The 72,089-nt window shown below is 37.1% G+C and overlaps 3 protein-coding genes across 3 annotated transcripts; 2 read left to right on the top strand and 1 right to left on the bottom strand.

Annotated features, from left to right (window-relative positions):
* The first annotated feature begins 39,437 nt into the window (after positions 1–39,437).
* LOC149625332 (uncharacterized) lies at positions 39,438–43,343 on the top strand. The gene is made up of 6 exons (XM_089852136.1): positions 39,438–39,538; positions 40,879–41,375; positions 41,429–41,604; positions 41,663–42,452; positions 42,561–42,694; positions 42,774–43,343. The coding sequence occupies exons 1-6, from the start codon at positions 39,438–39,440 to the stop codon at positions 43,341–43,343; spliced, it is 2,268 nt and encodes a 755-aa protein (XP_089708262.1).
* Positions 43,344–44,126: 783 nt separating this feature from the next.
* On the bottom strand, positions 44,127–47,301 carry LOC149625331 (uncharacterized). Its single transcript, XM_089852138.1, has one exon. The coding sequence runs from the start codon at positions 46,584–46,586 to the stop codon at positions 44,310–44,312; it is 2,277 nt and encodes a 758-aa protein (XP_089708264.1). The 5' UTR covers positions 46,587–47,301; the 3' UTR covers positions 44,127–44,309.
* A 254-nt stretch (positions 47,302–47,555) lies between these two features.
* On the top strand, positions 47,556–49,819 carry LOC149625330 (uncharacterized). The gene is made up of 6 exons (XM_089852139.1): positions 47,556–47,813; positions 48,462–48,562; positions 48,825–48,981; positions 49,064–49,173; positions 49,246–49,462; positions 49,604–49,819. The coding sequence occupies exons 1-6, from the start codon at positions 47,600–47,602 to the stop codon at positions 49,702–49,704; spliced, it is 900 nt and encodes a 299-aa protein (XP_089708265.1). The 5' UTR covers positions 47,556–47,599; the 3' UTR covers positions 49,705–49,819.
* The last annotated feature ends 22,270 nt before the right edge of the window (positions 49,820–72,089 follow it).

The following is a 72,089-nucleotide window of genomic DNA, read 5'->3' as shown; positions in this document are numbered from 1 at the left end:
ATGGGTGCATAACTGAGTGCAGATATACCTAAGCTATCACATAGTTCTCGTTTTTCAGCTACGTTTGGTGATATAGCAAGTAGCTAGCTCCAGATGGTGGTGATTTGATCAGTGGAAATGGGATACATGAAATGGAAGTTTAGCGAGATACAGCATGCTCCATTTGACTAATCTGATGTCGCTTTTGATTTGCTCTATTATGCCATAAAATTCATCAGAGGTGTTTTCTATGACCCCGAAATGTCTCTACAGAGTTACCAATCACTCCGTACTGGTCCGTCTTTTCTTCCTTTAGTGAGTCCGCAATTGGAAAATGAAGATACCAGAGCAAGCTGTTAAAATTTAAAAATGGAACACGCAAATATTTTCGGAGCGCTCCGAGAGAGTTTCAGAGAAGTTAAAGGAATTGATCTTAGGTAAAGATCAGCTATAGCAGCATTTGGAAAGAAAAATCTGGTACAATTATAAGGTTCACGGTGGTTTTTGTGACTTCGCATAACGATTGGTTAATCCCATCACTATTCCACTGCTTGATTAAATATAGAGGTCTTTTTGGGATTTGATTTGAATAACAGGTTAAAACGTGAGCTAAATTAAATATAGAGAATTTGTCAAAGTAATACTTTCAAGAAGGAAATCGCAACAACAGTTCCTGCTGAAAGCTTTTAAGGTCTTTCTGGGACTTGATTTGAATAACAGGTTAAAACGTGAGCTAGATTAAAGTCAGTTTTTTGGCAGTACATAGTCGAAATAAGATCGAAATATACATGTATAGAAGAAACCAAGATTCGTCGTATGACGGTCGAAATTACTAGTTTATGATTACCAAGATAGTTGAAGGAAAGTTCCGAAGTTAGTTGGTAAATCAAAATGGAAGCATTCTTCGAAAGCGATAGTGCGCGACGGCGCCAGATATGAGGAAGAAACGGTTTGGTGAAGAAAGAACGCTAAGGATTAGGTTCTTTCGGTTTCACCGTTGGCATTAGGAAGAAGAAATAAGAAAAAAAAGTCGCTCTCCTCATCATGCTCTTTTACAGATCAATTGCAGAAACATATCCTTTACTTGGTTCGCAGTTCAGAGAGAGAGAGAGAGAGAGAGAGAGAGGAAGAGACCAGGTCGCTTCCGCGAAGGAAAAGAAACAGTTTCTTGCCAAACTCAATAAGTGCGACGCCAAGAGATGAAAAGGAGAGTGAAGGGAGAAAGCAAAAAAGTACAAGGGCTTAGAAGGTCCAAACAGGCTTTGGCGATTGAGATTAGTAGCGGAGAAGATGAGAAAATGTTCTTTTTGTCGCCATCTTCTCCGCCTAACGCCAGTCAAGCCTTAAATACCAAAAGAAAAATGACCATCTCATAATAGGTCTTCTCATGATGCTGCTTCCTATACCCAACTTGCTCTTTTCTCCACCGTCGACAGCTATACTGGCCAGGGATGAAGTCAGGTCCAATCCGCTAAACTAAAAAATTGTGGAGGCGCAAAACCTCAGACAAAGTCTAATCCTTCTTATATGAAATTGTGAAGCCGACGACAACAAATAAATATCATTTTATTTTCTATATCTTGAAGTTAAGAGTTGTGGTCTACCAAGAATTAAATGAAGATTAGGCAGACTAATTTACAAGCATGATATTTAATTTTTCACACGTGTATCAACAAAGATACAAGAGTTTTAGATTTATATCCTTTTCGGAATTCTATGTTTAACTTTAAATAACGTGTGGTTGCTTCAAACTAATTTATTTAATTCACTATACAATGGTGAAATATTCAAGTGTTCCCGAAGGTTTCAAAGTTTCTTGATTTTAGAGATTTATCAGTATTTGTCTTTTCCCTAAACGGCCGAAATATCTTTACGCAAATCTCACTGCACAGTAATGAGTCATGGCACAGAGTTTGGTCACCACTGGGGCCTGACGTTAATAAAGCTCATCAAAACATGTACGTTGATTTTGAACCTAATATTAAAAATGGAGAATACAAGTCCTGAAACATGCTAAATATATTCGACAATTTTTCTTAGAATTTCACTCAAAATCCAACCGACGTTTTCATAAGCAAATTAAACGAAGGGGAAAATTTAATACCATAGTACTTTTACCAAGATCAAAGAGAAATCGCGAATCTCCTTTAGATTCTTTTTCTCTGTTTCTCCTGTTTCTTCTTGTGGGCCTCTCAAAATGGTGTTCTTAGTACAAAGATATTCCTTCCCTTGAACGTTTTTACTTGTGTAATAAGCTCAACATGTAATTGTTGCCCTGCAGGGTGTTTTTCGACTTTTTTTTCGTGCAATTTTAAAATATTTTTATTATCGTTGATTTTATTGGTCATGATTCAAATAATAATTCCATGTGTTTAAAATAAAAATAGGAAAGTTTCCATAGTCCACAAAAGTCAGGCTTGTACGTGGATGGTGGTACACAAAGTTACATTCAACCACAAAGCTCATGACGTCAATCTGAAGGAAATGTCAACCAGTATACTAAATACTAATTACAAGCAGCGTAGGCATCCGTCAGCCTGTTGGGACACTTTTTGGGAGGTGTCGATATTTTAAGAGATTGCTACAAATTGAAGCACTTTTATAGCATATAGACCCTTCCATTAATTCTAAAAGAGAAGTAAATACCACCACTTTCTCGCACCAAGAAGCACCACTAGAGTCTGATCGAGTTGTCTAGCCTCCAGCGTGTAGTGAACTCGGGCTTCGTCTGGCGTGAGGGAAATAGCCTAAAATGGCGGCGCCGCCACTGCGCATTGGTTTTTCTGCAAGTAGTTAATGGAATAGCCCATAGAGAACCAGTGTAATAAATATTTCTGTAATCAGTAGAAACGCGAGAACGCCCTACTAATATTATAAATGTGAAATATGGGGTGTGTTTGGATGTTTGTTACTAAATCATGCTTTAACAGCGTACGGGATACTTTTTATCTCAGTTGTATCTTTCCCTCGTCAAATTTGAATGTTATGAGCTATTACCTCGGAAATTCCAATCCTACTCTTAAGATATAAGATAAGTTTTCTTTATAGTTTTAATTTATAACATGCGTTTCCTTGGGATAATTTCCATATTTCTTCGAACACACATTATTGATTTTTACACCTCTTTTTTCAATCTTTTATTATTTTTTAATTTCGTTGCGCTATTTCGTCAAAAACACCTAGCTGACTTATTTATTTTAACATATAGGATATTTTTTAAACGCGATTTCTCTACACTACGTTTACGACTAATAAAATCAGTGTTCCTTTGATTGACGTTGTAATCGTTATGCTTTTTTTGCGATTGATATTTCGTTCTTTTCCTTTGCGATAATTAATTTTAAAAAGTTGCAATTTCATAAAGGTTTTTTGTTTTTTCAAGATGACCGCGGATTACTTACAACGTCCTACAAATTTTCGGCCTTCTAGTTAAAGAAATTTGGCATGGGGATTGATTATCAGTCAGTCAAGAATTTACTTTCAAAGATATTGACACCCGTGTGCGTTATTCCTATTGGCTATTCCAAAAACATTTCTTAGTGTGCACGTACTACTCATGAGTCCTTTTCAGCCTTTTATGTTTTTGCTGGTCTTTGGTAATCAGTCAGTCAGGACCTTTACTAATGGCTATAGATGGGTAGCAAATAAGGAAGAAATAAAACAGTTTCACCCCAACACTACTAAAGTAGTAGCAAAGACACCACATTTCATTAGGGTAATTTGCAAATATTTAGTCTTAGATAATATGATAACGTACTGAAAGGAAAAGAACTGGCGTATGATGCGCCTACCCTTTGGGACCAAAGCTTTGAAGTCGTACTTGCTGTAAACTCTGGCATAAATGATTAAAATTTATTCCCACTCAATCGAAATCAAAACGAAATGCTAAAGAAAAAAGTTTGTCCTAAGAAAATCTAATTTTGAAACAAGGCAAGAAAGCATATTAAACCACAGCCAATCAGATCAAGAGCACTTACCGTGGCATTATCTAAAAATAGACAAAATTCCAAGTAAATTACTTCACTACATTTAAATTAAAAAGAAAACTGTTCTGACTGGAATTTAAGGAGATTGGTTTTCGCCGAAAGTAAATAATGGAAACTTCGAATTGACTATGTTTCCAGTGTTTTTGGATCAGTCCTTTGATGTTCTTGGTAATGACGTCAAGGAGATGTCCTACACTGGACGCGTCTGTGTCTATCACCACATTTGCAATTGGCAAATAAGAGAAAACCTTTGAGAAATTTCCGGAACGAGTTCCCAGTTGACAGAAATTCGGCAAAATTGTTTCTGGGCCACTTAAGAGTCAATCACTAACAAGCCATTAGGCTTTCGTTGGCTAACTAATCGCACACATAAACTAGTCTATACCACATACACTCCAATCTCCAAAACTGGATTCTACTCCATAATCATCGTTAGGGTTAGGAATTTTGCGCGGATCGGTTAGGGTTATGAGAAACGTCTAGCCTACCATTGGCAAGACTTCCACCAAAGTTTCACGAAATAGCGAGTTTTCTCAACCCTTATTAATAATTGTTCGCCTTATATACCCTTTATTTAAAAAATCGCAGAAAAAGCATACGGTTGTAGTCAAACATCAGCAATAGCTGTTTTCAAAGTGAATTTCGGAATATCGTTTATTAAAACGATTTAATTAGAATTAATTATCAAATACTGACGAATAAAATAATTCATATCAACTATATTTACTTAATTATTTAAAAAAAACTTAGTTCATCGAAACGACACCCATAATGAAGATTGCATTTGATAGTTAATATACAGTAGAGTGATTAATTAAGACGTGTTCCGATTGAATTACAACTCATGGAAACTCTCTTCAAAATTAATAGAGGAGTAGTAGTGACAGCGTTGTTACGAAAAGATAATAAAAACAGAGTACAAAAGTCGATTTAGGATAAATAAGGATGTCGTGTGACTTCCAATTAGGGTAGTGACGTTTGATAGGAAATGAAAAACGAAAGCTTTAGCACAACACTAAAACCGTATTTATCGAGTTGTTTAGATAGAAAAAATAGGCGATTACATTTCATATTTCCTAATAAAGCTGCAGCTTCTACTCCTTATAAGTTTATACTTCTTGCTAACTTTTCTTTTCTCTAATATGTTAACTCACCTTCCAAACCTTAATATTTACAATATAAAATGAAAATATGGAGAATAATTTTCGACTTTTCGATGCCTGTATAAGTTAATACACATTTAAATAAATAGTTTTAATCCCTTAATCGCCGTAGTGATTTGCTCTGATCGGGCAATAGCATCCATTCTCTTTTGTACATTCTCGTTCTGTGGGGCTAGAAACAAGTCAGCTATGTTATGGGTAACAGCTGAAGTGTGATGAGACTAGACGTACTGAGCTAACCAAATTCTTCACTTGGCGATAGTGAGTATTCTTGATAGCACACCAACGGTTGGCCCTCTGGTATCGGTTTCTGAATTTTCCCTCTAAAACGTGAGACGCTCGTGGCAGTAGACGGCCGAACTAGATTCAAGCACTCGCGTCCGTGATCCGCTTTAGGTTGAGGGGAAGGGGGTAAGAAATATTTTTTGAACTCGACCAATTTTTTTCTCTCTAGCGTAGGCGCAATGGAAGCGGCATAAAATCCTCAAATTTCTTCACCAATGCTAGAGCCCTACACTTCGAGTCTCATCTCACTTCTGGTAAAAGTTATCAATCATGCTTTATTAATCAAGCATTTGAAGCACATAGTATTGCACGAAATATTTATGATTCGCGTAAATTTGCCGGTGAAACGTCTGACATTATCCAAAAGGAAAAAAATCCGGGAACGTAACGCTCTACATTAAAATCATGGTCTTTTTCTAATTTTGGAAGTATAATTACCTAAAATAGAAAATGATCTCTTATTACAAAATATTTAGCATTTAATTAGCCTTAAAAACGAGGACAACTGCGACGCAATTGGTTTAGTGCCGTCTTTAAACTGACTTTTTAAAAATTAAATTGCCTGATTTAGTGTCAGTGCTAATCTTTCTCTTGCTCTCTGGGAAAAAGTTCAAATTTAGGAAATTTTGATTAGCTGAAAGATGCTTAAGACGTCTCCAGCTCGGACCATTTAGTCATGGACGTTAACAAATGGCAACGCCTAGCACGTGCCCTCACGCGTTTACAGACCTCAATTTATTGCTGAATTTTACCAGGGTTTGCGACACCCGCCGCCGCAGCGCTAGTGTCAGGCGTTGCTCTAAACAAACCTAGCTACCTATTTAGTTGCCTGTCTGAGTCTCCAGCACAAAAAAGATTTTATCCTGATATCTTGATTCTGGCGCTTTTTTTCAAGATTAATATTAGACGTGTGCATTATCATATCTAAAATATGGTAGCATCACTTTATAAAGCCACGGAGATGTTTATAAAGGAGAAAAAGCTCATTAGCTTAAGCCCAGGCCCAAAAGTTTCCCTTTCGAAAATAAGCCAGAAAGTCATCTAAGGTGGAAGGAAGGGTTTTAGGAAGGTACTCGAGGAAACAATTCAGATGGAGCGTTCAATTCGTTTCAAGTAAGGCTTCAAGCAAAAGCCTTTCAGCTCTTACTTCGCTTATATTGAAGGCCTTGCACGGAATACACTGACGGGTACTAGAGGCGAAAACCAGGGAAGGAAAAAGTGGAAGAAGAGTGTGCGGTGGAAAAACTTTCCGTCGCTCCTTCGTTCATTTAACCGTTGCTCTTCTTCTTCATTGGCCTTGTGTTCACTCGTCGGCATTCCGCTATAGAAGAAGAACAAGATGACCCAATGACTGGGCTCATGATAGTAGCCACATCGTGTGATAGTAACGTACGTAAATTAAAACAACAAGATAAATTTGAACAAGCATCCCTAGCAAAAGTGAAACAATAGGGGCTGAAAAAGCGAGCATGATGTAAAAATACTAGAGGAATATTTTGGTCGAATCATTAACATTTAACACTTTGATATTTCAAGAAATAAATATATAGACTAAAAACACATTTTTATGGTTGATGATGCAAATTTATTTAGACAAATTTAAATAGATGAAAATTTATTCAGTCTTTACTAGACGCCATACCTTCAGTTCTTAGCGAGTGTGAAAAATATTAACTTAACAGTAGAGCTTGCAGCAGACAGCGCGCAGTCTATTTACCCTTTTTTGTGGTTTCAGCTAGAGTTCGTTCTGGTGGAGTCACCAAATAAGTGTTTACTTTAAAAAAATTGAAATCGGAATGATGGGGATGAAAAGCCTCAAAAACAAGGTATTCCTGTCTTCATCCATTGCCAAGTTAGGGTAGCGGGACCTTGAAAAGCCGGCACAATACTCGTGCGAGGGGGCGGCACGAGTAAAAACCTCTGACCGGTCGCTTAAAATTTATTTAGTATACATAGTATGCACGCCTGTGCGGAGCTTAGGGTTTCCATGGAACCCCCCTTGTCTTAACTGGGGAACTAATGTCCAAAATAGGGTGCCATATTTGTGGGGAACCAAGTCGTTTTCGAGCGCTGCCCTCATCTTTAATAATCATTACCTCTAAAGTTGCAAAATCTAAATGATTGAATATGGATCCTAAAAAACCATTTCAAATTTTTTAATCCCGTTTAAGTTGAAAACTTAACCAGCGATGATAAATTAATTTATCAGAGTAAGTTGGAAAAGTTCGTTCGTGTAGGCCTTGGCACAGGTCCATTTTCTATTAGTGAGGATGATTTTATAGTGGATGTAAATTGAAACATTAAAAACCTTTCCCCTGCTATGAGTTTCATATTTATATAAATTACCGGTTAAAAAATGTTTCGAGCATATTCTACCCAAATTTCGTCGACTGTGCTCAAGAAGGTCTGACCTTTTTATAATTTTTAACCACCCTTATCTACGCTGTTGAGATAGGGCCTTGGTTTTTTGACACTGGTTGGTGATTAATTACCTTTGGTATCACGTAAAATAAAATTTTCCCCTCTCCTGTTTTACCTAAGCGACTTTTACACTTCTTAACCAAGCAGTTAACCATTTTTAAACCAGAATTAAGATAAGTAAATGAAATTACAGAGGCTAGATTCCCGCTAGAAAAACACTTCGCAACAACGCATTATTCTATTCTCGCAACACTATCTATTTATGCTTGTGGCATTTATCTATTCTTGCGAAAATGTCATTGATGACGTAGGCGTGTACACTGTATACTTCTGTTCGCCTATACCGCATTTTCTGGTTGGTCGGTTAAAAATAAATATGTTGTCTCTCCTAGTCTCGTATAAGATCATGACTCCAAGTTGAAACTTTGAATGGAAATTTATTGAAGCCCCTATAAGGGAGAAAGAGAGATGGCGGCCTGGTGTTCTATTGGCGACCGTTTCTCAGCAAGCGTTTCTGGACGAGCCTTAGTACTGGGCTGTCAATTGGAAGGTTCGATGTTCGATTCGCCATGGAGGAAGAAAATTAAAAAAAACTCAACCTGAAATTAATTTAAAACTCTACCTGTGAACTTTAACGTTAACAAAAAATAAAAATAGTTTCTCTCCACGTTCAAAAATGACGAACGAAAAATTTGATAGTGGCAAAGGAAGGGCTGTGGCACTGCAACTACTACTACTACAGCGCAGGTCAAACTAAGAGCCCCATCGTGTTACTATGATGTGGCTGAAAACAGTGATATGGTTTTTGTATAACAAGCACCGCACTTCAATAGCCAGCCAGCCTTCGTGTACCTGGTGCGTTTCAGGCCACCCGTGTTTGTCAGACTGACCAAGTATTAATATAGCCCTAGCTCCTTGATTCTGATGGATGATGTCCCATCTTTTCATTCGACTTTTCCCCTTCCTGGAGAGCCAAGTGAAAATGTTATTTAGGTACAGCACGCTTAGTACGAACTGAACTCCATAGTCTTACACTCCTGCTTTTATGGTATTGGTGGTCTTTCTTCCCGGGTCTTCGCATTTGAATTTCGAAATCTTTCGTTAAAGGACGATGAAAGCGCTAGCTCTTTGGGTGGCTTCTGAATTTTCCGGAACATCGTTTCAGGGAAAGTCCTACCGGTTTTATTATTCAATCCATCAAGAGTTACATTGAGACATATATACGCCTGGACCCCCTTGGTTTCTCTACGTATGTTTCTCCCCAAATCATTTGCGTTTTATTAACCACCACTGGCGTCAGGGGAATAACTCTTGTCTGTGTACGTATAAGCCTGAAGACAAACGTATAATAATAAAGCCTTAGTTCCCTTTAATTTATAATTTGGTAAAGATATAGCGAGACTTCTCTATTCCTCTTTGCTAGAAACAGTCACCTCTCTTTGTTATCAAAACCGAAATAATTCTAAATGGGCTTGGTAGCGCGTGCTTAACTCCACCCTCTACACGCCGACATTCTGATATGCTTGTGAAAGCAATTTCATTCCGGTTTCAATTCTACACTTACGTCTGTTTTCTAGCATCAGTGGAAGGAGTGTGAAGCCTATTTTACATCATCTTGAACTGAAGTAGAGATATTGTTAATAAATTCATTTATATTGGTGATTCTCAGTTAGCTCTTTTCCATACTGTAATAACGCAATCTCAATTGTTTTTGGTCTTGAAAATTGTAAAAGAAACATTTTAGTAAAAATTGTATGTCTTCCAATGGATTTATGGTGTGATAGATCAGGTAATAAAATGTTGGGATTATGTTTAGCGGTAAGTTTATGTTAGGCTAGATTTCCACTTAGATTAAGTTGAAATTGGGCTCAGGTTGCCATTCTTTTAGCCATAATCAATGAATCCATGATCTTCCGAGAGGAAATATACACGTGCACATTGCAAGCATGATATTACGGAATATTTTTAACCATAATTTGCCACAACTCGGGAAAATTCTTTCCTCTTTTTCCAAAACTTTATAACACGCGTCAGTTTCTCATCAGACTTAATTAAAATTAAGACTGAAGTAACAGATATCAATAAAAAATGTCTTCGTTTGTTAAAGACGTTAAAAAGCAAAAATAGAAAAATAATTGGTTGAAGTGACAGATATTCTAACTAAAAGTTTTAAAGACATGATTATAAAAGATTAATTATTTAAAAAAATGCTATTATTTGTTTTTACACCAAGGTTATATTTACCTTGAAAAATTATTTACTACTGATAAAGGTCTCGATTGCAGTTTTTCCAAGAAAGTGGCCTCTCCGGGGATAGTACTATATCATTTCGCCTAATAAAAGGTTTTGATAGATCGAAATGATTAATAATCAAAAACAAAATAAGTCTTTTGGGCTGTGATGACGTTATAACAGTCAAAAAGATCTGTAGCTCGCCATCTTCTAAGCGCTGTGCTGAGCTTAACATTTCATCTTTACAAATTCCAATGGTCTTCTTTTTACAAAATTATGGACAAGTTTTGGTATGTTTCTTAATGATTGTGTTGTTCTTTTACTAGCCTTAATGGAATAAAAAGATTTTGTTTCCATTTAATTCTCCCTTTTCAATTAGAAAATGAAAATTTTATGAATGACCTACCTTACACGTTACACCTACGCTTATAACAACAATGCTTATTTCATGATAATATGTTTTGGGAACTGGAATTTTGGGTGAAAACCGAAAATAAAGAATTATTTCAAATAATTAATTTTATAAAATCATTTCTTTAAAACTGAAAATTTTAAAATCGGTTGCTACAGCCAATAAGTTTTGTACATACACTGATCTTTTACTTTTAACGTCTTTGTCTAGGAAGGCATATTTTATTAAAAACTATCAAGGCCCGTGCGTTTCGACATTTTTCCTTCTCACAAGAGATATTTTTGTTCGCTACAGTTTCCTGCTAGACATGCCGTTTTTCAGACTTAACTTAACTTTGCTGGAGTCTGCTGACAAACAGCGCGATCTAGGTTATAGGTTAGACAATTCAATAAAAAACACTGTCCCAAATAAAAATATGACCATTCACGGTCTTGATAGATATAGGGAGATTGTCTGTGGGGAGTAGGGCTCGGCATTTTCTAACCATTATCCACAAATTGGTGGATAACCAAATTATTTATAAACAAATTTGTGGATTATAATACGATTTAACAAGTAAGTTCTGTGGATAGTTTTATAGTATGGATAAAGATAAAACAACGTGGATAATGGATAGATAATGCCGAGCTCTAGTAGGGAGTATGGCACAGTCTTCGTCTAAAGACGAGCACACATTAAAGTAGTTGCATAATTGAATCTTGCCTCAACAATTTTTTGATCATCAGCTAAGTTTAGATCCGTCTCTTTCTCATAAGTTGTCAAGAGTTTAACAGTGTTGGTGAAATTTGCGTGGAGGTGAAAAATGTTGAAAGGCGCTTTCCCCTGTAGAGTTCTTCAACTTATTGTTGACTGCTATTTTTTAGAAACTTTACTTGCGTAAAAGATTTTTGGGCTGAAACGCTATCCATATTTTAACCATAATAACCTTGTTAATTTAATAGGAAAAACTATTTTTAAATCAGGAATAACCCCTAAATTAGTTCTACCTTTAAATGTTGCAACTAATTACCTATAGTATGTCAATTTTCTAATTAATACAAGTTTGATGATTATATAATATAGAAAACAGCGCTTATAATAGAAATATAAATCAAAACATTCAACCTGAATATATATGGCACAGCCAAGGTAATCTTAAAATAGAGTGGGTACCTTTTCCATATCAGTTGGCAGTACAATTTACGCTAAAGTCTATTGAGTATTAGTGCCATGGTCCATAACTTCGAAAATAGATCCTACGTTACAGTCGTAACAGTAGACTAGCAGTTTGAGAAGATAGGAACTATACGTACGCGGGGAAATGGAGAATAAAGGAAGTGGCACGCTGGTGTTTAAGGCGGAGTCATGAGCAATGAAAGAGGGCAAAATACAGTACCAGGACGGAGAAGAGAGATCTATAAAGGAGATAGGCCTAATCACGCATAAACACAGTTTACGGAATTAGTTCCGTAAGAGAAATCCCCACGAGGATGCTTTCCCAGCCGTGGAGCGTCATAGCGACGGTGCAGCCACTTCGAACAGTTCTAATGGAAATCCTCTTTGACGGAGGCAATTAGGCTTTGCAGTGGATCGCGGCGGTGTGAGGGACCATAGTATAGACGCTTCTCCAACATAACGTCTTCAATCCAGGCTTCCATTAAATTCGTCGTCGAAATCTAGCTACACGTAAGAGATAGCGGCAACTAGAACTATATAGAATGAGAGGATAATAGCCTGCGAAAGGGACACGAAACCAGGAAGAGAAAGGGCTCGAAACTCCTTGTCCAACAACGAGGAACATTATCTCTAAATTCCCTCCTCACTTTACTAACCTCGTTATAAATCCCCTACTTCATTCAATTTCGTTAGAATAATTTTTTCTTCAATTTTTCTTTCATTATGTTATACAAAAACATGTTAACCCTTCGTTGCACCTCAATTCTTTTGATTTAAATATAGCCCCATTTTATTTACAAAAACAACTGTTTTCAAAGATTCGACACACGTGTTTCTTTCTGAATTGATTAGAGTTATGTTTATCCTCAATTACACCAAAATACAATAAAATACCAGTTCGCTTGGTAAGAGTGCCCAGAGTCCTAAAATGGATCACTGTTATGTCCAAGTCAATTGCGGTGAGTTTGTACTAAAGTTACAAGGAGTACACTCTCAATGAAATTACAAGTTCAATTGTTTAAGTGGCGGGTGTTGGACTATCTAATTCTAGTCTTGGGTTTGATCTATCTATGCGTACGTGAACGGCTATATTTAATAGCAAAAATCCTTAGAAGAAGTTGAGAATTAGGAGGTTTAAAATTTTTATCGAATACTTTATTAATAATGTTCTCGTTCTGAAATAAATAAAAATATACGTGTCACGTCACGGCGTTCAATAAATTTTGTAAGAAAAAATATGAAATTAATAGTTATATTCTAATGTTTAAAACCCTTGACAAGTTCGAAAACCAAAATATTGAAGTCAAACTAAATCTAACAGGAACTGAAGTTACAAAATAGAAATTTATTCGCATATATAGATGGCGCTAGTATACTCATAAGAATCAATAACGCCCCACATTTTATCAGTTCTAACAGCATTGATTCAAGTCCGTTCCGGATTTGAACGGACTTGGAGAATTTACTAGCTCCATCTGTCACAAGTTTTTTTACCCTTCTTTAATGTAATTGTCAATAAAAATATGAAAAAAAGAGCCGAGAAATGTTTTTTGATCGTTAAAGAAAGTGAGGTAATTTTTGTTTACCTTACCTTCCGAAACCTTCATAGAACTTACTTAATCAATAATTATTGAACAAAATTGTCGATGTTGTATATGTGCAGAATGAAGACAGAATTAAGAAACCATTACCATCTTTATTCAAGTTGACATGACTATATTTGCTAGTTTTCTATTGAGTATGTGCCATGACTAACACCATTCGATACCACACATTAAAGGGAGAGTAAAAACGAGAATCAAGCGATTTTATATCGGTTCTTCTACTAACTACAAGATCACTCTGCATAGTGAAACATTCGGTTGAAAATTCAAATTAGGTTCAGATTTAAAGTAAAATTTTAAATAGCCCCTCCGACCAATCATCTATAGCCCTTCATGTCTCAGGGCAGAATTGTCACATCGCGCGCAATTTTTATAAAATCTTGTGGTAAATTTCATTCGACGCGGATAATTTTGTTAATAAAAAGGCAGGACGTTACGCGATTGGTCGGAGGTTCTTATTTAAAATTATCCATGAAATTCGAAACTAATTGTAATTTTAAAATCATTCGGTGTTATTTCTTGGATGTTTCATTATGCAAACAAGTCTTATAATTAGCAGAATGGGAAATTCAACGCGATTTCTAAAAGTGATGTCACCATTGATAAATCGATCTTTTCCAAATTTGGTACATTAATAGATAATATTTAATTTTTACCAAACGATAATTTAACCTAATACCTTTAAGTGCTAAGCTAATCCTCATTACACTAATTATTTAATCAAAATTTCTTAAAATTAACGTTTCCGTCCAAACCGTTGTGCTTCTTCAGTTCCGAGTCAGATGGCGAGACATCATGTACTGTTGAAACATTATTATCAATCAATAATCCCCAAGCGTCGTCCGATCCTTAAGGCGGATGATTTAAAATTTCTGCATATTAGTCATCCTAACACTACTATCAGAGCCTTCAACGAGCTTTATTAAACTAAAATGTCAATAATTAGGGCGAAATGCGTAATATCTGTAAAGAGAAACTGAACGTTGAAGCGTGGGAAAAAGTATATAAACAAAATTCCAGGCAGTTAATAGTGAAGGCAAGCCCCAGCCCACTCCTCACTGCAGATGTCTTGTTCCTGCCACGTGACCAGTGAGTTAAGACATAGACCAATACTTACCTGGACTGTCAGCTCCAATGGGCGAATACGGTCTCTTGAACTAATATACCATTAAACTGGTAAAACTGCCAGTCTAAGTAAATACTGATGTCAAGGGTTATTGGAAGAATACACTGACAGGGCCCCCAGATGTCTTATTGTTATAATAATAATAATCTAAGCTTTGCCCATGAAAGGATTTCCACACTAAGCCTTATGACTAATTTACAATGTATAGAGGGGTGGTGGCTAGTGACCTAGTCTATCTTCTAATTTCAAAAATAGTCCTATGAAGTCCTATATTTTTTTCGTATAAAAATTCTCTAAAAGAGTTGGTTCACTGTATTGCTTTTAAGGAGAGTGAGCGGTGTATATGCGAGAAATCTTAGAGAGGGCGGAGACAAAACGCATTGGTATAAATTATGAAAGGGAAAAGTAGTAATATTTAACGTTTGTGCTGAGTTGCCAGATTTTGGAACCCTAATTATAGTACCGAGAGTCACAAATTTTGGTATTTTGGGAAAAGTTCTCGTACGCACCATTTTTGGCGGGAAATGCGAAATTTTAGGCAGGAAATCAATGTTTTTCAAGCAAGATTTACGGCTAGTACGATTTTATATATTTAAATTCATATAAAGTTGAATATGTATAAAATATATTAAAAATTAATTTTTTCATAATATATATAACTATAAAAATTTTATAGTTATATATATTATGAAAAAATTCCTGTTGTATTCTCGCCCTTAAAAATATCCTCTTTCTTCGGGTCTAGGGCGTTGATGTTGAGACTGTATCGATGGGTTTCTCACCAAAAATCGAAGGCATCTTCCTGTATGCCTTAGGGAAATCGCAAACGACCTTACTTTACTAGTATTTAAGACTAATATCTCAAATTGTTTCTTTGAAACTTGGCTTTCTAAAAATCGTTAAAATTTCCTTTATTTTTATTTAATTTTTTTTTCAATACTTGATATTTACTGTTTTATATATGTAACCACTTTATGCCAGTAACTTTTTTTGCGAAATAAAGAATAATAATAATCCATTATCGGATTAAGACTTGCATTTTTGGACCCTTATATCACTTGCCATCCAAATTTGGATTACTTTGTGCAATTTTGGACAGTGATTGGACTCATTTTTCTAACAGTGTATAGGCGTAGTCTCAAGATGTGATCACTCATTCACTTATCTTTATAACGACAGTCTTAAGGGCCGAATAAACGTTCAAAATACTGTTTCTGATTTTCTTTTCGATCTGAAAACGCGCCAAACTGGAATCAGACGCTGATTATAAATTCATCATTTTTTTTCATATTTGCCCCAGAGTGCCTCTACTAAATGTTTTAGCAGAAAAGAGAAAATTTTTAACGTATTAGAATCCCTCGCGTACGAACTTAGTTTTGAAACAATCATTAACACAGACTTAATCGTCCACTAGAATATATATTTTCGCCAAATGAGCTGGAATATGAATTTTAAATTGCGGCATGATATAAGTAATTTACACCAACTATCTGGCCGCTGTATCTACCATAGGAGTGAGAATAATGTCCTTGAATCATGGAGAACAGTTTAACGGAGGAGAAATGTTGAGGGCCTGTTGCCATCCGGTAGGGGCTTAGACGTATGGCGACATTTTTGAAAATTTGTTCCCACTTTATTTGTGCGAGTATTTACAACTATTTTTAAGGGTGTACCAAGTATGAGCAGTTCCCAAAATAGCAACCGCGACTCCCTAAAAACAGCAGCGATATTCAAAACTGCTGTTTTAGAAAAAGGGGCTGCTGTTTTGGGAAATATGAGTTTTTAGCTTGAGTTTTTAACAATTCTTAACTTTACAGTTTACCATACCTATTAAGCATAACAACATCATCACACGCTAACCTAATACTACATGGTTTAAATAACCAAACCAAGAGTAACCTAACCTCATCTAAGACTTCTTTGATACAAGCCTCCAAGCATAATCAGACTTAATTAAGTTCAAATAACCAAACCTACACCATCAAATATGACTATCGTTTTTCACTTCACGATGGTACTGCTGTTACCGTACGCCGCGTATACGAGAACCGCTGTAACCTAAATTGCCGCGACGGGTAATCTGCGTTTTCGAGGAAGCAACCGCTTTTTGGGGAACCGCGGTTATGATGACCGCTATAATGGGATCTCCTCTTACTCGAACTGCTTATACGAGGGCTTAATTTTTTTAAAGGAAAGGGAGGGGCTGATTCGGGCAACCTTATGGTAAAGGCGAGAATGATAGAGGGCATCGCTGCCGTTTATGGTAGTGTAAAGGCAACTTTTCAGGTATATATATTTCCTCTCCATGTAACTGTTTCCTCGAACCTAGAGTAACAAAAAGCCACAAAACATTTATGAGATCAGGCTATCATAAAGCCGAGATTGCAAAATATTTTATTGTAGGAGAATAGCATACCTTTTAACGATTGCTTTCCTCTCTACTCTCTTCTCAACTCACCTTCGGGCTTTAGTCCGTCGACGATTCTGGGAGTTGAGTGTCACAGTTTATACCCGCTTATCTACTAAACTTAAATTTAAATGTAAAAGTTCGAAATGTTTAATTTTGAAGATGTAGAAATTCTGGTTAGACAAATAAAATGTAAGTCAATGATTTTTATATTTAATACGCACTATTGATAGAAGCTTAGTAACCTTATTCAATATTGGTAGGCGCTTGGTAACATTAATTCACTATTGGTAGGCGCTCGGTAACATTCACTTTTGGTTGGCGCTTGGTAACTTCACTCACTAATGCTAGGCGCTTGGTAATTTAATTTACTATTGGTAGAAACTTGGTAACCTTATTCACTATTGGTAGGCGCTTCGTAAGCTAACTGGTATATTGCCATTTCGAAGAATTCTATTAGACCGAATCCCGCCAATGTTTTAATGAATTACGCCCAACCGCGGGTTTGGTATTTACAATTCAATTAAGCGACCCCAAAAATGCTATGTAGTTTAATTTCTATTGATGTCGTTTTTTAATAAAAGCGTTTTAAATACATTTTTACGGCCTTGGAAACGCCACTGTTTGAAGACTATGCAAGATGATGATAAAAAATGGTCTCGGGAAGTTTTCAACACCGTGTGTTCTAAATATACCGGTATAATATAATAGTATACAGAAAAAATTGGACTTGACTATTTGGGCATGGTTTAAGCATTAAACAAAAACGCTATCATCCAATAAAACGTTATTGTTCAATACCAGGTTAGGTTTGGTTTTGTTTGGTTAGGAGGACGTCTCTTCCTCTTTGGAGCGGTTATGCACTCCAAGTACAGTAAAACGGCTGGCTTAAAATATTTTCATGATGAATATAACATAAAAAATAAATCAATATTAGCAATAGGTTTTATTATGTCATATTTTGCTGGTTTGTTACTATTTTGTTCTTATAATCCTTAGTTTTAAAATAAAAATTTAGAAAATGTTTGTATCTAGTGTTAATTTTACGTAGGCCTTAAATTGTTTTAAGTTTATTTAATTTTATAAAAATTTCCATCGGGAAAAACCCGAAGTGCGGGTTTTTCAGTGCAATGGGGTTGCCCCTTTGGACAGAATCGTAAATCCGCAAAAGTGCGGGTTTTTCACTCGAATGGGATTGGGTTCGGTTGATTGGGATTCAGAGCAATGCTACCGAAGCACTTAACTCACTATTGGGAGGCGCTTGGTAACTAAATCTACTATTGCAAGGTGGTTGGCAACTTAATTCAAAATTGGTAGGCGCTTGGTAACTTAAATCACCATTGGTAGGCGCTTCGTAACTTAAAGCACCATTGGTAGGCGCTTCGTAACTTAAAGCACCATTGGTAGGCGCTTGGTAACTTAAATCACCATTTATAGGCGCTTCGTAACTTAAATCACCATTGATAGGCGCTTCGTAACTTAAATCACCATTGGTAGGCGCTTGGTAACATAATTCACCATCGGTAGGCACTTGGTAGTTTAATTCACCATTGGTAGTCGCTTGGTAACTTAATTCACTATTGGAAGGCGCATGGTAACTAAATTCACCAATGGTAACCGGTAGCCTAAATTAATTACCAACAGTTGGTAACCCAGCTTAATTACCAGCAGTCGTTATCCCAACTTAATTACCAGCAGTCGGCGGTAACCTAGCTTAATTACCACCAGTCGGTAATCTAGCTTAATTACCAGCAGTCGGTAATCTAGCTTAATTACCAGCAGTCGGTAATCTAGCTTAATTACCAGCAGTCGGTAATCCAGCTTAATTACCAGCAGTCGGTAATCGTGCTTTATTACCAGCAGTCGATAATCTAGCTTAATTACCAGCAGTCGGTAATCTAGCTTAATTACCAGCAGTCGGTAATCTAGCATAATTACCAGCAGTCGGTAATCTAGCATAATTACCAGCAGTCGGTAATCTAGCTTAATTACCAGCAGTCGGTAATCAAGCTAAATTTCCAGCAGTCGGTAATCTAGCTAAATTTCCAGCAGTCAGTAATCTAGCTCAATTTCTAGCAGTCGGTAATCTAGTTTAATTACCAGCAATCGGTAATCTTGTTAAAACACCTTTTTTGTTACTGTCCCAAAGGCAGTTGGAAACTTAATTTATGTGTGTGGTTGTTCTTTTCCAACTTAACTTTTTTGACCACACAAGCCTAGGTCCCCATGTTTTTCAAGCACTACAAACTTTGAACTAAATAGCCTTAAACGTGCTAACATCATAGACTGACTCTTTACAGTGAATATCCTTGCCAAAATATCGTAGATTGGAATGATTTTAAAAATTTAAAATTAAACATACTTTCACTTAATTATAGTCAATGAAAATCGCTTAGCACCAAGTAAAATGTTGTACCTTTCATTTAAAACCGTTTTCAAATGTTAGGTTAAGTCCATAAGGGTCTGGACAAAATGGCCATGTTATTTCTATGGGAAATTTCCCCTTTTTCGTATAAAGGGCTGATTAATTTTATGCAAATGAAAACCACCCTTAACAACTTTATTTTTATGGAATGGATGGATCGTTTTGAAATTTTAAGCAAATATTAAGGGCCCGAATTATTTGAAGGTGGTTGGTCACTTGATATATTAGTTGCAGCCGGTTGGTAACTTAATATATTCATTGGAAGACGATTGGTAACTTAATATATATTAGTGGGAAGCTAACCAGATTTCCGGTAAAGGCATTTAAAGTTAAACCAGATTACCGGTAAAGGAATTTAAACCAGATTACCGGTAAAGGAATTTAAACCAGATTACCGATTAAGGATAAATAAACCAGATTACCGAGTAAAGATAATTAAACTAGAATACCGATTCAAGATAGTTAAACTAGAATACCGATTAAAGATAATTAAACTAGGTTACCGATTAAAGATAAACTAGATTGACTATTAAAGATAATTCAAATATATTAAAATATATTACCGATTAGACATACTTAATTTATATTACCGATTAAATTTAGTTAATCTAGATTACCGATTAAAGATAGTTAATCTATTTTACCGATTAAATATAGTTAATCTAGATTACCGATTAATGATAATTAAACCAGACTAACGATTAAACATAACGAAACCAGATTACCGATTAAAGATAGTTAATCTAGTTTACCGATTAAAGATAGTTAATCTAGTTAACTGATTAAAGATAGTTAATCTAGTTTACCGATTAAAGATAGTTAATCTAGTTTACCGATTAAAGATAGTTAATCTAGTTTACCGATTAAAGATAATTTTTCTCGAAAGGGCAACGGGTTTCGAATGAAGAATACTAGTAAGGAAGATGACTAAGTATACATCTTCTTATCTTACAGGTTACGAATAGCGGAAACCGTGCCATGCAACTTAAGACAGGCAATGGGATTGGTTAATTTCTAACGCCAAGTCGAAGTATAAAATTGCTTTGCTCTAGGTCGCTTTTACTCGTATAAAATGGAAGAAGAAATCTATAATATTACCACAGGAGTCTTCATGGTAAGTTGTCAGTATTTGAAAATGTTTGGCATGATGGGCTTGGAATTTGGGCTACTCGGTCAATATTTTAGCCTTTTCGATGTTTGACTATACAATAAAGACATTTTCAAATAGCACACAGGACAGATTTCAAAACCAGTCGATAAAATCACTGAAAATTTAGGTTTTGTTAAATTTTAACAATAAACGTTTATGGTTATTTCGGCCTTAATATTACAAGAAGAGACTTTCATTTATGTGATTTTGGTATTTAACTCTAAAATAAAGCATCTATTAAAGGAAGGGTGAAGTGGAAAATCAACTGTTTTTTTATCGATTTTTCTACTAATTATAAGACCAGTCTGCATAGTGAAACATCCAGGAAATATCTCCGAATGATTTTAAAATTCAAATTAGGTTCAGATTTTAGGGATAATTTGAAATAAGCCCCTTCGACCAATCGCGTTAAGCCCTGTCATCTTGTTAACAAAAGTCTCGTGGCACGCTCTATGCCGAACGAAATTTAGCGCGAGATATGATAAAAGTCTCGCGATGTGACAATCGTGGCGCCAGATGTGGAGCGTGCAACGGAAATTTTGTTAACAGGAAGGCAGCTAGGGCGTTACGCGATTCGTCGGAGGTCTTTACTTGAAAATATCCATAAAATCTGAACCTAATTTGAATTTTAAAATCATTCGGAGATATTTCCTGAATGTTCCACTATGCAGAATGGTCTTATAATTAGTAAAAGAATCAATAAAAAATCACTTGATTTTCCTCTTCACCCTCCCTTTAATGTTAAACCTCTCGGATATTTTGAAGGTGAAAAGTATACAAGAAATAAGGCTTGAACATAATCTTTTACAGAAAGTTCTAAAGGAATTATGGGTACTTGGCCCTTCTTGTAGTTCAGTTCAGTTCAGCCAGTTATGTGTTATAAAAAACACGAACTGGAGGCAAGATTTGGAGAGATGAAGCAGACTGATAAAATGGTGGGCTTTTTTAACGCGTTTGTTCCTCTACTTTGTGCCAGCAAATCTTGATTGAAATGTTCATATTATGCCGAACTATTCTTAGGTATAATAGACGTTTATATTTGATACGCGTATGAATTTATAATGATTAGATCTAACGTAAAGTATATTAATTTAAGCATTTTGATCTAAGCCTTGGTTGTTGAACACACTAGTAGTAAGTAGTTTGGAACTAGCGCGACGAACTGCTTTCCAGCAGAGTTTAGTGACGTCACGTCAGAGAGAATTTTGGTGACGTATGGCTGTTATAATGCGCAGGTGCGGCGGGACAAATCAACAAGGTGCGCAAGCCGTAAAAACTTTCTATAAAGGCCTATTTTCTAAGACTACAAGCTAAGTTTGAAAATTGAAATTTAAGCGGTACGCGTGCGTGTCTGAGCCAACGTCTTGTCTAATTGTGACAAAGGAGGGAAGTGAAAATAATTCCCGCTCATTTCGAATACCACAATCGTTTTTTGGTGAATCCAGTTTTTGCTTTCGCTGTCTATAGACTGCGGAGGCATTGCAATTACCCCTTGCGGCTGGGCGTCTTCTCCCCCCCCCCTTCGCCCTGGGATTAGATAAGCTAAAGCCTAGCTAAAACTTTCTTTTTCTCTTTAAGCACGTTACAGTTTTGGACAAACAAAAATGATAATTTGATGTTTAATTTGAAGTATTGGCATTCGTAATAAAATCTTTCTATTAAAGTTTGATTACTCAAATAATCCTAATAATAAATTTTACCAAGCACAAGCACTTTCTAAAGTTCTTTTCACTTTCAATTAACAAGTTTGGACTAAGAAAAATTATCATTTCAAGTTTAAATTTGCCTATAAACGTTAATGATATATCAATATCGTCATCCCATTCTTAAATGCAACAGTTATGAACCAAATTTAAAAATTTGCTCAAACCATCTTCAAATCTACTTCCTTGCAGACCAGAGTGCAGACGCTTTTCTATGCCTACAGGCTACCGGGCAGTAACGGCGTTTCTCTATTGTAGCGTCATCTATGTACATTCACTACTATTTTAGCAACAATTTCGAAGCAATAATTATTAATTGTTAACTGTATATTAAATTTAGTTTTTTAATTGCAAATTTCATGTATGGGCAAAAAAGTTTAAATAAAATAACATTGCCATATGCATTTAAAATTAGGCCGACATGATGGCGCTAAATATAGCCTAGATCTGACCAGGGAGGAGGGAACTTTAGCTCTGCACTGCGATGCAGGGTTGGAAATAAGGTGAATTTTGTTAGTGGTCCTCGGGACCAGCGACCCCTCATGTTGGAATTATTAAACTGGTCCTTGGGACCAGTGACCCTCGCATTAATTATTATTTTACCGGTCCCACTATAAATTAAATTTCTAAAATGGTGAGAATAAAAAGCACGTAAAGACACAAAAGTAAAGAAGCTGAAAATTCTAACTGATTTTGAATTTTACTGTAGGAAAAAGTAGCGTATCAAAATTAAAAACAGTTAACTTTTATTTCTTATCACAATTTTTCAACTAGTTGCCACTAAATATCAATCAACATGTCTAATGATATTTGAAGATCTTAATCCTTTTCTGAACTATCCTTATTTCATATTGCATTTTACATAAATTCGGTGGCAATATCTTCTCTCGCTATCAGTAAGCAAGATCAAAATCCTGTAATGTGACCATACACTACTGCCTAATACGACTACTGACAACTAGTACTAGCTATGGTCTAGACTGTCGACTACAAGAGACTCATTCTAGAGTATAGACGCTAGTCAAGATTAAAAGTCAATAGATTACAAAACTTTTTTAGGGAAGTTGTATCCAAGGATTACTAACTACCTAGGAGTAGAATTGGTAGAAAATGTGTTGAGCTAGAAAAATTCTAATAAGGAACCCCGAATTAATAAACTGGTCCAACCGTCTATTTTTTTCAAAAACGATAATTAATAAAGTGGTCCCTGGGACCACTGACCCCAGGTTTTGGAATAAATAAACTGGTCCCAGCAATTAATAAACTGGTTTTGGACTTGTAAACCTGTCTTATTTCCTACCCTGAGTGCGATGTACTTTTTCAAAAATAATAAAAAAAACCGTTTTCCAAACCTCTGTTATTGTGCCACAAGCGAGATTTTCTGATTACCCTGATTAATTCATGATTTAAATATTTGTCTTCCACCTAAGTATTATTTTTGTGTTTTAAGGAAAACTACTCTTTTTATATTTAATATTTGATACTTTTTTTAAAATACTAACTTTTTGTTCGTTAAATAGGGGGTCGTATAATTACTTGAAAGCTTAAGCCTTTGCTAGATTTGTGTATCATTGTAATTATATCATAATTCATAAGTTAAACTAGTGCATGTTGCTTTTAGTTGTTTAGTTTTAGTTCAAGGTAAATTTTAGCAAAAAATCTTGTAACAATTTGCGGCTAATTAACTCTCATTCAATAGTAATATTAGGAGTAACATTTCACATAAATTTGTGCACATTTTTCAAAATCTAAATATCCAAAGAATATTTTAATCAACAAACTTCATAGTTTAGAGATGGCTTCATATGTAAAAGAGTCACCGAAAGAAAAAATGAGAAGATTAGGTCAAAATACAGATTTCCGATTAAGAGAAAATGCACGTAAACGAGAAAGATACGCTGAGAAAAAAAGAAGTAGCGAGCAGTCTTTTGACGGCTTTTCAGCTTTAGCAGTATGTCAAAGCAATTCAATGTTTCAAGGCATTTCAAAAAGTGTGAACCCTACATCTTTTGAGGGGTCAAAAAGTGCTTGGTAAAATTTGTTATCATGGGTTATTTGAGTAATTAAACGATAATAGAAATATTTTATAGCGTATACTTATAATTATCTTTTTGTTTATCCAAAATTGTAACTGAAAATAATCTTGGATAGTGTTTGGTCAAAATTATCATTAAGTTTTTCAAACGGCAATAAAATATAATGTACTTAATTAGTTTTCTTAAAACATTTGTTTTAAAAACAAAGTTATCATTAATGTTTATGTGAAAACAAAATCACACTAAATTAATTTCATTCATAATCGAAAGGATATTTAATAAATAAGAAAAGAATAACGCAAAATAAAATTTCCGGGGTCGTATCAGTTTTAGCCGCTTGAGGGCGAAGCGAAAGCATAATCTGGCCGGGGCCATCTTGTTTATTATTTCAAAAAATTAATCTTGGTGAAATCTTTACCGATTATAAGAAAACTTGTCTTATAATAAATAGAAAAAATACTCCTTTCCTCATTGATATGGATTTAAAAAAGTGCGTTTTCACCACTTGGTTCATAATTTGAAGTAAAAAGAAAGCATTTCGACCCAATTTAAAGTGTTTGAAAATCAAGTATAGTGTTTATATGTAAATTAATTAAACTCAATTCAGTGACGAACATAACTTTTCAGCGAACCCTCATTTCTATCGTCCAACTAAGCAATAATATTTTCCCGCCATATTTAACCATAAAATACTATTTGGTTTTTTTGGACCACTGTTTATGGTACAACTCACACCTTTAAACCTCTAAATTAAAAAAAAAATAAGTTACAAATTCATAAAACAAACTATAGTGAAAAAATCCAAGGACTGAAACTGAAATGTAGCAGCTGTTCTCTCTTCACTCAGAAAAGATGATCTCAAAACGTTCGAGGAACTGAAAAAGGTATTTTTAAAGACAGTAGAAGATAAATCAAATTTGGAAAACCTCCACTACGCAACTTACACCACTTTCCTGGATTGAAAATTATGTCTAATAGAGCTGGATTTGTACACGATGTGTTTTTCGTATTTCGTGTGGTTGTTATTTTCAAACCTACGGTTTTTTCTCTCACTTTTTTTGTATAATACTTTTTAAACAATACAGACTGGATTACAGCAGTTTTGGCACTTTGCTCACAAGGATCTACTAAGGCTTAAAGGAAAGGACCACCAGTTTTGCGTGTTAATTTTAAATCAAATTAACATGTCTAAAATTTGCTAGTAGTTTTTGTTTTTGTATTCATTTTAGTTAATTATATTGTTAAAACCAAATTAGAAATGAAACGATATGAGGCGCCATTGCCATTTTTTTTTAAAACTGTGACGTTCTAAGTAATTCGGCGTTTTATTTCTCAACGTCGTTTCGCGGTAGGGATGGCAAAAATTCCGGAATTCCGGAACATATCCGGAATTTTCCGAAAAATTCCGGTACGGAATTTTCCAAGTTGAAAACCGGAATTCCGTATCATACGGAACACCGGTTTGTACGGAATTCCGGATCATACGGAATGTTTTCAGCCAACATTACTCAAGAATCAAGAGTAAGACACACCACTATTGTCTTCAATCTTCATCTCTTCAAATAATACAAATGGAAACCTTCCATAAACGGCGTCACACTCTTAAGGGGGGAGGAGTTTCTGAATTTGTGACGGACGGTCCGTGACAAGGGAGAGGTTGGCGTAATGCTATTCGTGGCGTCACATTCAACTTTAATTTTGTTAGGAAGTCGGTGTATAAGAGGGGCGGATTGGCTCTCTTTCGTGATAAAATAATAAAAACAAAATTCTAAGTTCCACCGTGGGAAACAAACTCAACAATATACAATAATAGCTAATGGTGTTTAGCCTATTTGTCTGTCCATAATTTAACAAAATTTATTTTCCTTGCCTTAATTAGTTATATAGCTAATGTAAGTTATAGCTATATAGTTAATGTTAATAGCTCCGGTTGTGATATCGGTTAAATTCCGGATTTGGTGTCGGTGTAATTTTGGTTTTGATTCCGAAATTGAAGCCGGTTTGATTCCAGAATTGAAGCCGGTTCGATTCCAGAATTGAAGCCGGTTTGATTCCGGAATTGAAACCGTTTTGATTCCGGAATTGAAACCGGATTGATTCCGGAATCAATACGGTTTGGTTCCGGAATTAAAACCGGATTGATTCCGGGATTTTTCGGAGTGTAAAAAGATTCCGGAATTCCGGTAAATTCCGGATTTGACATCGTCAAATACCGGTTTCGGAATTTTCCGAAAACCGCCATCCCTATTTCGCGGTCACGGGAAGGTGCTATTGCTGGATAATTGGTCTTTATCGAAAGGTAAAATATGCACGCCCTATAATGTAACATTTGAGATGATCTTCAAAGCAGCATTATCCGCATGGATCTGTGAATTTATAAACAACCAAATAGACGAGACAAAAATAAAATTAATGTAAATTGAGGTAGGAGAGTGGAAGAATATGATTTTGAACCAAAGAAAACGCCAGAGGAGCTTGAATCCACGCAAGAAATCGAGGCTTAGCCGCTTGGGCCCGAAACCCATAATGTGACGACGCAAGCCGGCTACTGACTCGTACTGATAGAGAACCCAGATGTCGCTCTTTTCCTGTCATTAGAGAAAGTACTGGGGAATCCAAAACCGATTTACGAATCGAATCACATCTCAGTCTCTTTAAATTATTATAAAAATGGTGCTAAGCTAAATGGGTTATTTGGTATGTTTAAAAAATATTATAAATAATTAAAGCCAAATTATTTATTTTCGTATTTTTTACTTATTAAAAAGATTTTTAATATGGGTGGTCCTTTCTTTTAAAACATTCGTTTCATTCTGCATAATCTTTATGAATAATGGCTATTTTATAGTCATAGAAGGTTTAAAAGTAACCCTGGGTGCTTAGTACTCTACTACAATGGAGTAGAAACTCGGGAGAGTTCTTAGAATTTAATACCAGTGAAATTCGGAAAAAAACAACGCTATTTTGGGTTAAAAATAATAAAATGATCCCTGTTAATTTTTTCTAGGGTCTTCCTTGGAAGCAACCTTACGATTCCTATGGGCGAATGTTGGGTTACGTAATGGAAAACACGAAACGACTGAGGTAAAGTAGGAAAGGTAACCTTTGATCAAGAGCAAATGAAGGAGTAGATCAATTCAGCGCTTGACCACTGTCCGAAAGTGAAAGTTTAGTCGAAAGCTAAAATTTCTAAAGTCGAAGGGACAGTACAATTCGCGACTCGCAGGGCCGTCACCAGAGGGGGCCCAGGTGGGCCCGACCCATTCTGCAGTTGGTTTGGCCCTCTTTATGAAATCATGGGGGAAAATATGGAATAGCTGGCCCTAAATATACTTTTGGTAGAAGACAGAGCAACTAATTTCTGCGATAAAATGTTAAATGTGATGTGACTGATCCGACGTCTTCGAATTTTTAAAAGTTATTGCAATTCTACTAGAGATGCTTAGAAGATTTTTACCAAAATACCATTTTCACTAGGAGAATAGGCTATTTATCTGGAGGATGGAGGGCACAAAAAATGTGCTTTTTGTCCTCCAGGCAGCTTTCCTTCCTTGTGTGAATGGTATGAATCCTCCATGTGTGAAAAGCAGCTATATCAGGCTGAGAAATAAGCAATTTTTTAAACTGGAGCTGTGGCCAGTAGACCCAAGGTAGTTTAATTTAAAAGCTGGTCACTTACCCTCTTTAACCTTCAAAATCAGGCTTTTATATTTAATGGTCAAATTATATTTTATCGACAATATGTGCTTAGCTGATCCATATGCACTTTGAAAGGTTAAAATATCAAAACAGACAAAATTGGAGGCAATTTTTAAACAAGTCTCTAAGGCTGCGTTCAGTAACACTCATCAGGAAAAACACCGATGTTTGGGAAAATGAAATCGGTGTTCATTTGACGTCATGATGACGTTGCAGTTGTTGAACGGCACAATTGTGCGTAATCGATGCTTTTCAAAATGGCGACTATATTATGATAACGTTACTGCAGAGGCTTAAATAATAAATCCGAAATATTTAAAAAGATATTGTACTTCAATTTATCAATTAAATCAAAATTCTGTCAGAATCCATTTTTTACCGAAATAATATATTGCTTTTTAGTATTATTATCCATAAGGATAATATTTGTCAATTCTACATTATTTTAATTGTCGCGGCGCAAAATGACGAAATTTACGTCATGAATCCGATGCTCATCAAAAAAACCTCCTCTCACAGCCGATTTTTCTGATGGGCATCCGATGAGCATCATGACGTCACGCCCAAAGACGCGAAAAACCGTTCAGTAAGACATCGATGTCATCTTTTAGTCATCGATGTTTTTGATGCCGGTTACTGAACGCAGCCTAAGTTTACAAATCAGAATCGTATTATCGTCGTCATCATCCCTTCGAAAAAGAAATATTCTGAATCCGAAATTCGGCGGATGCAGCTGTTAGTGAATCGTGGCAGTGAGGAAATTTCGTGCGGCTGGATAGTGCGGTCAAATTGAAAAGTTGGTTGGATAGCTGTCAATTTTAGACATGAGTCTTAATAGTTGTAAAACCCAATTAAAACCGATACACGCTTTAAGATCTAAACAGAAAGCAGCCTCTAATCCCTCACGCGCCTTAGTCTTGACAAGATTCTTTCCGCCTAAACCTAGACCCAAACAAGCTGCCCCAGCAGAAAGGACACTCGTGCGGGATATGTAAGATAATAAAAAAGTGAAACAATAGGGGCTAAAAAAGCGAGCATTAGATAAAAATTCCTTTACTAGACGCCATACCTCCAGTTATTAGAGAGTCCCGTTAAATATAAACAGTAGAACTCGCAGCAGACAACTCCTTCTAAAGACTTAAGCTATCCACAATCAGGGTTGGAAATAAGGTGAATTTTGTAAGTGGTCGTCGGGACCAGCGACCCCTCATGTTTTTTTTTTTTTTTTTTTTTTTGCTCCAACGACGTTGCCGAGCTAGGGCTTGTACAGCCTTACAGCTCCAAATATAGGATAGATAATGTCAGAATTCAAATGCCCAAAAATTTCTTAACTCCAGTTTTAAAATGAATTATTGATGGCTGGGAGACTAGGTCATTAGGGAGGGAGTTCCAAATGGGAATGGTTCGACGGAAGAAAGAGTGTCTCAGAGGGCCCTTGCGGGAAGGGGGAAGGAATAGCTTTCTATTATTTCCGCGCGTTTGATGTAAGTGGGGAACTGAGGTGAAGTAACGCTGGTTCGATTTACTTAAAACTCTATAGAGACTGACGAGGTCGAGATAGGTACGTCGCAGCGACAGGGGGGTCCAGCCCAAAGCAGATAATCTAGTGGCGCGAGGAAGATGACGCAGGGACGTACAGAGCTTGGAAGCACGACCTTGGACACTATCAAGGAGGGCAATATCTCCTTGGAAAGAGGGGTTCCATAACTGGCTTCCAAACTCCAGTAATTAATTGGAATTATTAAACTGGTCCTTGGGACCAGTGACCCTCGCGTTAATTATTATTTTACCGGTCCCACTATAAATTAAATTTCTAAAATGGTGAGAATAAAAAGCACGTAAAGACACAAAAGTAAAGAAGCTGAAAATTCTAATTGATTTTGAATTTTTTACTGTTGGAAAAAGTAGCATATAAATATCCATAACAGTTAACTTTTATTTCTTATCACAATTTTTCAACTAGTTGCCACTAAATATCAATCAACATGTCTAATGATATTTGAAGTTCTTAATCCTTTTCTGAACTAGCCTTATTCCTTATTGCATTTTCCATAAATTCAGCGGCAATATCTTCTCTCGCTATCAGTAAGCCAGATCAAAATCTTGTAATGTGACCATGCACTACTGAGAAATACGATTACTGACAACTAGTACTGGCTATGGTCTAGACTGTCGACTACAAGAGACTCATTCTAGAGTATAGACGCTAGACAAGATCAATAGTCAATAGAATACAAAACTTTTGTAGGGAAGTTGTAGCCAAGGAGTACTAACTACCTAGGAGTAGAATTGGTAGAAAATGTGTTGAGCTAGAAAAATTCTAAAAAGGAACCCCGAATTTATAAACTGGTCCCACCGTCTATTTTTTTCCAAAAATCCTAATTAATAAAGTGCTCCCTGATACCACTGACCCCAACTTTTGGAATAAATAAACTGGTCCGAGCAATTAATAAACTGGTTTGGGACTTGTAAACCTGTCTTATTTCCTACCCTGTCCACAATCCACCTGCACCATGCCTAAAGCACCGCGCGAAATTTCTTTACTACACGCCATACCTCCAGTTGTTAGAGAGTCCCGTTAAATATAAACAGCAGAACTCGCAGCAGACAACTCCTTCTAAAGACTTAAGCTATCCACCTGCACCATGCCTAAAGCACTGCGCGCCACCTCCTTAATCTTAGGCACCATCAGGGTGAGAAATAAGGCGGTGGCACTGGGCAAATGACCAGTTTAAAAATTGCTTTGACCAGTTTATTTATTAAATGCCTGGGGGTCCAGTGGTCACCGTGACCACTTTTTAAATTCCCCTTCTTTAGTAAAAAATAAACTCCCAGTAGTGGGTTATAGAAATTAATACATATAAAACAAATAAACAGTATATAAAACCATCAATAGAGCCATTTCAGGGCATCTCTGACAGTATGTAAAAATATTATGTGGTCATTGACCAGTTTTTTTATTGAAACCCTTGGGCTCTACTGGTCAAATGACCAGTTTAAAAACTTTCCTTATTTCTCACCCTGGGCACCATCTCGGGCTTAGGAGGAGGCGGAGTCTATTTATCCTTTTTTGTGGATTCAACTAGAGTTCGTTCTGGTGGAGTCACCAAGTAAGTGTTTACTTTAAAAAATATCCAAATCGGAGTGACGGGGATGAAAAGCCCCGAACACATGGTATTCCTGTCGCCATGCATTGCCAAAGCTATGCTAGAGAGACCTTGAAAAACCGGGAGCAATACTCGTGCGAGGGGGGGATTCTCCCCCGCATGAGTAAAAAGGATTGAGCCATGATTGCCATGGTCATGATGGTGAATCCCCTATTTCAAGCTCGAAATGCAGTACTAATGATGGTAACCATATTTGTAATGGAATCACGGAAATTCACCAAGTAACCTGTACGGTAGGATTTCACTTTGCGATACCCCATAAACTAACAATTGTTTCCGACTTATTAGATCACGGTGAGTCCATAAAAAATACAGAAAAAATTCCTAGCACGTCGCAAGTATTTTTGAAAAAATTTTGGAAAATTTTGAATTTCATGTTCTTACCACTATTGAGACTAAAGGCATTCTGCACTGAATATTGCAATAAAAGTAGGGGGGGGGGGTTTAACAAACTTAAGAATTAAAGACCTACTCAAACAATTGAAAAGATATTGTGAAAAAGGGGTCAAATTATTGGTTTAAATAACGATGTGTAAGCAAAAATAGGTTAGGTTGACACCTTTTCCAAAATATTGTTGCTTATATATCGTTACTTAAAGCAATAAATGACACCTTTCCTAAATATTTTGCTTACATCTTGTTTCTTCTACGAAGAATTTGACCCCTCTTTCAAAATATTTTTTCTATTGTCTTTCAGAAATGAATTTTTTCAGTAGGTCTTTAATATTTCATAGTTCTTTTACTGCAATATTGAGTGCAGAATGCCTTTAGTCTCAATAGTGGTAAGTACATGAAATTGAACTTCAACGTTTATGCGGCGCTATTTTGTAAAATACCGGTAATTTACGGATGGTAAGCTACCGACTCGCGTCTCTAGGCTAGACGCACTAAAAGTGAATAATAAATACAATAAAAATAAAGGAAATTCCGAAGCTATAACTCGATTACGATCAGACCTTTCACTGATGTTTTTAAATCTAAACCTAATTATTTAAGTGTGTATTAAATTTTCGGCTCACTCTCAACATAACAGACACGAAAAACAAACCCGTATCTTATTTCACCTCGAGCCTCAATTTTTTACTAATAGGCTTACTAACCATACTAACAGGTAAAACTTCCTTTGAAAGGCAGAGTCTAAGCATTAGCGTTCTTCGTGTCTTTTTGTAATCTCTAAAGCAAGGTTTATGATAAGATGTAGTATAGCTTAAGTTATATGAATCTCAAAAGATGTTCTTGGAATATCAAAATAAAACAGAGCTTTATAGCTAAAAACTACTAAAGGCATCGAAATTGCGAAAATTATTTCCATATATCTGTTTCGTATTATGAGAGGTAAAAATTTGGGAAAACCAAAATGATACCTGTCCGAGTCGAGAGGATACGCAAAGGCAAGAAGTTGGTGGTGTTAGAAACCATCCGTGTGAAAGCCCACAAGATAGTTTTGTTAGAAGCAGATACGTACAGATTGGTGGTTAAATGGAATGGATGACGCACTACGCATATGAAAGAATAGTGGCCAGCAAAAATGTGGATATTGGAACAGGAATAGCTAACGTAGTGAAAAACTATTTTCCAAAAGAAAATGCGGTACGGAAATGGCGAACACATTTGTTTTGATTTCCAAACTGCGATCGCATGCACACAGACACAGCCTCTCAATAAAATTCGTCACTCGAAGAGGAAACAAATTTAATATTTCGGTCGAATGGGATTCGGTCCAATAGAAATATACCTGCTTCGTTTGCTCTTGGTATTTTAATAAATATAGAAACTCTTTTCTAATTGAGTTTTCATTAAAAGGTACATACCTTGTTCAATTGGTCATAAGGATAAGGCGGTAAGTATGATAGTCATCCTCGTCCCCTAAGGCACAATAATAGGTTTGGAGAAAAGAGTCTTGGCAACGCTTTGTTTGACTACTTTTTGAATCGTTTGGGAATTAATTAAGACATTCCCGAAGGTTCGTGCAACCCCTTATAAACCCCCACGCTGACCTATAGTTCTTGTATACAGGGTATTTCTGGAAAGTCTGGCACAAATTAACAGGCATGTTCCTTGGGTCAAAAGGAGTCCGAAAGGTCCTATGACGTTTTGGGGTAAAGTGCTCCGTTGCGACGTTATGGGCTCTCAAAAGTAGGCCGAAAAACAAGGAGATTTTGCAGAATTATAGCACTAGTATTGTGGTTTTGACCCAATTGTTTTCGATTATTGAGCATAAGGCAATGATCGAAATAAGTTCAAACCTAGTGAAAGACCGTGAACGTGTTAAACGGTCAAAAGCGTTAATCCCTTTGTTTTCATTAATGATTGTAATTAAAGGTAAGGAAAGTAGCTCAGATATCGGTTACTTGTTTGTTCAGATGTACTGGTAAATGACCAGTCTTTTATTCTTTATTTCAATTAGACACATTACTTTTACAATAATTCGAATGAACCCCTTAAATGTTACAATAAATCGAATCGAACCCATTAATTTTACAATAATTTGAATCGAACCCATTAATTTTACAATAATTTGAATCGAACCCATTAATTTTACAATAATTCGAATCGAACCCATTAAATTTACAATAATTCGAATTGAACCCATTACATTTACAATAATTCGAATGAACCCCGTTACATTTACAATAATTCGAATGAACCCCATTAAATTAACAATAATTCGAATGAACCCCATTACTTTTACAATAATTCGAATCGAACCCCATTAGTTTTACAATAATTCGAATGAAACCCAATTACATTGTTCTACAAAAATTGTTCAAAATGGGCACCATCAACGTTTAAGCTAACTTGCGCGCGTCGTTTGAAAGATTCACGAACACGTTCGAAGATTTCTGGCGTGTTATGGATGCTATCACATCCATCAATTATCCTTTGTCGTAAGTTTTCGACATCGCGAACTTCACTTCGGTATACCAAGTCCTTGAGATGGCCCCAAAGAAAAAAATCGCAAGGGTTGAGATCGGGAGATCTTGCTGGCCACGCAACAGTTCCGCCTCGACCTATCCACCTCCGGGGAAACGCGACATCAAGATATGCTCTAACTTGAAGACTAAAATGGGGCGGTGCGCCATCGTGCATGAACCACATTATTTGTCGCAGTCGTAACGGTACGTCCTCTAAAAGCTTCGGTAAATTGTCTCGCAGAAAGGTCAGGTGCGCCTCTCCATTGGGCAATGGGGTTCATTCGAATTATTGTTAATTTAATGGGGTTCATTCGAATTATTGTTAATTTAATGGGGTTCATTCGAATTATTGTAAATGTAACGGGGTTCATTCGAATTATTGTAAATGTAATGGGTTCGATTGAAATTATTGTAAAATTAATGGGTTCGATTCAAATTATTGTAAAATTAATGGGTTCGATTCAAATTATTGTAAAATTAATGGGTTCGGTTCGATTTATTGTAAAATTTAAGGGGTCATTCGAAGTATTGTAAAGGTTAAGGGGTTCATTCGAAGTATTGTAAAGGTTAAGGGGTTCATTCGAATTATTGTAAAAGTAATGTGTCTAATTGAAATAAAGAATAAAAGACTGGTCTGTTACCAGTACATCTCAACAAACAAGTAACCGATATCTGAGCTACTTTCCTTACCTTTAATTACAATCATTAATGAAAACAAAGCGATTAACGCTTTTGGCCGTTTAACACGTTCACGGTCTTCCACTAGGTTTGAACTTATTTCGATCATTGCCTTATGCTCAATAATCGAAAACAATTGGGTCAAAACCACAATACTAGTGCTATAATCCTGCAAAATCTCCTTGTTTTTCGGCCTACTTTTGAGAGCCCATAACGTCGCAACGGAGCGCTTTACCCCAAAACGTCATAGGACCTTTCGGACTCCTTTTGACCCAAGGAACATGCCTGTTAATTTGTGCCAGACTTTCCAGAAACACCCTGTATAGTGATCAACAGAGGGAGAGAGAGAGAAACAAGGTGAAGCTAGGTCAATATTACATTTTATTGCCAAAGCCAAAGCTGACGACTTCCAATATGCCAGAAAATTTTAATTTCAATTGGATACCGAATTTAAAAATTAAAACCACTTTAAATAATAAAGTAGAGATTTTTAGACTTGTTCTGTTGCGCCTTTAATAAATATCGAAAATATTTTTAATATGACTTAATATTTTTATCTTATTTCTTTATACATAATTCCCTTCATTTTTATTTTTATTTACGCCACAAACTTGTAGAAATTAACGTTTTCCTGTTTGCATACTTCTCATTCGCCATGTTTTTAATCCGTTCGCAAACTTTACAGTTCGCGAAAGTCGCCGTCGACTTTTAAGCTCAGACCGTAACTAAAGTGTTTTCTATTTAGCTTTTTCTATGGCCTGTTTATAAACCCATAACCTATTGCTTTTATATCAATTTAAGCTAAAACTTGGTTTCTAACAGTCAAGACACAAAAGTATGTAAGATTTATTAAAATTTTTACAGTTAACATCTTAGCTACCATACTCATGACTGCGTACAAAGAGTGAGGAGAGAATATAACATGATGACCCAATGGCCTTATTAGTAGCCACATTAGCGCATAAATAAAAGGAAATGAATATAAAGACCCCAAACATACAAATTCAGAAGTATCCCACCCCACAGTTACAAATTCAGATTATCCGACCATACAAATACAAATTCATAAGTATCGGACACTACAGATACAAAACTAGAAGTATCAGACCCGACAATTAAAGAAGGTTTCGCCCCCCTTCCCAACCCTGACCCATTAGAGATAAAGTAAAGGAAGAAAACTCGCAGTTCCTATCGAATCTCTATGGTACACTGGTAGAGTGTGTTACTGCTGTAGGAGCGACCCGGGTTTGATTCACAACTGCGACCTGGAAATCTTTTAGGTTTAACTAAAATAAAGTTTCTAACCGAGCCTAGTTCCGCCTATGGATGGGTTGAGGTACTATCGAGTTCCTTTTAAGCTAAAAACTAACGATACTACTATTACGGTTACGGCTCGGGTCACACTAAGAGTTTCATCGTAATCTAGGATGTAGCTAAAAACGGAAAACCAAACGAAACCTATATAGGAGAACTATGAACTAAATAGGGACATGCGTGTCAAAATGAGAATTATTTTTCTTGGTGGGAAATATAGCTTTGGATTCCTCCACAAGTCTTAAGTTAGTTCAGTTCAGATTTCAGTAGAGGCTGTTTCAAAGACAATGAAATAATTTGTAGAATTAATACAAATCAAATATTAACCTCATAACAATTTTTTAAACATCACTTTCAGGACTGCAACCTATTTCTGATTCCAACACCTTTAAATCGTTTGGACCGTGTGGAACCTAAATTGAAATCGACAGTGCCATTCATGTACACCCATGACAGATTGCTTTCAGCAAGAAACGTGACGTTCAGTGATACTCCAGTTGGACCCTTCGAAGATTTAAAAACTATTTCTATGGGAGTAAGATTATACCCTTCATAATAAACTTTTAATTTTTAAAGCATCTAAATTAGGGTATTTCTAATTATCTATCAGCTAGCTCAAATATTCTAAGAAAATCCCAATTTAAAATTAAGATTATTTTTAGTTATATCCACTCTTAAATGTGTGACACTTTATTGACAAAGTAATTAGCAATCATGAAACGTGTTCATTTAAACTGATAAAATAACGGTACGTGTAAATGACTTTTATTAATGACCTGCCTGCAGTCTATACTTTATTTCAATCAAACCTATCATCAAATTAAATGAGACACAAAAACCGAGGATTTTTTTAATTCCTAGAGTGAAACTCGAGAATTAATGAGTTTTATCCGTATTTTTCTGACCCAAAATCGTCTATACAAGAGCATTGTCGCGTAAAAACCGATTGTCTTTCCCCGGTTTTTCTTCCAAAACGTTAAAAAAATCGGTGGCGTAAGAAGTAAAAAAGTACCACGTGAACCTTCTCAAAAACTCAGGTCAAAGCTAGCGCGAGAAAAATCCCACTATGAAAAGAGGGAAACTTAACTATAAATATACTTCTGCAGTGTATATTTGGTTGCGAATCTCTCGGAAGCGCTAACATAAAAGATAAACAGAGTAGACGTTAAACCAAACAGTCACAGACGTGTACTTCAAGAATATTATTGGCTTATCATAATTATTATTTGTAAATAGTTTTATTTTATTGAGAAGTTTTTTGCAAATACTTTCATTTGACCGGGTTGCTTTGCGTTCTTGGACTATTAACGATGTTTCACGTCATTCACACCCGGGTGATGGGATCTCGAAGATCAATGATGTCCGTCGCTGCTCACAAAATGTTCCTGTACTTTGGAGCCATTTTTGGAAAAGGTACATATTGTGATTTCAACTTTCACAAAGTGGAGTTCATATACGTGTACGGTTTTCATTTCAATATTGACGATAGATGAATAAGGCGCTTGGTATAGTCCTTCACGGAAAACAAAACATCCAAATTTCCACGATGGGTATCGACGGATGGGCACTATAAAGCCTAACTTATATTTTAAACTCAATATTTAATTCATATTCAAGAAAATATCGTTTCTAACTGTTCCGTATTTTGACACGCGTACAAGTTTTAAGTAAAACAAATTTATAACTCCCGAATCTTACTTCAGAAAAATTTCGTCCAAAAAGACCCAGATATTACACAACTAAGAGTCTTATTGCGCAATATATAAAAACTGTTTTATTACCAATGCAGAAAATAATAATCATGAGCAACATAATCCTCAAAATTATTATTTTCACATTGTTTAAAAACCTATATTCACTTTGAACTCGAGAAAATTCGCTCATCTAGGATTGGCAACTTATTATTATTGCCAGGGGTTTCAACCACCTACCTTGGGTCACAGTGCCGTTGCTCCAACCCACCCTGGGGTGTATAGTATTTTTCAGATCTATGTTCCTTACAGAAAACTGATAAAATGGAGCTTATCCTTGCTGAATAACGCTGGACTTAAAAGCTATATTCTGTCTTTAAGTTTTACATTCGGATATTGTTCCTCTAGGGTTCAATATTCCTTCTTCTCTAGCGATGCGCTTGAGTGTTGTTCCTTTTTTTTTGATGCTTGTGACTTTCACAAATTTGTTCGGCGGAGCCATGAAGGCCAGCTACTCATCACAGAAAAGAGAGGACGTCAACACTATACCGGATTTATTGAAAGTACCTGACCTCAAAGTACAACTTTCTCCCTACTTAGATGATGAGCTTTGTCGATCGGTAAAGCTTTTTAATTACTTTAATCTCATTTCTAAAGGGACGTATTAAAATTACAATCATTTCAGACTGTCAATGAAGTCAAAACTCTCTGCGACCAAAGTTTCCAATTTGGCGGAAGTAGTTCATCGTATAAAATCCTGTCTGGAAAAGTACTTTGGTTTGCAGGTATATCCTTTCATGAGTATGTTATGAGAACAGTCTTAGACGCATTAGAAATAAAACTCGATCGATTGGATCTCCACCTCGGTTCGGGAAAGTACTTTTTCCAACCTTCAGTGTTCCCAACCAATAATACTCATCCGGAAGCTTTGAAGTACATCAACCGAAGGTTCGTTAACCATCCTAATCCTCATGTTCCTCTTTTGCACTTTCGTATTGTTACCTTTAATAGTAACATTGTAGGCTCACGATATAAGAGCACACTTCAGTCCTATCGAGCCGTTGTGACATTTTGTATTGTCCCCGCTCACTCACTTTCTAAAAATTAGTAATAAAAAGTCGACGGACCTCAGCAGCTGATGTGAAAAGCGTCAAAGAGGAATTTTTTCGTGGTTGAAAAGAGGTTTCTCACATCCGGTTAATCTTTCTAATTGTTATTGGTTTTGACACTCCTTGAGAGGCTGGCCCACTCCGGTGTTTTCGGCCAGTCCCCACTCCTGAGAGTCCGAGAGCCGCGCTGCGTTTCCTAAAACTGTCGATCGGATTTGGTTAAATATGGCTATTTTGGAAAATTATTTTATTGGTACACGACAATGTAGAGCACACTATTTCTCTTAATAAAACTATGCCGTAATGGTTATTGCCAAGCGTTCTTAAGGTCAATTGAAAGCAGTGGAAGTATCATGTATACTTTTAATTTCCAATTTTTCAATGGAGTAAACGATAGTCAGGAGCACAAAAGATTCCAACTGAAATTTGTAAGTGATTAAAAATATTTATGGTTAAAGATTGCGGGCTTTCTTTGAAACCTCACAAATAACACCATGGCATCGCGCCCTCGAGAGGAGATGGGGTATCGAGATTGAGCCTAAACATTCTATAAAGACTGAACAGGAATGGCATAAAATCAGCTTCAAGGACATTAGGGTGAAATTTGCATTGTGGGCGGCAATGCTTGGACTCGCTTCTTTCGTCCTGATTCTGGAGATATTCACAACGATCAAGGATCTCTAAACATATCTCGGCGTAATTTTACACTTTTGCACGGAACCCGCTTTCTAATTTTTTCGTAACGCGAGGTTAGAGAATGAAGTCGGCAGCCAATCAACGATGAAGACGTCATGGTCAGCTGATTGCATTTTCGCCCTCCACGTACTATATTTATTTTGTTCGCCGTTAAAGAAGCGACTGAGTGTTGGTGGCTATACTTGGTAATTATGGCGAAAATATTAACCTTGAAAGTTATACTAACGTAGTTGGTCTCTAGAAAAATTTATTTCATTAGTCAGATAAATGTTACAAAGATACGAAATCGAAAGTTGAATGAATTTTGACGCAATGTTTAAAGGGTATGAGAAGCTTCGTTTGAAAAACCTCTGATTTATATAGCAAAAGATAGAATTAATTACTGTGAATTCAAAAATATCAAGCTTTTAATTCTCCGATTTCTAGTTATTAGGCAATAAGCATTTGAAAATGCTTCATATGAAATTATTTAAAATCCACTTTTTAAGAAAGGCTACAACGTTTTCTTGTTTTTGACGTCACACACGCGAGATGGTGCCACTCTCTCCGCTATTACCAGACCCAGAGGGGAGAAGCACGGACAGAGCTCGAGACGCGTATACCTCGCGCTCGCGCGTATAAGTTTCCTGCGCTTTTTTCCTCAACGTCATAGTGATGTCATAAAACAGCCGAACAAGCTGACAAGACAAAATGATTTATATATCGAAACTGAGTTTTCGTGATTTTCTAATGGATTTTAAAAATAGAAACTTTGGTTCAATTATATTAAAAACTTTATATTTTGAATGTAGAGACTTGAAAGTGTAATATAATACCACTTTCGTGCTAAAAAATGATATGAAATTGTAAATTCCCATACCCTTTAAAATCACATGCAAGACCTTAGCCAGTTTTTATAGAATAGTATGTTGTCTTCTGAAAATATATTTCACCCAACAACACCTTTCATATCTAGTAGCTCTTTGTTTTTGTCATAAAAAGTATAAATCTGTTTTCTTAATGATATACATAGTTTTCATAAAAGGGGGAGACCGCCTTTTACCCCTGAATTCATCCCCCGATCTCTCCCCGGTGTCGGGCTGCCAGATTTTCTGTGAGCCTAACCTAGCAGACGATTTTTCAGTATACCGTTGATTTTCCCATATAACTTGTGCTAGGGTTAGAGTTTAAGCATTTAAACTGTTAATTCTGGTCGCTTGTTCTATTTATAATTGTAAAAATCGGTCAGATAAGGGTTTGGCGATATCTTTTTTGTAATACCAAATATCGTAACCAAGTATGGCGCTAAGATTGAAGAGCTTTCAATAAGGAGACAGCAGGCTTGGGTACAGGCCCTCCACCGAGAAGATTGTTTTTAGAAAAGGTTTCGTGGTACAAAAGTGGCACAGAATTTGTAGCATTCATTTTATATCAGGTAAAAACTTATCAGTATTTGTAGAACAAGCAGAATTTAAATTAACACTCCAGAATCATACATACGACATACATAGCGTAGGCCTTGGCTAATTTGATATAACACAACAAGGAAACCTTTAACTTTGGAAGAACAAAACCACCCTGACTGGGTTTCCACACTCCACTTGGGATATAAAGCTACTGGAAGCAATTGTACTGCAGAATCCAAATTGAAATTTTACAACAGATCTGTAGAACGAGCTAAGATATCCGAAACTTCCGAAAGCCATGTAACGAAGCCATCAAGAAACGAAAGTGCTTCTTGTAGTTTTGAAGATGGTGATGAAGAAGAAGCTGACAACAACGATATTAATACTGATGAAGAGAACAATATTGATGATGAAATTCCATTAAATCATGAAACTATGGAAACTATCATTTGTGAAGATTTCCTAAACCAAGATTCGCTTTATTCCGATGCTTCTAATCAAACTGATGCTGGTCTAAAAATGATAGATGTTTCTAACCAAACAACAACTAAAATTTTTGACAATTCTGAAACCCAAACAGATTTGACAATGCAAGACATTAGGCAACTAAAAGAAAACATGACCATATACAGAATGGGTAGTGGTCGGCATTTGGATAGGATAATATCTGTTTGTTAATTTGGCGGCGAGACAATTCGAAGGCTCTAGAAGAATATAGACTTCTCACGGTGACTTATGGTACATCCTCTGCTCCTTATCTCGCAACCAAGGTTCTACAACAATTGTCTCAAGACGTCCAAGAGAAACTTCCATTGGCAGCAGCAGCATTAGCTAATGATTTTTATATCGATGATTTAATGACCGGAGTGAATAGCAGAACAGAAGGACTGAACCTCCAAAGAGAATTGCTTATGGCAACAACAGAAGCTGGGTTTGAACTTCGGAAATGGACTTGACCCTACATTGTTAGACACATTAAATCCCGAACTACGAGAAAACCAGAATGCCTTACGAATCGACAGCGATGAAACAATCAAGACCCTAGGCTTGTTCTGGACTTCGATGGCTGACTACTTCAGCTATTCAGTAGCATCATTACAGGACAGGAACATAATTACGAAGCGAACAATATTGTCGGATACGGCTAAAATCTTCGATCCTCTCGGCCTGTTAGCGCCAGTTACAATATTGGCAAAAATATTACTTCAAGACATGTGGCAACTTAAACTTGACTGGGATGAATTATTACCACTGCATCTAATGCGAAGATGGGAAGAATTTAAAGAACAACTACCGCTGATAGAGAAGTTAACCGTTCGACGCTATTTATCACAACCCAACGTACAAGAATCAAGTCTACACGGCTTTTCGGACGCGTCTGAAAAGGCGTATGCCGCAGTAATATATCTTAAAACAAGATCTACGAATGGTCAAGTCAACATTGAATTGATCGCCTCAAAAACCAGAGTGGCTCCGCTAAAGAAAACCACTTTACCACGATTAGAGCTTTGCGGTGCTGTTCTATTAGCGAAACTAATCAAGTTATATCAAACTTCAATCAAAAAACCTGTTTCAAATATTCACTGCTGGACAGATTCTACAATTGTCCTGGCCTGGGTCACGTCGCCTCCTCAACGTTGGAAAACATTCGTGGCCAATAGAGTCGCCGAAGTGCAAGAAGCATTGCCTAAAGTTCAATGGCACCATGTTTCAGGTGAAACAAATCCAGCAGACTGTGCTTCACGAGGACTTCTGGCAAATGAGCTGGGTCAACATCCGTTATGGTGGCATGGACCTTCATGATTGCCGTCTTTCAAACCAGAAGAAAGTTCACATCACGTAAAGGAACCAGAAGAATGTCGTGCCGAAGAAAAACTAGTCACACTAGTCTCAGCACCATGTCAATTGGACAACTCCATGCTAAACAACTACTCGTCTTTAAGAACTTTGACACACGTAACGGCCTATATGCTGCGATTCGTTTTTAACGCAAGAAGACCTAAGGATCAAAGAAAAATCGGGCCACTTACTCCAGATGAACTTGAAACAGCACTACTGCATTGGATCCGACGAGCGCAACTCGAAACCTTCGCAAAAGGAGCTACCTTCCAAAAGCAAACTATTACCACTACACCCATTCTTAGATAAAGTGGGGATAATTCGTGTTGGAGGGAGGCTTCAACACGCACGCATATCGCCAGATAAGGTCCACCCGATGTTACTTCCACGAAGACATAAACTAACGGACTTTATAATTAACCACGAACATATCAAGCATTTGCATGGAGGTGCACAACTCTTGACCGCCGTGATTCAACGACGATTTTGGATCCTAGGCATACGAGACGCAATTCGTTTCCACGTCAGAAGATGCGTAAGGTGTATCCGACAACAAACGATTGCTGCAAAGCAGTTAATGGGACAGTTACCAGAGCCCAGAGTCAATCCAGCACGAGCGTTTCTAAATTGCGGGGTGGATTACGCCGGTCTTCTTGTGCTTCGAGTCCTAAAAGGTCGTAGTCAGAAAACATTCAAAGCCTACATAGCGCTCTTTGCCTGTTTTACTACACGTGCCATACATCTGGAGTTGGTGAGCGATATGTAAACGGGAGCTTTTCTGGCGGCGTTAAAACGATTCGTCTCACGACGTGGAAGATGCTCAAATATTTACAGCGACTGTGGCACAAACTTCGTGGGAGCCGACCGAGAACTCAAAGACTTAATTTATCTCATCGAATTCAAATAGCTCTGAAATCACACAATGGACAGCCGAAGAAGGCATCAATTGGCATTTCAATCAGCCTGCAGCGCCACATTTTGGTGGTTTATGAGAAGCCGGAGTGAAATCTGTTAAATATCATCTGAAGCGAGTCATCGGCAACACAACCCTTACAAAAATGTTCTATGGAATCCTAAGGAAAATGCTTAAGAATCTAATGACACCCTAAGGAGTCCAAGGGTTAAAGGAAACAAACCTTAAGATTTTCTAAAGAAACTCAAAATGAAGAAATTTCTTTGAACTTTACGGATTAAAGTTCTTAAGAATCCTTAAGAATTTAGTATAGAGTAAATGTTCTAGAATGTCTTAGGTTTTTGTGTCTTAAGAATTCCATAGAATTTCAAATTAGATAATTCTCTTCGATATTATAAGGTTTTAGCATCTAAAGAATTCAAAAGAATTTCAATAGAATAATTATCATTGAAATGTTTAAGGTTTATTTTCTGAAGATTTCCATAGAAGTTCAAATTAGATAAATCTCTTCGATATTATAAGGTTTTAGTAGCTAAAGAATTCAGAAGAATTTCAATAAAATAATTACCTTTGAAATTTTTAAGGTCTTGGTTTCTAAAGAATTCTAAAGAATTCCAAAGAATTTCAAATTGAATATTTCTCTTCGATATTTTAAGGTTTTAATGCAAAAAGAATTTCAAGTGATTTGAAATTTAAACTATATAAGCTTTTGTACATTTAATAATTGCAAAGGTTTTCAGAAGAATTGTTTTAGTTAATCCTAAATCGAATTACTATTAAAATGTATATCCCGTATCTGAGGAATTGACAATCTCATTTCTAGTTTCCTTCTAATTGGAAATTTAACTCACTTACGTAAATTTTATCTCCCAATATTAAACGTAAGCACTTCGTAAAATTATTAATTTGTACTAATATGCTATCTTTAACGTGTTTCACTTCATGAAAATTATCCAAAGTACTCCCAGAGCTATCGTTAATTGGTTTGTTTTTATGAAATTTTAACGTATCCCCAATCACATATAGTTTAGTGAACTCAAGCGTACTAAAAATTTTTTTTATAATGATACATGTACTCATTCCCGAATCTGTTACAAATACGCAACAATTTTCTCTGTTTTTACTTGAACTGGAATCGGTACCCAATCTGATGCCATTAATCTTAACTGATTTGTAAAAAGACTTCCTTTCGTTACTTAAGTTGTGTAATCTAATCAATTCTTCATCGTTGGCATTGAGATCTGCAGGAGCTGATATACCTGCCATCGCGTAGTCTTTCGGAATTGTCATTGATGGAAACTGACTAAAGTAATTAGTTAACGAATTGAAGTATTTTGCAGCTAAAGGATTAATTTTAAAGTGATTGTTTTCTATCATTAGAGTTGGCAAAAATTGCAAAAGTATGAATTTCTTTGCAATTTGAAAATGGACATATTGGGTACCATTGAATAGCTTTAATAATCGACCGTTATTGTTTTCGAACGGAAAGGCCGAATACAGCCAAACGGGACCCCATCTTGACGCAGTGTCAACTAAATGCGTTATTTGGTGAACATTGAAAACCATGCATTCTTTACCATATAAGTTTTGATATTCTTTGAGAAACATCACCGTTAGTTGACGTATTTCGAAAAGCGAACTGAGTGGCAAAGATAATGACATTAAATAACGGAAAATAATTATAAGTTTAATCCAGTTTTCGTAATAAAGTTTTGGTAGAATCCCTTTCAGTACCACCACAGAATAAAAAAGCGCCCAAGAGCGCCATTCTGAGGCCTTCCAATATTTCCGTACGCTAAAAGAGCGAGGCTTTCTAGAGAATTCATCCGGGACTTTGATTTTTAAAAGGCGTGCATCAAGATCATCCAGTTTGTTCCCTATATAAAAGTCGCGTTGGTGGTTTGACGGATTCAACCATATGTTTGTAGTTGTCCGGATCACTCCTAAACATAAACAGTGCATATAATCCGGAACAACATCTTCACAAAGGTCAAAATGTTTTAAGTCCACTAGAACAGAAGGGCCTTTGACACCATTTTCAATTTTCTCTCCAGCAATCGCTTTTCGAGCGTCAGCTAGGAAACCTTCATTGGAGCGTTTTTCGTAAGTTGCGTACTGATCCATGATATAAGCGTGTGTTGTTCCCTTTCCCTTTCGGAATGTTTCCCCTGGGTGATAGCACCAAGGACATCCGTACTTTCCGTTAAACTGTACCATATTCATCATTGCGCAACGAGCAACAGAATCAACTGTACATGGACCCGGAAAAATTCGAGAGCTAATGGATTGATTTTCTTCATTAGTCCACGTGACACCATGAGATGACAACCTGTTCATCGTGGCCACAAATGGTTTTAGGAAGCAGTTCATATTTGGTTTTTTGTAGCCAAACCAAAGACTAGCTATTAAGGTGTTCCTTGCTCGTATCTTGAAAGGCAACTCATTTATTGTGACTTGTAACGGCCAGATGTCGAAGTTGGAAGAATCAAAAATTGGTACACCATCGGTATTCCAAGTTACTGAAAAGTCATTCCTGCTTAAGTGTCTCTTTTCATAGTTAATTGTCTGCGTTATATCGCTAACGTCAACTTCAGTTTCTTTTGGTTTCAAATCTGGGTTTAATAATTCTAGCAAGTTTTTTATTTGATTTTCCAAATCAAAAACTAAGAAGTATTCGCCATTCTTGAGTAAATATTCCTCCTTATAAGACTCTCCGCAAATGTTACACTGATAATTAGTTAGCTCTGGCATTTTTGGACCAATGTAGTTCGCGTCACATGATTTGCAAAAGAAATGCGGAATGTACTGAGACTTCGATCCCTCAAAATGTTTAAAAAATAAGTACTTTGTTATGGGAAATACTTTTGTGGCAATCGGTGGCAAGTGCAAATTAATTAACTGTAGCAGACTATTTGTTGCCTCATCGGAGGAATGAAAACGAAGAACATGAGCCATGATTAATAACATGCTATCTTTTTTTGTTAGTTTAGAGCCCTCATAAAGCGGTGAACTCAAATCAGAGTCATTTTCAAAAGGTTTAGTATTTTCATTTTCATCAGCAGATGAATTTCGAGACGGTGTGAATTCATCCCGCATTTCAGGCCTTGATTAATAGTGTATAATTAATCTTTAAAGAAATGGTTGCGCGGATCTTTGTCTGCGTCTTAAAACCGTACCTGTCATCATTTGCGGAAGTTCTCGCAGATTCTGATGTTTTTTCGTGACTTTCTTCAGACATAGTAACGTTAGAAATGCTAACGTCATCTTCGTTCACAGCGCTGTTACTCCCACTTTTTTCAGGTTTAGATCTCAAATTACCTTTCATGTATCGTGTTCGTGACCGTTTCGGAATACTTTTGTGCGAAAACAAGTAATCTTTGTAAGAACGTTTTCGTACTGGCGGCATTATAGTAGAGATTTGTTGCAAAAGGATAAGTCACAAACAAGATATGCCCCAAGGCATATTAACGCTTTTTGCAGTGTGATATTGTCTTTAACAAAATCCGAAATTAGGGATTCCCGCTACCAATAACAAAGGCGTGGAAAAGTATAGAGTACTATAGGAAAAATATCGATAGCTAAACAACAATCGTAGTGGCGCAAACGTTGAGTATCCGCACCCCACACCGACAACCTCAGTTCGAATCCCCATACCTCCGAAAGTCCGCATTTTCTCGTCGAAAATGTATATGATCGAAATTAGTATCGATGTCGCTAGTGCGGTGGAGAATCAAATTCCGGCGAGCTCTGCCGCGTAATTTAAATTTATGAAAATGTACGCGACGCGAAACAGCCAAGCCCACCTGCTATACGCAAAAAGCTTAAAAAGGATAAATAGACTCCATCCGCCAAAGCCCGACTGCCCGAGATGGTGCCGCGCGGTGGTTTAGGCATGGTGCAGGTGGATAGGTTAAGTCTTTAGAAGGCGTTGTCTGCTGCGAGTTCTGCTGTTTATTATATTATATATCGCGCACGAGTGTCCTTTCTGCTGGGCAGTCTGCAGCTTGTTTGTCAGTTGATTTTTGGATAATAAAAATTGGATTCAAAGCGCGTCGAACGCGAGAGAAGGTCGTGTCATTTCAGATTTTCTGAATTACTAGTCATCTAAAATGACGACAAGAAAAGCGAAGAATTCTCTTCATTTTCTCGTCAAATGGATTGACGAAGAAAAATATGATAATTACGAAATTGGAAGAATTGTGGACAAAAAACTTGTAATTGAAATTGCGGCCGCAACAGATTATAAAAAGTACATAAACACAGTTACCGACATTAAATGGGACGATAACGAAGAGTGTGCTCCAGGAAAATTATTGGCATTTGGTAAGTAATATCTTTTGATAATAAGCACGTAATTAAGTCCCTAGCAGGGTTAGAACATCGAATTTCATTTAGCCGAATTGTGTATATATAGTGTAATAGCGTTGTTTTAAAGGAGTGTGGGAAATAGGCTCAAAATTGCTAGCACAGAAATGTGTTGGGTTTCGTTCATAAATGACGTCACGCGTCGAACTGTGACGATTTGGGACTCAGGTGAAGTAGTTTTATTCAGAAACGTGACTCGAAAAAGTTAAAAAATCACTTAAATACTTGATCCAAACAAAAGGGAACTGTTTCATTTTATAACCCCTAAGTGTGAATATCGAGTGCTTGTCCGCAGACCGAATAGGATTATTTGGAAATATTTCACATTTTCTTTAAAGGTTTTGGCTAGTTTAATTTGAGGGAAATAAGATTTATGTTACCTAGGGAGATTGTATAAATTCATGTGATTATGTGTGTCAAAGGGGGAGGGAGGTCAAGTGGGTCACGTGATTTGTGAACAGTCCCTTGATAACCAAAGCAATATTGCTATGCTTCTGGTGAAACAATTATAATTGGAAATTATCTAACGTGTACATTTTTAGTACCAATTCGATTCTCGAATTAGATTTGTGTTCCTAGCTTAATATTTCTCACACTGAATTTAAGGTACAGACGCCCAGATTGAAAAAAGGTTGAAAAAAGAACTTAATAAGTTAGAGAATGGGGACAAGTCACCAGCATGCACGAGTTCACCAGCACTAAAAGCGGTACGTCTCTATTATTATCTTGAAGAATTTATAGTGAGTCAGTTTCTTGTAATTCCACGTTTTTTGTTACAAAGATAGTTGCACAGAAGTTATAACACTCTAATTTGAAATTTCGAAAAAAGGCTGAAACATTTTCATATTTAACAAATTAATTTTTAACAAAAGTTAATAAGCCAGGCTAAATAAACATTCTAATAATTGCAGTAAAATATTTGGGCCAACAACACAAGGTACAGTTTCAACGTTTATTATCTTTTCACAGCAAGCTCAAGCGCTTTTGGAAAATCTGGACAGTCAAGCTGAAAAGGATCATGACATGGCTACATGGTCTAGAAATAAATTGGAAGATAAAGTCCTGAAACTGAAAGAAAAGAACAAACGCCTGAGAGAAGAATTAGATTATCAAATGAAATTGAATGGTGAAATCAAATTACATAGTCTTAAATGCTGAAAAAATTAAGAAATCTAAATTAAATACTATTTAAATGGTTTTTTTTAAAGAAGTTGGAACGTGGATCAAAAAACTAAAAAAGTTGCATGAAAAATGCCAGAAGTCGTCTGAATTGGAAGAAAGCCCAAGTGACAATCCACCAAACGTGTCTGTTGAAATGGTAAGACTCGAGAGGGTCTAACTCGAATTCACAAATTTAGCAAGCATTAACTGATTGGCAAAATTACCTTAGGTGAAAATTGGAAAAACTTCAATTAAAAAAACTGATCTCTTAAATGCGGAATTTTCTGCAAATGGGAATGCCACAACTTTCGCTCGAAATTTACTCCTGACGGTTTTCAACCGAGACGAGCTAATTAACACCTCCATTTCTGGAAAACAATCTAACGCGCACCTAAATGTTCCAGCCAAAAGGCAATTGGATCCTGAAAGAGTCAGTGACATAATTGGTAATTGATTTACAACCAGTTAATTAATTCATTCTGCTTTAATAAAGCCTAGTTTAAGTACCTGTAAAAAACAATCATTAAATTGCTGTTTTTTTAATTACTCCGGAGAGCTTGTTTTCAATGAAATGTAATTTTGTTTAGATTTTACGTGCCAGAAGTATAGCACACCAAAATCAAAAATTAAACTGTCACTTCAAGCAAAAATAAAAGAAATTTCAAAGAAGTCTGCACTTCCAAAGTAAAATTGTGAATTGACATATTCAAAAAAGAATAATTTTTGTATTTGTTATCAAAATAGTCACTACTTTTCTATTATTATGGTCATTGAACATTTAATAAAATTGATAAAACATTAAATTCAGTGATTTTAAATTTATTCGAATGCCAAAGAGAATTTAGTATTTGGGCGCTTGACCTATTTGGGATTTGTCATTCCTGTGGGCGCCGCCAGGAGCAGTCGGAGCGGAGCGCCTTGTTCAGTTGGACTTTAGTAACAACTTCCTTTCCTATGATAATTAAGTTTTCAAAATATTCTTTGAATTATTTAGAGTTTCTTAAGAACTCCCTAAGGGTTCTATTAAATATCTTATTGGGTTTGATTAGGAATAATTTTGAAATTTCTTTAGGAATAGTTTTAGAATTTCTTTAGGAATACATTTCGAATTTCTTTAGGAATACTTTTGGAATTTCTTTAGGAATACCTTTGGAATTTCTTTCGGAATACTTTTGGAATTTCTTTCGGAATACTTTTGGAATTTCTTTAGGAATACTTTTGGAATTTCTTTAGGAATACTTTTGGAATTTCTTTAGGAATACTTTTGGAATTTCTTTCGGAATACTTTTGGAATTTCTTTAGTAGTACTTTTGGAATTTCTTTAGTAATACTTATGGAATTTCTTTAGGAATACTTTTGGAATTTCTTTAGGAATACTTTTGGAATTTCTTTAGGAATACTTTTGGAATTTCTTTAGGAATAATTTTGGAATTTCTTTAGGAATACTTTTGGAATTTCTTTAGGAATACTTTTGGAATTTCTTCAGAAATACTTTTGTAATTTCTTTAGGAATACTTTTGGAATTTCTATGTTTTTCTATGGAAAAAGGGGCCAATTTTCCGCAATTTTCCTTACGATTTCTTAAGACGTTTCTTTAGGTTTTCCTAAGACATTTTCTTATGGAATTCTTAAGAACATTTTTGTAAGGGAACATTGACATACGAAGAATTGCAGAAGCCTGTCTTAACTCAAGACCCTGACATCCATGAGTTCAAACCCGAATGACTTGTCGGCTTTAACTCCAGGAAATTTCTTAATTGGATGCCCGATAACTGGCATACCTGAACCAGACTTAACCTCACAAAAACTCAACCGCGTATCCCGTTGGGAGCTGAGCCAGAAACTTGTTCAACACTTCTGGAAGCGATGGAGTAATGAATATTTATCCCGACTACAACAACTCCCAAAGTGGGCCCTACCAAAACCAAATTTGAAGGTCGGTGACTTGGTGTTACTAAAGGACGAGAACATGCCCCCCACAAAATGGAGGATGGGTCGCATAACAGTATTGCATCCTGGGACTGATGGTCACGTTCGCGTGGTAACAGTAAAGACAATGGACAAGGAAATCACTCGACCGATTGTAAAGCTATGTCATCTGCTGTTGGATAGTTGAAGCTAGTCGTTCAAGGGAGGCGGAATGTTCAGTAGATCAATTTCGTCGACCGTATAGTAGGCGAATGGAAAATATCTTGGAAGTTTTAATTTATTATTTATCTATTGGGACTATGAAAAAAACATGTGTCTGCTAAAATTATTTTTTATTCCTCTATATATTAATAAAAACTGTCATTGTAGACAAAGACGCGAAAAAGTAAAAGATAAGTGTAGAACATGAATTGTCTGAAGTAACAGATATTCAAATTTCCTCTTTTGAAGACATGATTATAAAACATCAATTATTTTAAAAAATTCTTATCTTAGTTTTTTTCACTAAAATTACTGAAGTAAAAATATTTTATCATGATTCATGAGCATTATTTTAAAAATCGTAAGCGTTTTCATTTTATTTTCTCTCAAAAATTTAGAGTGAGGTTGAGTATTCGGCCCTGCAAAGAGAATAAATAGACAGAAAATCGTTTATATCTGATAAAATTAAAATCGTATGAAAATTTAACAAAACATATTAGTTAATTTAAATATTTTCGATTGTTAAAAATTTACTTGTTGTATAGCTTCTAGAGATGGGCCGATACCATACGGTATCGGTACCGATGTTTGGCTTTAACCGATATATCGGTATCGGTTAAAAATGAACCGATATTTCTACCCGATAATTTTTGAAGAAAATAAATACTTATGTTGAGAGTAGATGGTGCCATAAGACCTAAACTCTGAGACAGCACAGTTTTTCATCTATTTTTGGATAACGTAACTAGTGTCTAAAATGGGTTTTACAGTTTCAAGTACCGAAATTGGATCGAGAATCATCTATAGAGATGGGCCGATACCGATACCATATCGGTATCGGTTTGATATCGGTTTAATCGAAGGATCGGGTAAAATATCGGTATCGGTACGTATCGGTTTCCCAAGTATCGGATCATATCGGTATCGGTTTAAACTGGTATCGGCCCATCTCTAATAGCTTCAACAGATCACGACAAATCTACAGATCTTTTCGAAATTAATAACTACATCACAGCCAAACTGCCTAGGTTATTTTCCGCCTCCCAATATTTCCGATTTTAAAATGTAAAAATTTAAATGCTTGATTATTAAGATTATCGAGTATTTGAACCACATAAAAACAAATGTTAGTGGAAAATTACCCTATTATCCCTTAAAAAATTCTTGTTGATACTTTTTTTTTCTAGATCTAATATTGAGAGCAAAATACTTGTGTAAATAATGTTGAAAAATATTTTTGGACAAATGAAATTTTGGTGAAAAAAACTAAGATAAGAATTTTTTAAAATAATTGATGTTTTATAATCATGTCTTCAAAAGAGAAAATTTGAATATCTGTTACTTCAGACAATTCATGTTCTACACTTATCTTTTACTTTTTCGCGTCTTTGTCTACAATGACAGTTTTTATTAATATCTTTTACTTCAGTCTTAATATTAATTAAAATTGTATAAAAACCTCAGGAGAGAAAATGTCTTAGGGCGATGCGCATGCATTAGTAAACGCGTTTGAACTAAAATAAATCTATTATATAACTGTCAATTCAGACTGCTTGACTAATCGACGCCCAGTGAAAATAAAACTGCTTTACCGTCATTTTCACATGCAAATCATAGAGGAAGCCGTAGTTTTACCAAAAAAATGGACCGGTACACAAAAATATTCTGTAGACCTATGCTCAAAAAGAATCCGTTGACCTGTGCACACAACGATTTTTGGACCTGTGCACAAAAATATTTTTTAGACCTGTGCCCAAAAAGATTCCGCAGACCTGTTTACAGATTCCTTAAACTTATCATATACCGAAGACATGTGCACCAACGCATGTCATATAGTTGTGCACCAACGCATGTCATAGAGTTGTGCACCAACGCATGTCATAGAGTTGTGCACCAACGCATGTCATATAGTTATGCACCAACTCATGTCATAGAGTTGTGCACCAACTCATGTCATAAAGTTGTGCACCAACTTATGTCATATAATTGTGCACCGACACATGTCGATTTGTGCACCGACACATGTAGATTTGTGCACATCTAGAGTTGTGCACCGACACATGTATATTTGTACACATGTATAGTTGTGCACCGACACATGTAGAGTTGTGCACTGACACATGTCATATAGTTGTGCACCGACACATGTCATATAGTTGTGCACCGACACATGTCATACCTACCTAGGTTAATTATCTGTGATGGGTAATATAGCTTAATTACCTGTGTTTGGTAATCTAGCTTAATTACCTGTGTTCGGTAATCTAGCTTAATTACCTGTGTTCGATAATCTAGCTTAATTACCTGTGTTCGATAATGTAGCTTAATTACCTGTGTTCGATAATCTAGCTTAATTACCTGTGTTCGGTAATCAAGCTTAATTACCAGTGTTCGGTAATCAAGCTTAATTACCAGTGTTCGGGAATCAAGCTTAATTACCAGTGTACGGTAATCAAGCTTAATTACCAGTGTTCGGTAATCAAGCATAATTACCAGTGTTCGGTAATCAAGCTTAATTACCAGTGTTCGGTAATCAAGCTTAATTACCAGTGTTCGGTAATCAAGCTTAATTACCAGTGTTCGGGAATCAAGCTTAATTACCAGTGTTCGGTAATCAAGCTTAATTACCAGTGTTCGGTAATCAAGCTTAATTACCAGTGTTCGGTAATCTAGCTAATTACCAGTGTTCGGTAATCAAGCTTAATTACCAGTGTTCGGTAATCAAGCTTAATTACCAGTGTTCGGTAATCAAGATTAATTACCAGTGCTCGGTAATCAAGCTTAATTACCAGTGTTCGGTAATCTAGCTAATTACCAGTGTTCGGTAATCAAGCTTAATTACCAGTGTTCGGTAATCTAGCTTAATTAGCTATAAGCACTAAACTAGTGTAATTAGCTGTAATCGCTAAAATAGCTTAATTAGCTGTAATCGCTAATCTAGCTTAATTCGCTGTATTTGCTAATCTAGCTCAATTAGCTGTAATCGCCAATCTGGTTTAATTCACTGTAATCGCTAATATAGCTTAATTAGCTGTAATCGCTAAACTAGCTTAATTAGCTGTAATCGCTAAAGTAGCTTAATTAGATGTAATCGCCAATCTGGCTTAATTAGCTTTAATCGCCAATCTGGCTTAAATAGCTGTAAACGCCAATTTGGCTTAATTATCTGTAATCGCTAATCTGGCTTAATTAGCTGTAATCGCTAATCTGGCTTAGTTAGCTGTAATCGCTAATCTGGCTTAGTTAGCTGTAATCGCTAATCTGGCTTAGTTAGCTGTAATCGCTAATCTAGCTTAATAAGCTGTAATCGCTAATCTGGCTTAATAAGCTGTAATCGCTAATCTGGCTTAGTTAGCTGTTATCGCTAATCTGGCTTAGTTAGCTGTTATCGCTAATCTGGCTTAGTTAGCTGTTATCGCTAATCTGGCTTAGTTAGCTGTAATCGCTAATCTGGCTTAGTTAGCTGTAATCGCTAATCTGGCTTAAATAACTGTAATCGCAATCTGGCTTAATTAGCTGTAATCGCTAATCTGGCTTAATTATCTGTAATCGCTAATCTGGCTTAATTAGCTGTAATCGCTAAACTAGCTTAATTAGCTGTAATCGCTAAACTAGCTTAATTAGCTGTAATCGCTAAAGTAGCTTAATTAGATGTAATCGCCAATCTGGCTTAAATAGCTTTAATCGCCAATCTGGCTTAAATAGCTTTAATCGCCAATCTGGCTTAAATAGCTTTAATCGCCAATCTGGCTTAAATAGCTGTAAACGCCAATTTGGCTTAATTATCTGTAATCGCTAATCTGGCTTAATTAGCTGTAATCGCTAATCTGGCTTAGTTAGCTGTAATCGCTAATCTGGCTTAGTTAGCTGTAATCGCTAATCTGGCTTAGTTAGCTGTAATCGCTAATCTAGCTTAATAAGCTGTAATCGCTAATCTGGCTTAATAAGCTGTAATCGCTAATCTGGCTTAGTTAGCTGTTATCGCTAATCTGGCTTAGTTAGTTGTAATCGCTAATCTGGCTTAGTTAGCTGTAATCGCTAATCTGGCTTAAATAGCTGTAATCGCCAATCTGGCTTAATTAGCTGTAATCGCTAATCTGGCTTAATTATCTGTTATCGCTAATCTGGCTTAATTAGCTGTAATCGCTAATCTGGCCTAATTAGCTGTAATCGCTAATCTGGCTTAATTATCTGTAATCGCTAATCTGGCTTAGTTAGCTGTAATCGCTAGTCTGGCTTAGTTAGCTGTAATCGCTAATCTAGCTTAATAAGCTGTAATCGCTAATCTGGCTTAATAAGCTGTAATCGCTAATCTGGCTTAGTTAGCTGTTATCGCTAATCTGGCTTAGTTAGTTGTAATCGCTAATCTGGCTTAGTTAGCTGTAATCGCTAATCTGGCTTAAATAACTGTAATCGCAATCTGGCTTAATTAGCTGTAATCGCTAATCTGGCTTAATTATCTTTAATCGCTAATCTGGCTTAATTAGCTGTAATCGCTAAACTAGCTTAATTAGCTGTAATCGCTAAACTAGCTTAATTAGCTGTAATCGCTAAAGTAGCTTAATTAGATGTAATCGCCAATCTGGCTTAATTAGCTTTAATCGCCAATCTGGCTTAAATAGCTGTAAACGCCAATTTGGCTTAATTATCTGTAATCGCTAATCTGGCTTAATTAGCTGTAATCGCTAATCTGGCTTAGTTAGCTGTAATCGCTAATCTGGCTTAGTTAGCTGTAATCGCTAATCTGGCTTAGTTAGCTGTAATCGCTAATCTAGCTTAATAAGCTGTAATCGCTAATCTGGCTTAATAAGCTGTAATCGCTAATCTGGCTTAGTTAGCTGTTATCGCTAATCTGGCTTAGTTAGCTGTAATCGCTAATCTGGCTTAAATAGCTGTAATCGCTAATCTGGCTTAAATAGCTGTAATCGCCAATCTGGCTTAATTAGCTGTAATCGCTAATCTGGCTTAATTATCTGTTATCGCTAATCTGGCTTAATAAGCTGTAATCGCTAATCTGGCTTAATTAGCTGTAATCGCTAATCTACCTTAATTAGCTGTAATCGCTAATCTACCTTAATTAGCTGTTATCGCTAATCTACCTTAATTAGCTGTTATCGCTAATCTAGCTTGATTAGCTGTTATCGCTAATCTAGCTTGATTAGCTGTAATCGCTAATCTAGCTTAATTAGCTGTTATCGCTAATCTAGCTTGATTAGCTGTAATCGCTAATCTGGCTTAATTAGCTGTAATCGCTAATCTAGCTTAATTAGCTGTTATCGCTAATCTAGCTTGATTAGCTGTTATCGCTAATCTAGCTTGATTAGCTGTAATCACTAATCTAGCTTAAATAGCTGTTATCGCTAAACTAGCTTAATTAGCTGTAATCGCTAATCTAGCTTAATTACCTGTTATCGCTAGTCTAGCTTAATTAGCTGTTATCGCTAATCTAGCTTAATTAGCTGTAATCGCTAATCTAGCTTAATTAGCTGTAATCGCTAATCTAGCTTAATTAGCTGTTATCGCTAATCTAGCTTTATTAGCTGTAATCGCTAATCTACCTTAATTAGCTGTTATCGCTAATCTAGCTTGATTAGCTTTAATCGCTAATCTAGCTTAATTAGCTGTTATCGCTAATCTAGCTTGATTAGCTGTAATCGCTAATCTGGCTTAATTAGCTGTAATCGCTAATCTAGCTTAATTAGCTGTTATCGCTAATCTAGCTTGATTAGCTGTAAGCGCTAATCTAGCTTAATTAGCTGTTATCGCTAATCTAGCTTAATTAGCTGTTATCGCTAAATCTAGCTTAATTAGCTGTAATCGCTGATCTAACTTAATTAGGTGTAATCGCTGATCTAACTTAATTAGGTGTAATCGCTAATCTAGCTTATTAGCTGTAATCGCTAATCTAGCTTATTAGCTGTAATCGCTAAACTAGTTTAATTAGCTGTAATCGCTAATCTAGCTTAATCAGCTGTAATCGCTAAACTAGCTTAATTAGCTGTAATCGCTAATCTAGCTTAATTAGCTGTAATCGCTGATCTAACTTAATTAGGTGTAATCGCTAATCTAGCTTATTAGCTGTAATCGCTAATCTAGCTTATTAGCTGTAATCGCTAAACTAGTTTAATTAGCTGTAATCGCTAATCTAGCTTAATCAGCTGTAATCGCTAAACTAGCTTAATTAGCTGTAATCGCTAATCTAGCTCATTTAGCTGTTATCGCTAATCTAGCTTTATTAGCTGTAATCGCTAATCTACCTTAATTAGCTGTAATCGCTAATCTAGCTTAATTAGCTGTTATCGCTAGTCTAGCTTAATTAGCTGTTATCGCTAATCTAGCTTAATTAGCTGTAATCGCTAATCTAGCTTAATTAGCTGTAATCGCTAATCTAGCTTAATTAGCTGTTATCGCTAATCTAGCTTTATTAGCTGTAATCGCTAATCTACCTTAATTAGCTGTTATCGCTAATCTAGCTTGATTAGCTGTAATCGCTAATCTAGCTTAATTAGCTGTTATCGCTAATCTAGCTTGATTAGCTGTAATCGCTAATCTGGCTTAATTAGCTGTAATCGCTAATCTAGCTTAATTAGCTGTTATCGCTAATCTAGCTTGATTAGCTGTAAGCGCTAATCTAGCTTTATTAGCTGTAATCGCTAATCTACCTTAATTAGCTGTTATCGCTAATCTAGCTTGATTAGCTTTAATCGCTAATCTAGCTTAATTAGCTGTTATCGCTAATCTAGCTTGATTAGCTGTAATCGCTAATCTGGCTTAATTAGCTGTAATCGCTAATCTAGCTTAATTAGCTGTTATCGCTAATCTAGCTTGATTAGCTGTAAGCGCTAATCTAGCTTAATTAGCTGTTATCGCTAATCTAGCTTAATTAGCTGTTATCGCTAAATCTAGCTTAATTAGCTGTAATCGCTGATCTAACTTAATTAGGTGTAATCGCTGATCTAACTTAATTAGGTGTAATCGCTAATCTAGCTTATTAGCTGTAATCGCTAATCTAGCTTATTAGCTGTAATCGCTAAACTAGTTTAATTAGCTGTAATCGCTAATCTAGCTTAATCAGCTGTAATCGCTAAACTAGCTTAATTAGCTGTAATCGCTAATCTAGCTTAATTAGCTGTAATCGCTGATCTAACTTAATTAGGTGTAATCGCTAATCTAGCTTATTAGCTGTAATCGCTAATCTAGCTTATTAGCTGTAATCGCTAAACTAGTTTAATTAGCTGTAATCGCTAATCTAGCTTAATCAGCTGTAATCGCTAAACTAGCTTAATTAGCTGTAATCGCTAATCTAGCTCATTTAGCTGTTATCGCTAATCTAGCTTTATTAGCTGTAATCGCTAATCTACCTTAATTAGCTGTAATCGCTAATCTAGCTTAATTAGCTGTTATCGCTAGTCTAGCTTAATTAGCTGTTATCGCTAATCTAGCTTAATTAGCTGTAATCGCTAATCTAGCTTAATTAGCTGTAATCGCTAATCTAGCTTAATTAGCTGTTATCGCTAATCTAGCTTTATTAGCTGTAATCGCTAATCTACCTTAATTAGCTGTTATCGCTAATCTAGCTTGATTAGCTGTAATCGCTAATCTAGCTTAATTAGCTGTTATCGCTAATCTAGCTTGATTAGCTGTAATCGCTAATCTGGCTTAATTAGCTGTAATCGCTAATCTAGCTTAATTAGCTGTTATCGCTAATCTAGCTTGATTAGCTGTAAGCGCTAATCTAGCTTAATTAGCTGTTATCGCTAATCTAGCTTAATTAGCTGTTATCGCTAAATCTAGCTTAATTAGCTGTAATCGCTGATCTAACTTAATTAGGTGTAATCGCTAATCTAGCTTATTAGCTGTAATCGCTAATCTAGCTTATTAGCTGTAATCGCTAAACTAGTTTAATTAGCTGTAATCGCTAATCTAGCTTAATCAGCTGTAATCGCTAAACTAGCTTAATTAGCTGTAATCGCTCTCAGCCTGGTCTTCGGCCCATGGGCTTGAAGCCCTCACGGTTTTGTGCAATAACACTCAGTCCAGCCTCGTCATTTGCGTTGTCTATCGGTCTCCGTCGTTTGACAACCATTGTCCACTCCTGCAGCTCCTCTCTCGCGTTAACGACTACTGCGCCCTTAACTCCTGTAGTTCTCTCATCATTGGTGATTTTAACTACCCTCGGATTAACTGGCCCTCGCTCGTGCCCGAACCGCTGGCCACGCCACAGACCAGGATATTCCTTTAGCACGTGGTCGACCTCCACCTCACGCAGCTGGTCACTTCGCCCGCCAGGCAAGGGGGCTCCGCTGACTCTCGCCCCAGTGTTCTGGACCTCGTGCTAGCGTCCGACCCTGATCTGGCCTTTGACGTCACCCACCTGGCCCCGTTGGGCTCCAGTGACCACGACACGCTACACTTCCGCGTCGCTTTCCCCACTTCGCCTGCCACGCCGTCGCTCCGGCCGGTACGGGACTTCTATAAAGGGGACTATGACGCGTTCAACGCGTATCTCGCGGCCGCCGATTGGGGCTCGGTCCTTGGGGCCACCTCTCTGGATGATTCATGGGACGCCTTACTCGCCTTGATCGCAAAGGGCATAGACCGTTTTGTTCCTTTTCGCACTCTTCGTCCGGCCCATCCGTCTCGGGTTGTCCGCTCGCAAACGTCGTTTTCTCGCAAAGCGACTACGTACAAACGTTATTGCCGCCTCAAGCGCCGCCGGGCCAGTGACCTGTTGGTCCAGCAAGCTCATCGTGAGTACCGCAACGCCCGCTCTGCCCTAACCAGGGCTCAACGTAAAACTAAGAGGCGGACTGAACGGCACTTGGAGTCTCTGATTGCGTCCAATTCGAAAGCCTTCTTTGCCCACGTGAATAGCAAACGTAAGTGTAAATTCACCATCTCGGAACTGGAGCGTGCTTCCGGAGGCCTTACTACCCACCCAGGCGAAATTGCTGATATATTCAACCATCACTTCGCTAGTGTTGCCTCGAACTCGCCTCCCAGCCGCCCGCCACGTTGCCCACCTGCCATTACCGGTTGTACGCTGGAGCTGTTCGCCTGCACGGACCTTGAAGTGTTTCGTCAATTAACGCTACTGCAACCCTCTAAATCGGCGGGTCCCGATGGCCTTCACCCCTACCTCCTTCGCGCTCTCGCTCCGACCCTGTGCGGGCCGCTGTCAGCCTTTTTTAACGCTAGTTTCGCTCTGGGCACCGTGCCGCTAGCCTGGCGTCTGGCCAACGTCACCCCAATATACAAGAAGGGCGGTCGCTCCAAGGCTTCTAATTACCGACCGATTAGCCTAACTAGCGTGGCGTGCAAACTCTGCGAGCGTCTCGTTAAAACCCTCGTCGATGCCCACCTGGCCACCACGGCCTTCCTGCATCCCTCCCAACATGGCTTTCGCACCCGCCGCTCTTGTGAATCCAACCTGCTGGAAGCTACTCACTCGTGGATAACGTGGCTCGACGATGGTGGTTCGGTTGATGTCATTTACCTAGACCTGTCCAAAGCGTTCGACACCATCCCCACGCTAGGCATATCTGAGGGCCTCGAACGCGCCGGTATCTCCGGTTCGGCCCTACGTTGGTTGACCTCGTTCGTGTCCGACCGCAGGCAGAGGGTCGTCCTTCAGGGTCATACTTCGGCGCCTTTGCCCCTACATAGTGGGGTCCCGCAGGGCTCCGTATTGGGACCGCTCCTATTCGGCGTATTCATCAACTCTCTTCCCGCCCTAGTTCAGGACTCTCAGATCTTGTTATTTGCTGATGACTGTAAACTGTCCCGACGAATCACCGACCCCTCCGACTGCCTCGCCCTCCAGGCTGACTTGGACGCTGTCCTCGCGTGGGCAACTTCTTACGGCCTCAACTTCAACGCCGGGAAGTGCGAAGTCCTACACCTCGGGTCGCGTAATCCGCGGCACCAGTATCGACTTGAAGGGGCCGCTCTTCCACCTACAGCGGGTGCTGCCGACCTCGGCACCCCTGTCGATGACGCCCTCCTATTTCGCGACCACACCTCCAAAATAGTCGGCCGCATGAATTCCATCTCGGGGCTGGTCCGCCGCAATTTTTATTTTCGGTCCCCCAGGTTCATGCGCACCATCTACAATTCGCTGCTTCTCCCGTCCGTTGATTTCGCGTCCATCATATGGTCTCCTCCGCAGGCGGGGCCACGCGCTTCGCTAGTCAAGGCCCACAATCGGTTCACGAAGCTAACCAAGGGTTGTGAACGTCTCCTCCCTGCCCAACGCGACTCTAGGCTCAGTGTCTTGCCGCCCACCCTCCGCCACCGGGTAAATGACCTGGTGTTCGTGTTCGACTTGTTTCGGGGGGCCATAGATGCCCCGGTCGAGAAGTACTTCGACCTTAACTCTGCGTCGCGCACTCGCGGTCATCGGCTGAAGCTCCGTAAGCCACGTGCCCGCACCCGCCACCGCCAAAACCACTTTACGTCCCGCGTTGTGACCGATTGGAACGCGCTACCTCCCGCCCTCCTCGATTCCGCTGGTCGCAAGTCGTTTCGGTCCGCTGTGTCGTCCAGGCTCTCCTCGGTCCCTTGAGTCTCGCGCTCGTGGTTACCCTGGGGGGTTTTTTTTTTTTTGTGTTTATTTTTGCTATGATTTATTTTTGTTCTTGCTAAGATTTGTCGTTATTTTTGCTATGACTTGTTTTTATTTTTGCTCCGATTTGTTTTTATTTTTGCTCCGATTTGTTTTTATTTTTGCTATGATTTTTATTTTTTTGCTACGATTTGTTTTCATTAATTTATTACACTATTTCTTTTTTATTTATTTTTAGTTCCTTTGTACGTGTTCTGTTTGTAATTTTGTACCTACTCCCGCATTGTATCTTGCCTCTTGTGTCATGGAGGGGGGTCGTACCCAAGCCCTGGTGGCTTCACGACCCTATCCCTCGAGCCTTGTTAAATAAACATACGATGATTAGTGATTATTTTTAAATAAATGGTTTTACTTAGTTAAATTTAAAGTTGAGTCGGTTACTTGTTTTCTTTGTCGTACACGTTCAATAATTAAACAAATTAAGCAATTAAAGATAATTACCAATTATAGGTAATTGAACTAGATTACCAATTATAGGTAATTCAACTGGATTACCAATTATAGGTAATTGAACGGGACTACCAATTATAGGTAATTGAACGGGACTACCAATTATAGGTAATTAAACGGGACTACCAATTAAACTAGATTACCATTTAAAGGTAATTAAATTAGATTACCAATTAAAGATAATTATAAAATATTACCAATTAAAGATAATTATGAAATATTACCAATTAAAGATAATTAAATTATATTACCAGTTAAAGGTAATTAAACTAGATTACCGATTAAAGATAATTAAACTAGATTAACCATTAAAATAATTAGACTAGATTACCAATGTCTATGAAATCTGTTTTTACGCGAGTCTAGTCTATAATATCTGTTTGTGTACAAGTCTACGAAATTTGTTTAAGCGCAGACCTACAGAATATTTTTGTGCAAAGGGGTATAAAATCCTTTTGTGCACAGGTCAGTGGAATCTTTTTTATTCCAGGTCTATGGAATCTTTTCGTGCACAGGCCTATGCAATCTTTTTGTGCACAGGCCCATGGAATAACACCTGCTTGTGAACAAGTCTATAACACCTGCTTGTGAACAAGTCTATAACACCTGCTTGTGAACAAGTCTATAACACCTGCTTGTGAACAAGTCCATAACACCTGCTTGTGAACAAGTCTATAACACCTGTGTGTGAACAAGTCTATAACAGCTGTTTATTCACAAGTCTATGACATCTGTTCGTGCACACGCGAGTGACTTCTGTTTGGGCAAGGGTCTACGGAATATTTTTGTGCACGGGTCTACGGATTATTATTGTGCAAATGGGTATGGAATCTTTTTGAGCATAAGGGTTTGAAATCTGTTTCAGCATAGGGTATGGAAAATGTTTGTGCACAATACTATGGAATCTTATGTGCACATGTCTATAACATCTCTTTTTGCGCGAGTCTATGACATCTCTTTGTGCACAAGCCTGTGATTTCTCTTTGTGTACAGGTGTACGAAATATTTTTATGCATTGGTGTACGGAATATTTTTATGCACCATTGTACGAAATATTTTTGTGCACAGGTGTACGAAATATTTTTGTGCACAGGTGTACGAAATATTTTTGTGCACTGTTGTACGGAATATTTTTGTGCACAGGTGTACGGAATATTATTGTGAAAATGGATTTCGAATATTTTGTGCACAGGTGTACGGAATATTTTTGTGCACAGCTGTACGGAATATTTTTGTGAAAATGGATATGGAATATTTTTGTGCACAGGTGTACGTGATATTTTTGTGCACAGGGGAACGTGATATTTTTGAGCAAATGGGTAAGGAAACGTTTTGAGCAAATGGGTAAGGAAACGTTTTGAGCATAGGGATATGGAATGTTTTTGTGCAGAGGTCCATGGAATAGTTTTGTTTACAGGTATGCCTATATGACTCATGTTTAAGCACAAGTCTATAGAATGTTTTGCACACCGGTCCATGACATATGATTGTGCACAAGTCTATGGCATCAGTTTGTGCACAAGTCTATGGCATCAGTTTGTGCACAAGTCTATGGCATCAGTTTGTGCACAAGTCTATGGCATCAGTTTGTGCACAAGTCTATGGCATCAGTTTGTGCACAAGTCTATGGCATCAGTTTGTGCACAAGTCTATGGCATCAGTTTGTGCACAAGTCTAAGGGATGTGTTTTTGCACAAATATTTGACATCTATATTTGCACAAATATTTGACATCTATATTTGCACAAATATTTGACATCCATATATTTGCACAAATATTTGACATCTATTTTTGAACAAATATTTGACATCTATTTTTGCCCAAGTCTATGGTATCTATGTGTGTACAGGTCTACAAAATATGTTTGTGCACAAGTCTATGGAATCTGATGTGCATATGTCGATAACATCTCATTTTGAGCAAGTCTATGAAATCAGTTTTATACACAAGCCTATGACACTGTTTGTGCACAAGTCTATAACATTGGATTGTGCAAAACCGTGTGACTGTTTATGTACAAGTATGTGGAATCTATTTGTGCACGAGTCTACGTAATATATTTGTGCGCAAATCTATGGAATCTGTTTATACGCTAGTCTACGGCATCTGTTTGCGCACGGGTCTACGGAAAATGTTTGTGCAAATGGGTGTGGAATATTTTTGAGCATAAAGGGGTATGGAATGTTTCTGAACGGATCCAAGGCATGTTTTTTTTTGCACAGGTCTATGGAATATGATTGTACACAGGTCTATGTCACATGTTTATACAAAAGCCAAAAGAATATTTTTTATAATAATAAATAATAAATACTAGTTTCTAAGCAGTTTTAATTCATATTAAGACTGAAGTCAGAGATATTAATAAAAAAAGTAAGAGATAAGTGTAGAAAATTAATTGTTTGAAGTAACAGATATTCAAATTTTCATTTTTGAAGACAAAGACAGTTTTTATTAATTTTTATATAGGGGTGAGATGTCATTAGTTTTCTAATATCTGGATTTTTAAGAAATTATTTCTGGTGTTTTGTTTTTCATAGTATTAAATATTTAGATTATCAGGTGTACGCTTAATGTTCTAAAAATTATATTGTTATGTAAAATTAATTTATAGGCTTTAAAGTAGCTATTTGTTTTATAACAAAAACGCACCCCTAAATGGAGAAAGGGCGCTTTTTCGCACCCCTGAGTCAAATTGTTGTTGTCCAAAAAGCACCATATATGTTATCTATTTATACCCCAAGCACTCAAGAAGGGAACGTATTTATTCCCTTCTCTTGTTTAAAAGGCAAATACTATGTTACTAATATGTACCTATTAAGGCGCGAAAAGTTACCCAATGGTATGAAAAACGCCCCTTATCTAGAAGTGCACATTAATACCCTATATGAAGGGTGCGAATTCATGAATGTAGGACATAATCCCCCCATTTGAGAAGAAAAGGACATAATCCCCTCAGGTAGGAGACAAAATCCCCCGGACAATTTCCCCCCGAATGGATGCCAAAGACAAAATACCCCCAGCCCCAGGACAAATTCCCCCCAAACTGTGTTTATGACAAAATACCCTAGAGAACGATTTCAATTTATATGAAGATTTATAAGGAAAAAAACATCAATTCATGCGTTTAATAATTATATTCTTTAATATTGAAAGTAGATTTTCTTAATTCCAAGCCAAATTATTTCCGATACAGTTCAAGAACTGTTGCATGTCAACCCAACCCAACCCAACCTACCCTAACCTAACCTAACCTAACCTATCCTAACCTAACCTAACCAAACCTAACCTAACCTAACCTAACCTAACCTATCCTAACCAATCCTAACCAAACCTAACCTAACCTAACCTAACCTGGTTCACGGGTAGTTGAGCGGTTTTCAAAAGAGCGTTTTGGAATAAAGCGGTGCCCAAAACAGCGGTTTGCAAAACCGCGTGGAAGCAAAACCGCGGTTGCTGTTTCCGCGTTTCTCAATACAGCGCTATTTCCCAAAACAGCGGTTGCTGTTTCCGCGTTTCTCAATATAGCGCTATTTTCCCAACCAGCGGTTTAGCACTACAGCGTTTCATAACCGTTTGCGATCCTCAGGTTATGGACTGGTTCGCGGAATATATTTTGGAAAAGGTGGCAGCAAATTAATAAGAGTATATCTTGGAAAAAGTAGCAGCTAATTAATAGGAAAATATTTTAGAAAAGATGGCAGCTAATTAATAGTAAAATATTTTGGAAAAGGTGGTGCTAATTAATAGGAGAATATTTTGGAAATGGGGGCAGCTAATTAATAGGAGAATATTTTGGAAAAGGTGGCAGCTAACTATTAGGAGGATATTTTGGAAAAGGTGGCAGCTAATTATTAGGAGGATATTTTGGAAAAGGTGGTAGGTAATTAATAGGAGAATATTTTGGAAAAGGTGGCAGCTAATTATTAGGAGGATATTTTGGAAAAGGTGGCAGCTAATTATTAGGAGGATATTTTGGAAAAGGTGGTAGGTAATTAATAGGAGAATATTTTGGAAAAGGTGGCAGCTAATTAATGGGAGAATATTTTGGAAAAGGTGGCAGCTAATTAATAGGAGAATATTTTGGAAAAGGTGGCAGCTAAGAGGAGAATATTTTGGAAAATGTGGCAGCTAATCAATATCAGAATATTTTGGAAAAGGTGGCAGCTAATTAATAGAAGGATATTTTGGATAAGGTGGAAGGTAATTTATAGGAGTTCAAATAACCCATCCCAACCAAACATTAAAACGCATTAACACACTAGACCACGAAACTGTTTGTTTGACAACCATTAAAATTCAAACCTAAACCTGAAATCAATACTAATTAGAGCTCGGCATTATCCATCCGTTATCCGTAAATAAGTGAATAATCGATTATTTATGGATAAATGTTGTGGACATAATTCGATTTAATATACAACTTCTGTTGATAATTCTGGATTATGGATAAAATAATGTGGATAATGGATAGATAATGCTGAGCTCTAATACCTTCAACAATACGAAACAACGCTCAAGATATAAACGCTGTAATCAAAATGCGCTGAAACGAGAAATGGCTATAATGACAAACGCGTTTATGAAAAAGCCATTTTGGACAATGCTGTTTTGATAACACGCCCAATCGATAACATACCACCTAACCTAACCTAACCTAACCTAACCAAACCTAACCAAACCTAACCAAACCTAACCTAACCTAACCAAACCTAACTAAACCTATCCTAACCAAACCAAACCTAGCCTAACCTAGCCTAGCCTAACCTAACCTAACCTAACCAAACCGAACCAAACCGAACCAAACCTAACCAAACCAAACCAAACCAAACCTAACCAAACCAAACCAAACCAAACCTAACCAAACCAAACCTAACCTAACCTAACCTAACCTAACCTAACCTAACCTAACCTAACCAAACCTAACCTAACCTAACCTAACCAAACCTAACCTAACCTAACATAACCTAACCGGGGATTATGACCGGGGAATTTTGTCTAGAGCGTAGGTGGATTTTGACTAGAGTACGGGGATTTTGTCTACAGAGTGGGGGGATTTTGCCTTGATTGTGGGGGGATTTTGTCTTGATGGTGGGGGGATTTTGTACTCTTAACTTGGATGGGGGAAAATGACCGGGGGATTTTGTCTTGAGAGAGGGGGGATTTTGCACGTTTTTAAAAATGGGGGGATTATGACCGGGGGTCTTTTGTCTTGGGGGTATTTAGTCCGTATACCCGAATGCATACCTTAAATGGTACGTCTGGGGTGGGGGTCAAAAATACCTTTCAAGGAGCGTTTCCGCCACATTTTTTTACAGTGCAGGATGCGATTCATTGTTCAATTCTTTTATTTATCCGAAATTGTTAGTACTTAAAAATAATTGAAATTTTAATATAGACGATAAAAAACTATATTACCTAATCAATGCTGTAGATGTAAAAACAATTTTTCCACAACTTGTGTACACTTTGACCAAGTGTTGAAATGGTCCGAAAATAGTGCGATATTATATTAACACCTTTAGCGAAAATGAATGTAATAAAAAAGGACTCAAAAATATCTTTCCATTCAAGGTGCTCAAATTAAACCAAGATGGATTAAAATAACAACTTCGATTAGACCAATAAATGGTCCTAAAATGAAATCAAAATGGAGCATATTTTTAAAAATAATTTTCTTACGTAAATGGTGTGAATAAGGGCTAAAAAGGCTCTGCCCCATTGGACCGAATCGCATTCGGCCGACCCAATCAACCGAAAAACCCGCACTTTTGGCGGATTCGGTCCAATGGGACAGTCCCATTGGAGCGAAAACCCGCACTTCTCCGGGTTTCGGATTCGATCCATTGGGACAAGAATGCATGCGCATATACACCCGATGGAACTAAAATGAATTTAATTCCCGGGAGCGTAAAGATTGCATCTTTGCAAGCAAACAATTTCTTTGACTTATAATAAAATAATGGTCAAAGAAATTGAGCACCATACGCGAACATTCTGTAAAATATTAAGCACCTATTCTATCCGTTTTTGCAAGAACTACACAAACTACAGCAGAAATTTCGAGCCTCCAATCAAGACAACGATATCGGAAAACCACCTAGACCCGTCAAAAAAGAAACCATCGAATTCAATAAAAGGTATATTAATTCTATTTCCGCATATCAAAACGATATCAAGAATCCTAAAATAAGCCGAATAACTACAGCAATGAAATTACTTGACGCTATAGCAATCAATGCTCACATAACGTTTTGATAATAGCTACCTGTATTACAATTGACAGAAAAAATATTAATGGAACATCAAAGTTTGTAAGAAACCAATAAAAACATAGCATTATTTAAGAACCTATTATTTCAATAATACACAGCTTAAAATGCAATAAACCTAACCAAACCATTCCAAACCTAACCTAACCTAACTTAACCAAACCTATAACCTATCAATAAATCAATTACAACCAAACCTAACCTAAACTGACTTTAAAAATGTTAAAAAATATTCCACCTTAATTGAAACCCGCCGTTGGGCTAGATTTTGAAATTCTAGCCAAACATTTTCTGTCGAATGCGATTCTGTCCAATGAGATTCGGTTGAATGGGAACCCCCCGCTAAGAAACTCCATCCTGAAAATAAGGAATATGGTCTTTGGAAATGAGGTGAATGAAGGAATGAATAAGGGTTTAAAATGAGGTATTAAATATGCTCTTCAATGGGGTTAAATAGGGGTTTGATATGGGGTTAAATAGGGGTTTGATATGGGGTAAATAGGCACTTGGTGTGGGGGTAAATAGGCACTTGATATGGGGTAAATAGGTACTTGATATGGGGTAAATAGGCACTTGATATGGGGTAAATCGGCACTTGAAATGGGGACATAAGGGGTTGGAAATAGTGTAAATAAGGGCCTGAAATGGTTTAAATGGGCACTTGAATTGGGTTTAATAGGCACTTGAACTAGAGGGATAGGGGTAAACAGAGGTTTGCTATGAGATGAAATACAGGTTGGAAATAGAGTAAATAAGGGTTCGAAATGGTGTAAATAGCGACTCGAAATTAGGATTGAAATGGTATAAATAGACACTTATAAGGGAGGATATGGGTTTGAAATGGTTGTAAATAGGGACTTGAAATTGCGTAAATAGGGGATTAATCGATGTAAATAGGTGTTTGAATTATGTAAATAGGGGCTTGACATGGGGTAAATAGTGGTAAGTTTGGTAAAACATTTGGAGCTTCCAATAATGCAAGGAATTGCTGAAAAATTATAACATTCTTCAAATTTGTTCGTATAGTTCAGGGTTCTGACCAGTTTTGAGCCGAAAACTCTATTTAATTGTTGAAAATTATTGAACGGTTTATTGCAAAAAGCCCCAATCAAATATCATTGTTTATTAATTGCCAGTAGAATCTTCATGAGAAATTCTACCAAATTTAACGAACCATGTGATTGCCCTTTGGGGCAATATAAAAGTAAAAACATAATAATATTTTATCTTTAAACGACTGAGAGATTATAAAATGTGAATGCTGTCGAAATTACCGTTTTGAAATGAAAATGTGTGTAAACAGGTTGCACGATTAAATGACTCCTTGCTCATACGAAAACAAGGAAGTGGATCAATAAAGGCCTTATGGAGAGTTTTTTGGACACGGACCCACGGAGTTAGTTCAGCCTCTTCGCAAAAGTCCAGCGAGACTTTGAACTCGAACACAATCCTGAAGCAAAGTGGATGTAAAAATTTAGAAAAGGAATTTGAAGTTGACTCGCTTAAACATGGAAGTAGACACCTATAATATAACCGTAGCTCCTCCTAGTAAATGGGTAAGTTATCAATAGCTAATTGAGAAAGGTATTCAGTTTTCAAGTTGTGACGTCAGTGTCTGTATTAATAATAATATCAGTAGCAAAAGAACGAGATTTACGATCAAAACTGTCGAAGAGGATTATCTTTGAAGGGTAAACGTCTGAGATATACAATTTAACATTGCTGCTACTTGGACCAAAAATTAAGATAAACATCCTAATTAAGAATTTACTTTCTTTTTTTGAAATGAAGCTACATTTTTTCCATTTGTAATTTTAATATTATACATCACAATTTAATATTTATTTCAAAGCGGTTTTGTACTTGAACTATTTTAAAAACAATTTATATGCTTACTGTGTGAAAGAATTATTTTATGCGGCATATTAAACCGAGGCCAACCACAGATATTGTTCCCACACTTTATCGAAAGCACACCTTGCCATCTGTTTGACTAATTTGAGAACTGATTCCCTCAATAACTCCTACAGTGAATGTTAAGTGGGTCTCCCCGCATCGTCCGCATACCCGAAGCAGTGGCAGACCCCAACACCCCTGAGCCTCCCCAAGATCTAGTCCACCACAAGACACCACAACAGGGGGGAAAGAACTCCACCCTGAGGGCAGCCCCTGCTGGTGGTCACCCCCAGAGAGTCCCCAAGGAGGGACGCCGTCACCTCGCGGTCGGTAAGCATGGACTTGATCCAGCGGCCAAGAGTGTTGCCGATACCAAATCTCTAAACAGCGTCAGTAATAACCGAGCTGGAGACCTTATCAAAGGCCCCCTCAATATCGAGGAAGATGGCCAGTGAAATTTCCTGAAACTCGAATGCCCTATCCAGGCAATTCGTTAGGCCGTGAAGGGCCGTCTCAGTGGATTTGCCTTTTTGATAGGCAAATTGTGAAGAAGAGAGAGGAGTTATCGAGAGTACCTCGTCTCTGATGTACCTGTCCACCAGCTTCTCCAAGATTTTGAGGAAGAAGGAGGTTAGGCATATGGGCCTAAATGCCTTCGCCTCGAGAAAGGAAACCTTCCCGGGCTTGGGAATAAAGATTACCCTAGAGCGCTTCCAGTCACGAGGTATGTGACCGAGAGCAATGCAAAGTTCATAGATCTTGCATAACGGAGAGACGATGTGATCCAAGCTCTCCTGCAAAAGCAGAGGGAAGACCCCATCGGGACCCGGGGACTTGTAGGGCTCAAAACCGCTGACAGCCCACCGAAGTTTAGGAATTGTAACAACCTGCCTGGCTATAAGCCAGTCCTCCCCTCTCCCCCCTGTGCAGAACAGGGTAGAGATAGTCAGGTCTCGTTGGATTGATTAAAGTAGAGTCAGGAAAGTGGACCCCCAGCATATGCTTGAGAGTCTCAGCCCCAGACTTAGTGTACACACCCTCTTGCAACTTGATAGTATCAAGTCGATGCGTATTATCATGCGCGAGAATCTTTATGACCTTTGCAGTAGCCGGGACACTACAGACTTGCTCACAGAAGGTCCTCCAAGAGTCCCTCCCCGGGTCACTGAGATAGAGAGCTGCATGGAAACGGTAAATTTCCATTTACCGCGGTAACCATGGAAAACCGTGGGAATGGGTGGTTTTTCTAGTAATATCACATATTCGGATCGGGAATGGATGGAAAACAACCAATATGGAATGGAAGTGGTTAAATTGATATACATTTTAGTTTGGAAATGGTTGGTAAATGGATGGAACCTATTTTCTATGGAAGATCCTAAAATAGAGTAATGTCAGTTCTACCATGAGTTAATAATATGTTAGCTCCCTATAAGTTACTCAGGCAATTCATTTTTATACTCCAGCGTTTTCTCCCGCGCCGCCGGCTTCCCAATTATATGCGACACTCTGCGGCCGCCACGTGAACGAAAATCTTATTTACTCTTCTTTCCGTTTTTTCCCCGGAAGCGCGTGTAGTGGAAGCTAGCCAATGATATTGGAGCTATTTAAGCAGCCGAATATTTCGCTCAGTAGCCTCAGTTAAGAAATCAGTTAAGAGATCAGTGGATTGGATTTAGCTCAGTTGTATAATTTTCTGGTTTC

The sequence above is a fragment of the Phalangium opilio genome, unplaced genomic scaffold (genome assembly GCF_054372755.1).
Source record: "Phalangium opilio isolate 3A_F unplaced genomic scaffold, DU_Popi_V2 ptg000105l_1, whole genome shotgun sequence".
Classification (NCBI taxonomy): domain Eukaryota; kingdom Metazoa; phylum Arthropoda; class Arachnida; order Opiliones; family Phalangiidae; genus Phalangium; species Phalangium opilio.
The sequence above is the reverse complement of the archived record's forward strand: the minus strand, read 5'-3'. Positions and strand labels throughout refer to the sequence as shown.

Coding starts and splice junctions, on each gene's coding strand:
- LOC149625330 (XM_089852139.1), top strand. CDS start 47,600: ATGACGACAAGAAAAGCGAAGAATTCTCTTCATTTTCTCGTCAAATGG. Junction 48,563..48,824: donor GTTCACCAGCACTAAAAGCG/GTACGTCTCTAT, acceptor ATCTTTTCACAG/CAAGCTCAAGCGCTTTTGGA. Junction 49,463..49,603: donor AAGAGTCAGTGACATAATTG/GTAATTGATTTA, acceptor AATTTTGTTTAG/ATTTTACGTGCCAGAAGTAT.
- LOC149625332 (XM_089852136.1), top strand. CDS start 39,438: ATGAAGACGTCATGGTCAGCTGATTGCATTTTCGCCCTCCACGTACTA. Junction 39,539..40,878: donor AGTGTTGGTGGCTATACTTG/GTAATTATGGCG, acceptor TAACACAACAAG/GAAACCTTTAACTTTGGAAG. Junction 41,605..41,662: donor TCGATGATTTAATGACCGGA/GTGAATAGCAGA, acceptor TGGCAACAACAG/AAGCTGGGTTTGAACTTCGG.
- LOC149625331 (XM_089852138.1), bottom strand. CDS start 46,586: ATGCGGGATGAATTCACACCGTCTCGAAATTCATCTGCTGATGAAAAT.